The following is a 72,089-nucleotide window of genomic DNA, read 5'->3' as shown; positions in this document are numbered from 1 at the left end:
AGCGTTGTTATGCCTTTTACCGTACAGAATTGTATATACTCTGTTTTCTCAAAATTTAGTAAGCGTCTGTTTGCAGAGACCCACTTCATGAGTTTCTGAAAGAGGTTATTTACAATTTCCTCAACTTTATTTAAAGAACCAGCTTTGCTTCTTCATGAATGAAGAATGGAAAGTCATTAAAATAAGTTATGAACAATAAAGGACCCAAGACTTAACCTTGTGGGACACATTTCTTGATACCTCGCCATTTAGAGAACTCTGCTGATTTTTGCAGATTATCTGTACTGTTAATTTCAACCTTCCGCGCCCCAATATAATTCTGACTTCTGTTTTCTACATAATCTTCAATCCAAGCACATATCTGTTCAGCAACTACATAAAGCTTTTTTTTACAAATTACAAATGGAAATTTCCTAATATGAACAACAATGGACCTAAGACTGTGGCAACTTCAGATTGCCTATCCCTGGGAGATGAATATTTATTTATTTATTAGTTGTACATTCACTTCACCTGGCAATTTTAGGGCACTGTATATGATCTGTACAATATCAATAGTAGCATAATGACTCCATGTGTGCATGTGTGTGTGTGTGTGTGTGTGTGTGTGTGGGATAGTGAGATGTAGCAGAAGCGTGATTAAGCGGTACAGAAACTTTCTAAACTGAATAAGAAGTTCACTCCTTCGAGTTTGGGCGAGGAAAAATTAGAACATAAAATAATAACATGAAAGAAAAAACAGGAATAGATATTGATGATTAAAGCGGGGATGTGGTTGACAATGTGACAGAAATACTGGATCACCGCTGAATTGAAGAAAGGTAGCTGGGATATGTCGAGAGGGAAGCTGCTCTAGTAATAATAGAGATTTAATTTTCTCTTTAATGTAGTACCCTTTTGCAACGTATGCAGATTACTGAGTGCGTTCTTCTAGAGCTGTATGTTGAATGGGGAATGCTGGAGATAGATTTAGCGTAATACTTATAACGTACTTCTAAGGTACTGTAACTACCAGATCTTGTCTATCTATTCTGGTTTATTTACCTTATTAAATTTTTCTCGAGACATGTGAAACTGATTTCTTAGGTTCTGCAAGATTACGCTAGTCAAACCTGTTTGGTCATGGTTCTAGCCACCACGTAGATTATTCCTGATTAGAAATCTTATAAACAAAAGTGACTAATTAATAAAACCCAAAAAAATTGAAAACCTAACATTGTAAATGTCCTAAGGACCAAAGGTAATGTTCTGAGTTATAAAAAAAAGAAAGCAATATTACATTAAATGCAAAGTTAGCACTCACGTTTTTACAGTATTAAAATGTGTAATCATCTAGAAACATAAACTATACTGCAAGTCCAGACAAAATTACTCAGAACTGTCCAGAAAAGAAAATTATTAAATTGAGAGCAGAAGATGACTTACATATTACTAAATGGGCTAAATAAAACAGGTATCACGCTACAATGACTAAGGAAACATATTTAAACATAAATATCTTAAACAATACGAAACAAAAATCATCTGTTTGCAAAGCTAGCAAGTCGTTTTCTTCAAGAGACAGTCAGGGAAATTTTGCACTGCTGGGATGTAACGTGCTCGCCTCCCATGCAAGTGGGCCCGGGTTCGATTCCCGGCCGCCTTGGAGACTTTCTCCTCTCGAGGACTGGGTGTATGTTGTCCTCATAATCATCTCATCGATATCCCCGGTGCGCAAGTCGCCCAGTGTGGTAGCTTTGTTGTGTTTATGACTTCATCAGCAGTAGCCTGGAACTCAATAAAATCCATTTCCTCCATTCTGAGTGTGTTTGAGTGTAAAGGAGGGCTTGCAAGTAATTATATCTTGTAAATAATCGGGTACATAACATTTAACTACTTTCTTGCAATTTTTTGTTAATGCAAAATTTCTTCATAAGGTAGTAAAACGTGGCCTGAACCCAGATACTTATGCTCTATACAGTGAAACAGGCCTCAAGAGCCTAGGAATAAGTTTTTATTTTGTCCATAGCAGTTGTGAATTCAAACCACAAGTTTCCTTTTGCTACCAGTCACATTGACACCATTTTTAGGGCATTTCAGGACATGATGGTAAGTTGTTAGTTCCACGTGACCCTACACCCTCACTCCGGCAAGAATTTATTGCCATACTGTTGCCATGAGCACGAACGCAGAAGCTGTAACATGACATTGGCGTAAGTAGAGCATATTGGAATGCATAAGAGTTCGAAGAAAAAGTATTTGATGCATATCGATTGTTAACGTACAAGTGTTACTTGCAGGCATGGTTGAAAAGGTCGCATCATTCTTCGTGTTTGTCATCGCTCTTTCTGCCTTCCTATACCGTGTTATAGTGCTTTCTGAGCTTTCCTGTTGTCTGGTAAGTGTCCTTTTACCTCAAGGTGGAATAAGTCACATTTCTTACAACTATCTGAACTTGGTCTTCGAAATGATTCAGAAAGTATTTAAAAATACCATTATATATTGCATTTGCTTAACATTGGTCTCTGGAAATTTGACTTCAGATGTTTAGTATAGTCGACGAATATTAGAAGATTTATTTCCCTTATAATGGATATCCTCTCATGGTACAGACATTATATGTAGCTTTATCAGTAGAATATCGTCCTCTGTATATTTGTAACTGTATGAAACACCTCTGTTATCAAGGTAAAACACTTGACCCACCTTAAGTTTATTGGTTACTCTAATAATTCTTCCTACTGAAATACAAAATACGTCAATGAATGATTTACGACATATTGTGGAATGATCTCCATTTCCTCCAGGAACCATATATATTACCCTTCATTGACTATTATTGTCATCAGGCTCGTCGTTAAACCCATTTTCGTTAAACCCATTAGAAGTGTGCCTTTAACAGTCTCATTTTGCTTATAGAAGTCGTGAAATATATTTGTTCTTAACTAATTTGGCAAAAAATTGCATGATAAGCTACATCTGCAGTTTATCTGAAAGGGGAAAGATTATTACATTAGTTTCAATGTATTTAAAAACCGTTTCTTAGCATACTAGGTACCGCTGCATTCCTGGTGTCTCACTAAAATAAACACTAATGCGTACATTCTACATAGTTTCCCACTCACATTAGAATCAAACCTGGTTCCGACGAGAATACAAACGGAATGCCTACATGTATTTTTACAGATTTTGCTGCAGTTGTTTTCACAGTACAAGTAATTTATTCTGTAGCGCCTTTTGAGCAAATAAAATCAATTTTGAAGGGTTTGGTACTTAGCGCGTTGAGAATGTGAGCTCATCAGCTGTGTGAGAGAAAACTAACAAATAATACGTTGCAGAGAAAAGTCTTCAACTACTGCAGGGGATATCTTTACAGAACAGAATGAGAACGCTATAAGGAAGCCTTATCTGAAGACGAGCGGTTTACAACTTTTTTTTTTCTTTTTTGCTGGGAACCTATTTAGAATGAAATCTGCTGAATGGTACACGCCTTTCCGTGTAATCTTAAGAAAGTGCTATCCAACAACAAATCGTATTTCTTTCTACTGTTTACTAAATGTATATTGCAGTTTCTTCTGAAAGATTCAACAACATGTCCATGAAGCAGGATATGTACAAGGACGGCACAGTTAAAACTCTCAGAGAAGTTCGGGAACTGACACCTCAAATCTGGACAAAGAATATCCTTGGTTAGTGCACTTAGATGACCCAAAATCTGAAAGCATACGTGATAATACACTGAAACTACGCAAACAAACTTTCTCGTAACAGTGTCACGGACGGTGGAGATTATCCTTACAGGGAAGATAATGTCAAGAAAGAATTTATCCATGTTAAGTCCTCAGAATTTAAAGTGCTTTACTTCACTGACTATTTGACCGCCTTCGGACAGTAAAAGTTCGGTTTTGCAGTAGTTCTACCTCAGAAACTGTATGCATTCTGTTTTGTTTGTTGTCTGAAATCCCTTTATTGGTATCACCGACTATCCAAATAGCTACATAATTTACATCTTTCGCAATTACTTGTGTCCTCTGCAAAACAGAAAAAAATACAAGTCATATATCATGGCAGACCATTGGTGCATATCAAGAGAAGCAACGGACCCAGAAGAGGACCCTGTCACCGCTCCCACATTTTGTTGAGTGTATTACATTTGTGGATTTATAATTGATATATGAAATGCGAGGAGAACTACTGAGGAAGTAGTGGCTAATAAAACGACGACGAAAGCAGAGAACTCATTAAGTCAGTCTTGTGTTAATATGGGTGAGACGTAACTGACAAGTGTTATTAGAGTACTCTCCAGAGAATTGTGAGTTTTGCGCGATCGATGTCAAATTATTCTTTTTATTTTGTCGTAGATAATGGAAAAACTGCCAGAAGCTGACCTCTCCGGAGATCAATTTGGGTTCTGGAGAAATGAAGGAACATGTACGCCTGTACTCACGCTACGACTCATCCTAGAGGAAATGCTGAGGAAATGTAAACCTACATTTATAGAGCTTGTAGATTTAGAGAATGCCTTTTGATGATGTTAGTTGGACAGAGTCTTTGAAATTTTGAAGGTAGCACGTATAAAGTACTGGGAGTGAAAGCTTATTTTCAACTTGTGCAGAAAGGATCCAACAGTTGTAAGAGTCGATGGGCATAAAAGGGAAGCTGTAGTTCAGAAAGGAGCCAGATAGGATTGTACCCAACGCCAGGATTATTCAGACCGTACAGTAATCAAGCAAGAAATGGAAAGAAGGAGAAATTTTGAACGGGAACTAAAGTTGATGGAGAAAAGTTTTTTGAAAATTAAAGTTTGCCGACGACATTGCAGTTCTGTCAGAGACAGGAAACGATTTTGAAGAAAAACTGAACAGAGTGGATAGTATCTTCAAAAGAGATCATAAGATGAACATCAACAAAGTAACACAAGGGTAATGGAAGGTAAATCGAATGAAATCTGGCGATGCTAAGGGAGTTAGTCCAGTAAATGACTAAAAGTAGAAGGTGAATTAAGCTATTCGTTCAGTAAAATAACTTATGTTGGCCAAAGCACAGCGGAATATAATAGCCAATAGAAAGTAAAGCATTCGTGAAGACGGTGCTTTTTTTTGCATCTAATATAAATTTAAGTGTTAGGAAGTCTTTTCTGAAGGCATTTTTCTGGAGCGTTACCTTGTGGGGAGTAAAAGGTGGATGATACACATTTCAGACAAGAAGAGAACACAAGCTTTTGAAATGTGGTGCTATAGAAAGATGCTGAAGATTTGACGGGTAAGTAATGAGGTGGCGCGGAATCAAAATCAGGAGGAAAGAAATTTATGGCAGAGCTTGATTAAAGAAGGGATGGGTTGATAGGACACAATATTTTAATACAGTAAGTGGGTTCAAATGCATGGAAGTTCTGGTAGGTACGTAGGGACGATGAGATTGACACAAGATATAGTAGCATGGAGAGCAGCATTATACCAGTATTCGGGCAGAAGACTGTAACAACAACAACAGTCGATGAATTATAAGGATGTTTGGTGCATTTCTATAACTGATTCACCTCGACGGACAATGAATCCATAACCATTAGTGCAGATGCACATTTATGTTCGACCTCCAGAGGTAATACATAATTAGCAAGCGTGGAGCACATGGCTGCAGATAGGTGGCGCTAAGTGGGAATATGAGTCAGGCAGGGAGTGTGCCAAGACAGCGCACATTTGCGATAGCACATATGAAGGGCTTATTTCAATAGTGGTACAAGTCCATTTTTGTTCATGTTGAGTCCTAACGTTGAATGAGCACTGAAAAATCTGCAGTTGAGATACCAGAAATATTAGAGTATATGGCTTCTTGCTAGAGTTGAACATTTCTTTCTGTTTGTTTGGTTCATTATTTTCAGAATCATTGTAGGTAGAAAAGTGGAGGTAATGGACTTGTACCACCATTGAAATAAGCCCTTCATATTTGCGATGAGCAGCGTGTCCGCGTGTCGCATGGTTAACGCAACTGCCTAGAAAGCAGAAGGTCTCGGGATCGACTCCACATCCGGCACACATTTTCTGTCGTCGCCATTCATTCCGCATGATGCACATGATTTGTTCCTTCCTCATCCTTCCTTTCTGCCACCTCCAGCTTTAAATTACGTAATCGATGAATTGTTCCATCGTGTTAATAAAGTGTGCCGATAGTCGAGCTATATTAGCTTGACCCAAATCGCACTGTGTATGGGGCCGCATGTAGGAAACCTTTATGACAGAGTGGTTTCGTTCGACAGCAGACGAGTACGGCCGCGCGCAGGTACTTTTATAGACACCTGAGCAGCTGAGTGGAAGGGCGGTCGGGGCGGGGGAAGAGGGGCGGGGGGGGGGGGGGGGTGAGAGAGACAGGCGGGTCGTGTTCCTGGGTCACAAGTGGCGATTGCTTAGGTGCCGCGGGCGACTGCGCTCGCGTACTCTCTCCGCGAGGTTGCGAGACCTCGTGATTCGCCGGAGAGAGGCTGTGCGCGACCTTGCGTGACCTTGCCTGGTAGGGATGCGGGCTGCGGTCGCTTTCCTCGTCTGGCTGCTGCTTCGAGCACCGACCGACCCCGACCAGTCTTTCACGCTCTCCCAGTAGAGCGATACTGACACGTGTCCCCAAAAGCGAAAGGCAGACTACAGTATTCGAATACAGGCTTTCTCAGCAAATTTCGTTGATGAACTGCAGATATCAGCTGAGTAGCAAGTTCGTCTTGCAGCAATTTTTCAATGATTTGGCTACACATATTCGCTCGAAGGTGAAGACAGGAAACTGCTTGAAATATTGCTATAAGAGAACTTTGCCACGCCGCTGATATTCCGAGAAGATTCCATCACCAGAACTACAATATTTATTGTAGTCAGCGCTCACATCAATCGTTTATTGGCTGTACCAGTTTCAACTGACTAATCATTATGATAGCCCTTAAATATTCTTTGGTCGATGGCTGCGTCGAATCATGCCAGGGTTCAACATTTCCACGAGGTCGCATTAGAGCAAACAGGCTGGTTCTGTCTTAGGTCTTTATGTACCTTAATGTTCTTCATTCTCAGCGGTGACAGATGAAATTTTTTTCCTTTGTGTACGTATCAGAAGCAGAGAAACAAAGATTCCATCATTTTCCTTAGTAAACAAATTACGTGAACACGTAATATTAGAAAAGATTTGTTACTGTATTGAACATAAACCTGAATTCAGATCTCGCCTTTTCTTAATTTCCCCCTTCTTGAATCGTTAATATTGCGGATGCTCTCTGATATTGGAATAGCAAATGGCTCTGAGCACTATGGGACTTAACATGTGAGGTCATCAGTCCACTAGAACTTAGAACTACTTAAACCTAACTAACCTAAGGACATCACACACATCCATGCCCGAGGCATTCGAGGCATTCGAACCAGTGACCGTAGCGGTCGCGCGGTTCCAGACTGAAGCGCCTAGAACCGCTCGGCCACCGCTGCCGGCTTTAGTTCTGAAGCCAATTTAATTGAACATCTCATATTTACCTGCCATGAATTGAGGATGGCGGTTCCAGACTGAAGCGCCTAGAACCGCTCGGCCACAAAGGCCGGTTTGGAATAGCACCCCCGCTTTGTACATAGTGGGGAAGACATTGGACCACAGCACCCCCATGCAGCTTTTTTGCCTGTTATGTCAGGATGGTGTAGTGGACAATATATGTGCCAAGTAACAAGTCCGTGCGTTGGCAGAAATTTTAATTCGTTATTTCAGCTTCTATCCTCATCAAACATAATTACATCCCTGATGTTTATCCCTGCTGCCTTCAAAATTTCAAATATGTAGTCCAGACAACATGTCTACAGATCTACAGCCGTTCGGAGCGTCCGCGCGGTTTGAGGCGTCACGTCACGGATTGCGCGGTCCCTCCTGCCGGAGGTTTCAGTCCGCCCTTGGGCATGCGTGTGTGTGTTGTTCGAAGGGTGAGTTAGTTTACGTAGTGTGTAAGTCTAGGGACAGATGACCTTAGCAGTTTGGTCCCTTAGCAATTCACACACATCTGAACATTTTTTCTAAATCTACAAATGATATAATTGCAGGTCTGTCTTATAACGTATCTTCTAGCTAATAGGACAGGTAAATCACGACATACTTTGATGATCAGTATATATACCGTCAGCGTAACCACTTCACGCTGAAAATATTACACTCAGAAGAAATGACTACAGATATGAGAAACGAATGGTGAAATGACCTACATTGCGTATCGAATGAAATATCTCGTAAAGGAATTATTCGCTATCATCCAGGATGGAGAAGGTACGTTGGCTGAGCATGATGGATCCAACACATGAAGAATTAAAGAAGAGAAGGAAGATAAGACTTTAAAGTGCCATCGACGGCGAGGTCATTACGCATTAAGCACAAGCTCGGATTGGAGAAGCATGTGGAAGGAAATCTGTCACTTTATTTTCCAAAGCAAGGAACCAGGCATTTGCCTTAAGCGATTTTGGAAGGTCACAGGAAATCTAAATCCGGATAGCTGAACAGCGATCGCGAGCGGTCGTCCTCCTGAAAACTAGCCCACTGTCTTGCCAGTGCGCCATCTGCAGGTCAAAAGTCACTTCAGTTCCACTGCTTGATGGAGGAAGGCAAAGAAGCAAAAGAAATTAGTTAATTGTGTCGATGCAATTTATTGAGACTCTGTTCACACCTTGTTGTTGTCATCGTCGTCGTCGTTATTGTTCTCTTCAGTCCGAAAACGGGTTTCATGCTGCTCTGCACCCTAGTCTATTCTGTACAGGTCTGTTAATCTCTGTATAGCTACTGGAATTTACACTGTGCTGACGAAAGACATTGGATACCTCTTGATACCGTGTCGGACTACCTTTTGGCTGGCGTATTGCACCATCTCGAGGTGGCATGGACTTAACAAGTCTTTGGAAATCCCCTGCAAAAATACTGAGCAATGCTGCCTCTATAGCCGACCATAACTGCGAAAGATTTCACGATGTAGGACGTTGCATACGAACTGAATTCTTGATTATGTCCCATAAATGTTCAATAGGTGGCCAAATTTGACTCGAATCTTCAGAATATTCATTAAACCAGTCGCGAACAATTGTCGAACATAAAAATCGCATCCTTGTTTGGGAACATGAATGTCTGCAAATGGTCTCTAAGCTACCGAACATAACCAACCACTTCCAGTCAATGATGGGTTCAGTTGGGCCAGAGGACACAGTCCATTCCATGAAACATTATGGACCCACCACCAACCTGCAGAGTGTGGTGCGGGACATGGCGTGCTGATAGAAAAGGCTCACGCGTCGTTCGTCTGCTGATATAGGCCACTAACGCTATACTATGCCGCACTATCCTAATGGATACGTTCGTCGAACGTCTCACATTGATTTCTGCGGTTATTTCACGCAGTGTTTCTTGTCTGTTAGCACTGACTCCTCCATGGAAACGTCACTACTTTCGGTCGTTAAGTGAATGTCGCTGTCCAATGCGTCGACCATGGTGAGAGGTAATGTCTGAAATTTGGTGTTCTCGGCAGACTCTTGATACAGTAAACTCGAAGTATTGGATTCCCAAACGATTTTCGAAATGAAATGTCCCATTTGATAGCTCCAGCTACCAATCTGCTTTCAAAGTCTGTTAACACCTGTCGTGATACCATAGTCACATAGTCGCATGAATCACCTGAGCTCAATGATAACTCCGACAATGCATTGCCTGTTTACAGCTGTAAATTTTACCGCCGACATTTCTGTACATTACAAAACCGACTGTTTCTTGGTGCCTCACGATACGTGGCACTAATCGGCGCCTTCTTTTACACGAATTAATCGACTCACGCATTTTCTTGTTCTAAGTTATACATATGGCTACATTAGCGTAATTAGTCTTGCCTCGTAATAGTAATAGTAGTTTTATCCATCCGTGGATCTCTTTAACATGACACTGGACTTTCCATGGTGTTACGTTACAGGAAATGTAACATAATTCCATTACAAAGATATTTACACTTAAAGATTTAATTTGACAAGGACAGGACAGGTAGTTAGTCGTGGCTTTAAAGTGGGAACCATCCCAGCATTTGCCTGAAGTGACTTCGGGAAACCACGGAAAACCTAAATCTGGATGACCCGATGCAAGTTAGAAATGGTTCAAATGGCTCTGAGCACTATGGGACTCAACTGCTGTGGTCATCACTCCCCTAGAACTTAGAACTATTTAAACCTAACTAACCTAAGGACATCACACACATCCATGCCCGAGGCAGGATTCGAACCTGTGACCGTAGCAGTCGCACGGTTCCGGACTGCGCGCCTAGAACCGCGAGACCACCGCGGCCGGCGCAAGTTAGAACCTCCAGCCTCCAAATTACAAGGCCAGACTGTTTAAAACTGTGATATCTTATTCCGTAAACCCCTAAAGTTTTACAAATAAGTTGTTTAGTAATGTCGAAGACTAGTACTACACTGTTCATTCACTTATTCACTTCTCACTCCCAGTCACTGGACACACTTCATACAACATTTATAGTTTCGTAACGTAAGACTACTCACACTATCAGCTGACATCAGGGCCGCAGCGACGATGTTTTGTTTTCATTTTGTGTTCCGCAACTTCCTATTTGCTAGGCCGATAAACTGAGTCAGCATCCTTGTGTTATGGGTGAGAAGTTGCCCTCAGAAAGAGTGTAAGGTGTTATAGTCGGATCCACGAGCGATGGCGGTTCGTGCAGGTCGAGACACGGACGGCGTATGCATTGTTGCCGGTTGCAAGCGACGTTTGCGGTACGCGCATACACGTGCATTGCGCTCGATGTAAACGTGCATCCAGCAAATTATGTCTCTCGCTTGCATCTGTCGAATTTGTCTCTTACCGTCGCCATCAGACATGACAACTCTCAACAAATGAAACAAAAATTCACTAAATAACTCGCTGCGTTCACGTTAAATGGTCGCACTGTATACAACATTCACAGCACAGCGCTCAGGACACGCTCTTTGGCTGTTACAGAATACGTGACGTAGGTGCGCACAACTTCCCTAAACTCTACCGCCAGTGTTCGTAACTCCAATTATAGTATTACGAAGGCTACTCGGAAAGTAAGGTCCTATCGGTCGCGAAATGATAACCACTGTGAAAATTAAAAACGTTTTATTTGCAACAGTAAACTACACCTCCCAGCTCCGACTTAGACGTTTGTCGTTACGTTGTACCACCAGCCCAACACCCTCGGCATAGAAGGCAGCCGCCAGTGATTTCCAGCAATTCTATATGCTGGTCTCCAGCTCCTTGTCTGTGCCAAAATAGTGTCTTCGTAGCCAGCGGTTGATGTGAGCAGAGATGAAACTCAGGGGGGGCCCAATTACGGTCTGTAGGGGTGAGTGATCAAACACTTCACATCGAAAACGCTTCAGGGGCATCTTCATTGCCCCTGTAGCGGGTGGCCGAGAAATGTCATGTAGAAGAAAACACAAGACAGTAATGTTATGAGGGCTGCGTGACATCAGACGCAGCCTCTCAGCATGCCCTCATAGTTGGCGGGAGACACTATTTTCTAGGCATCTTTACATGCTCACTGTGAGCTCAAAGCTGAAAAAAGAGACCTGACGCGACCGGCGGGCATACTAGAGACTTCGCCCAACACATATGTGCGAAGCTTCATCGGATTTTCACTGTGGTTTCCAATTTGCGACTGGTCGGACCATGCTTTCCGAAATAGCCCTCGTATATACTGCACAGCTATGCCAGTAAAATTTTCCAGAGAAGAAAAGAAAAAAAGAAAATTTTGTACATGCCTGCACGTTCACAGACCGTGAATAGTTACAATTGAAACAGAAACAGCCCTCGGTCACTATATTTTTAACATATTAACCTGGTTTCAACACTGCTAGGAGTGTCTTCTTCAGAATTTAAAACAAAGAATGATCTATATTCTATAAAATGGTCACAGAATAATGACTAAAAACGTATGATAGGGTATAAGTACGGAATCATCGTAAAAGACTGACAGTCCCTTATATGTTCTTTTTAAAAAAAATCTCGTCTGACACGGTGGCAAAAGCAAAAGAAGTGCGGAACAACACAGCAATCTCCTAAGTGATGCGTGGTGCTTCCAGTTGCGTAACCGGAGCAAGTTGGCCAGTAACGCAGTTGCTGGCGGCCGTTGCAGCAACCGCGGCTGCTGCATGTGTAACCGCAATTAGCCGGCGCGGCTACTGTGCGCCAGGTTTCCCAGGGGCGCCGTCGCTCCAGTTTCCTGCCGGCAGCCGCAGGTCGTCCTGGCGACTCGCGGCTGTGCTCCCCTAAACGGCCGCTCACGCATCCCGCCCGCTTTCTCCGCCTCACTCAAGGCGACTTCCGCACCGCGCGTTCCGATTAATGGCGTCCACTTCTGGTGCCCCCGTCAATACATTACTCGCTGCAGTGGTCAGAATAAACACCAGGAAGCGTCGGCGTGACTTGGCTATAACCGAGCTACCGTGTTAGGGCTAGCCCACATCTGCGAGTTTCTGTGAAGTGCACGGCAAACGGATCTTGTACCGGGAGACATATCAAAAAAGTTTTGCATCACCTCTGTTCCGAGAGTTCCGGAACCTGTACAGAGAATTGGAATAGAGATCAACATCAACATCATTTCCGCCCTTTAATTGCCAATGAAAACCACACATTGCATGTTGTACCACCATACAGTGAGACCTTCAGAGCTGGTGGTCCAGATTGCTGTACACACCGGTACCTCTGTCGCACGTTCTCTTGCATTGATGCATGTCTGTAATCATCGTGGCATACTACCCACAAGTTCATCAAGGCACTGTTGGTTCCACTCCTCAACGGCGATTCGGCGTAGATCCCCAGAGTGGTTGGTGGCTCACGTCGTCCATAACAGCGCTTTTCAATGCATCCCAGGCATGTTCGATAGGATTCATGTCTGGAGAACATGCTGGCCACTCTAGTCGAGCGATGTCGTTATCCTGAAGGAAGTCATTCACAAGATGTACACGATGGGGGCGCGAATTGTCGTCCATGAAGACGAATGCCTCGCTCATATGCTGGCAATATGGTTGCACTATCGGTCGGAGGATGGCATTCATGTATCGTACAGCCGTTACAGCACCTTTCATGACCACCAGCGGCGCACGTCTGTCCCACATAATGCCACCCCAAAACAGCAGGAAACCTCCACCTTGCAGCATTCGCTGGACGGTATGTCTAAGGCGTTCAGCCTGATCAGGTTCCCTTCAAACACGTCTCCGACGATTTTCTGGTTGAAGGAACATGCGACACTCATGGGTGAAGAGAACGTCATGCCAGTCCTGAGTGGTCCATTCGGCATGTTCCTGGGCCCATCTGTACCGCGCTGCATGGTGTCGTGGTTGCAAAGATGGTCCTCTGCGTGGACGTCGGGAGTGAAGTTGCGCATCACACAGCCTACTGCGCACAGTTTGAGTCGTAACACGACGTCGTGTGCCTGCACGAACAGCATTATTCAACATGATGGCGTTGCTGTCAGGGTTCCTCCGAGCCATAGTCCATAAGTAGCGGGCATCCACTCCAATAGTAGCCCTTGGGCGGCCTGAGCGAGGCACGTCATCGTCAGTTGCTGTCTCTCTGTATCTCCTCCATGTCCGAACAACGTCGCTTTGGTTCACTCCGAGACGCCTGGACTCTTACTTGTTGAGAGCCCTTCCTGTCACAAAGTAACAATGCGGGCGCTGTCGAACCACAGTATTGACTGTCTAGGCATGGTTGAACGAAAGCCAACACGAGCCGTCTATCTCCTTCCTGGTGGAATGACTGTAACTGATCGGCTGTCGGACCCCCTCCGTCTAATAGGCGCTGGTCATGCTTGGTTGTTTATATCTTTGGGCGACTTTACTGATATCTCTGAACAGTCAAAGGCACTGTATCTGTGATACAATATACACAGTCAACGTCTCTGTGCAGAACTTCTGGGAACTGGGGTAATGCAAAACTTCATCTGATGTGTGTATGTTTCACTGAAAGCCTTTTTACAGTGCTAACAAAGCAATTTAACTAGGTATATCATGAATGGTTAAATTACCGTGTTTATACTCATATCTTCACAATAAAATATCCTTCAGGCATGCATGTATGTCTGAAGGAACAGACAATGTCACTGGCAATTGCAGCTGTGGTAAATATTGCGATATAGATTCGCATTCTGATGCTTTGCATTTACATCATATGTTTTTGGGGTACGAAAATTTGTGCTATACTGAAAATCAAACCCGGATTTTCCGCTTATGGCGAATGATCCCGTTAATGACTTTGGCTATCCCAGCACGAATCCAGGACCGATCCAAACTCCCATTTGTCGCATAGCCACAATCCTTATGCTCGTACAACTGGTGATTCCCGCACAGAGAGACCAATATTATTTAATCGATTTAGCCTTTCGCTTCGTGGATACATGCCGAGGCCCTCGAGAAAGACAGACCGTGGCGCGTAACTCATATGAAGCTGCAGGTCTTACGAGTGATATCAGCTTAATAATTCTCGACTGCGCTTTTAAAGGCATGCAAACTCTCTATAGCACACAACAAAGTTAAGACCTTTAGTGGGTACCTGTTCTATTAGACATTGATTTCTGTGGGCTCTGCAAGCAGCCGGTCGTTCATGCAGTGTGGTGGACAAGCCGATTAGTATGACGTCACAAGTTCTTTGCAGGAACTGTATATCTCGTTGGCTCCGATACATGCATGCATACGTTAATACATACTCTCAGAATGCAAAGCTATTTCTTAATTTGCACCACAGTTGTAATCCTCAGTGACAGTATCTATACAGACATTGTAACCATTGATGATGTATGCATGCTTCGACATGTAAAATGTTATAAATGTGTTTTAGCAGTATGAATGAAGTGTGAGTGTGGTTTAAGGTTAATATGAAGATAATTGTTTAACGAGTTATGTAGTGGGATTTAGTGTGGGAACATTGCGAAGAAGTATGGAAGTGGAGAAAGGGGATTTTTGTAGAATAGATTTGTAAAGTAAGTTTATGGTAAAGGGAAAGTTAATTCAGGTATAAATAACAATAGTAAATAACTTTGTGCATAAGGAAGACTTCAGCATATTAGATAATTACGTCGGTAAAAAGTGCAGTCGTTAGGTTTACCATTTTGCGCTTTGTTATTGATGAAAAGCGCGGACTGATGCGGGAGAATGTTGTTTTGCTGCTGGCTGTTGAGTAAACTGACCAATGGTAAAGGAATATTCTTCGCGCGCCTTTCTCTGCTGGTAAATAAGACTTACAGTATTCGAGAGAGGAGTCGGAGCCTAGCCATGAAATAGTTCGGACGTGTGTAGCAGTAGTTCCGATGGAAATGATAAGTTTCCTGGATCTAGCAGTGTTTCATACATCAAAATTGTTGTAAAGTGACGGCATGATTATTCTGATGGGTGTGTAGAAATTTCGGAATTTTTAAGTGAATTTTGTGACGAGAAAAGACATATGTTCTGCGTGGCGTATTGAGCAGGTCGGTGGCAAAAACTGTGACTGCATTTGGTGCCGACAGACTTAACATTTGTCGAGCATTCTCAAAGAAAAACAATACGGATTTTTGTAGCTATTACGTTTTCGGGAAATGCAACACCACAAACTTGCTAACGTGAGTGAAAGGGATAGTGAGTGACTGTGTTAAGACTAGCACGGGCTTGGCAGTAATACTTGTTCACCTAAGTTTCAGAATATATTAATTAAGGACAAAATTTCCAACCTTTCATTTCGTGTGAAAACTTTCTCCCGAAACGGAGATTAGTGACTTTAATTGCATCCTGCTTCACGTCGAAGTACAGTAGGTTTCGCTCGGCTTTCCTACTGATGCTATGCTGAGGCAATGTTCACAGGTAGGTGCAGGTTCGTCGAAAAGGGACGAAAAGAACCGCGCCCCCGCAACTTTTTTACGAAAAGATCTCAACTCGTGGGTGTAATATTTATGTCCCTGTGCAGGAATCACGAATTGTGCGAGCATGATGGTTGTGAACAAGAATAGAAGAATGGAAAAGAAATGTTAAACGACAAACAGTTTGGCTTTAGGAAAGGTAAAGGCACAGAGAGGCAATTCTGACGTTGTGATTGATAATGGAAGCAAGACTAAAGAAAAATAAAAGACACATTCGTACGATTTGTTGACCTGCAAAAAGCGTTCGACAGTTTAAAATGATGGAAGATGTTATAAATTCTTAGAAAAATAAGGAAAAGTTATAGGGAGAGACGGGTAACATAACATGTACAAGAGCCAAGAGGGAATACTAAGAATTGACTACCAAGGATGAAGCACTCTGATTAAAAAGGATGTAAGACAGCGATGTAGTGTTTCGCCCCTACTGTTCAATCTGTACATCGGAGAAGCAGTGATGGAAATAAAAGAAAGTTTCAGGAGTGGAATTAAAATTCAAGTGGAAAGTATCGATGGTATGATTCGCTGGTGGCATTGCTGTCCTTGCTGAAAGTGAAGAAGAATTATATGATGTGTTGAATGGAATGAACAGTCTGCGGAGTACACAATATAGATTGAGACTAAATTGAAGGGAAACGAAGGTAATGAGAAACAGCAGAACTCAGAAAAACTAGAAAAAAATTACGATTGACGCTCACGTAGCAGATGAAGGTGAAGAACACTACTACCTAGGTAGCAAAATAATGAATGACGGACGGAGCCAGGGGAACATCAAAAACAGACTAGCACTGACAAAAATGACATTTCTGGCCAAGACAGGTCTAGTAGTATCAAAAACAGACCTTAATATGAGGAAAAAGTTCTAAGAATGTGCGTTTGGAGCATAGTAATGTATGGTAGTGAAACATGGACTGTGGGAAAACCGGAACAGAAGAGAATCGAAGCATTTGAGGCGTGGTGCTACAGACGAATGTTGAAAAGTACGTGGAGTGACAAGGTTCTGCTCAGAATCGGAGAGGAAAGGAATATGTGGAAACACTGACAAGGAGAAGGGACTGGATTATAGGATGTCTATTAAGACATCAGGGAATGACTTCCACGGTACTGGACGGAGCTGCAGAGGACAAGTACTTCAAAGGAAGACAGACATTGGAACACATCTAGCAAATAATTGAGGAAGTAGGTTGCACGTGATACTCTGAGATTGAGCTGTTGGCAAAGGAGAGGAATTCGACACAAGCGGGATATCCGGGTTCGTGTCCCGACCTGGCACAAATTTTCATTTATCTCAGACAGCTGACGTCAATGCATAGTTGTATAATGCAAAATTATTTCGTGATAAATTAACCAACAACCCTGTTTTCAACCGTAACAGCCAGCTGTCTTAGATGTATGGTATACGCGAAAACTTTAATCATTTCATTTCGTGGTATTAGTTATGATCAAGAATGACAGTTTGGCTCCACAAAACGCACAACATCTACATATTCGTGATTACTCAGCTATGCACAATAAAGTGCCTGACAGAGGGTTCAATGAACCACCTCAAGCTGTCTCTCTTACCGTTCCACTCTCGAATGGCGCCGCGAGGAGTAGCCGCGTGGTTATAGGCGTGTTGTCTCGGTCCGCGCGGCTGCCCCCTCCCCCCCCCCCCCCCATCCCAGTTTCGAGTCCTCGCTCGGGCATGGCTGTGTTTGTCGTCCTTAGCGTAAGTTATTTTAAGTTAGGTTAAGTAGTGTGTAAGCTTAGTTGTGCGAGCCTAGATTTCTCTTATTTTAACATGATGATCATTTCTCCCTATGTAGGTTGGTGCCAACAAAACGTTTTCGCAATCGGAGGAGAAAATTGCCGATTGAAATTTCATGAGAAGATCGCATCGCAACAAAAAACGCCTTTCCTTTGATGATTGCCACTCCAGTTCATGTACCATGTTTGTGGCACTATCTTCCCCACTTCGCGATAGTACAAAAAGAGCTACCCTTCTTTGAACACTTTCGATATCATCCGTCAGTTTCACCTGATGCAGATCCCACATCGCACAGCAATACTCCAGAACAGGGCGGACAAGCGTGGTGTAAGCAGTCTCTTTAGTAGACCTGTTGCACCTTCTAAGTGTTCTGCCAATGAATCGCAGTCTTTGGTTTGCTCTACCCACATCATTATCTATGCGATAGTTCCAAAAAATGGTTCAAATGGCTCAAATGACTCTGAGCACTAAGGGACTTAGGTCATCAGTCCCCTAGAACTTAGAACTACTTACACTTAACTAAGCTAAGGACATCACACACAACCATGGCCGAGGAAGGATTCGAACCAGCGACCGTAGCGGTCGCGCGGTTCCAGACTGAAGCCACTAGAACCGCTCGGCCACACCGGCCAGCTGTGATAGTTACAATTTAGGTTATTTGTAATTGTAATCCCTAAGTATTTAGTTGAATTTACAGCCTTTAGATTTGTGTGACTTATCGCGTAATCGAAATTTAGCTGATTTCTTTTAGTACTCATGTGAATAACTTCACATTTTTCTTTATTCAGGGTCAATTGCCACTTTTCGCACAGTAAAGATATCTTATTAAATAATTTTGCAAATCGTTTTGGTCATCTGATGACGTTACAAGACGGTAAATGACAGCATCATTTGTAAACAGTCTAAGACGGCTACTCATATTGTCTCCTATGTCGTTAATATAGATCAGGAACAATACAGAACGCCGGGTATTATTTCTGTTTTACTTGATGACTTTCCGTCTATTACTACGAACTGCGACCTTTCTGACAGGAAATCACAAATCCAGTCGCACAACCGCGGCGATATTCCACAGGGACCATAATTTTTAAAGGGTGTGCTCAATCCTTCAAATGCTTTTTTGCGGTTTTCGATGGGATGAGCCTTTCTTTCCTGTTCTGTATGTTTGGACACAGGCAACATTTCTCATTACCTGTAACAATGTTATCGAGGAGTGGTTTGTCCCTTTAACAAACCAAACGAACGTAGAACGTATGGTTAGTGGCCGAATTCTGTTGGTGTCGCTTAACACATATTGAACCCACGTAACCGATTTTTGCACCTTACGCAGTGAATGTGAATGGCGTAAGATGGCTTTACGAACGCGTTCCATAATTTGTGCCGATTCCCGTATTTTCTCCAAAGTATATATAGGCGTCTGGAGGAGAACGTCGGAGAAATGTACAAGGCTACGTGCAGACGATGCTCTGGTTTAAAGGAAAACTGCAACGCCAGAAGGCTTTGGCGAAATTGAAGATGACCTACAAACAGTCTATTGTAGTTATATGGCCTGTGTGTTGACCATGAAGGTATGCGTGTAAACAATCGAAGAGATCCATTACTGTTCGAGTAGACCAAAAGTTAATGGAAACAACAAATACCACAAAATAGTGTTGATCGTGCTGATGCCCACAGCCGGTTGATATTAATATTAATGATTAATGAGAACCATCACAGTGATAATGGTGCACATTCATTGTGTCACGATCGGTTTCGTTCATTAGACGACAATCAGTTTCCCGTTTCTGCCACTATTGTGATATCAGAGGTCTAGTTATCTTACGTAACGTTGGAGGCAAAATGAGAAAGTGACTATTGTATAGAGTACATTCTGCCCTCCTACCCACCAAATGTAAACATGTCCGACAGAAAGTGCATATGGCATGGCGTGCTGTCAGAGCGTCTGTCTTGGTTGCTACAAGAGTAGTTACCATAATACGAGGGTGAGTCAAATGAAAACCTTCAACATTTTTTAAATATTATTTATTGTGCAGAAGTGGTACAAAGCTATATGACTTTTTAACATAATCTCCCCCACGCTCAATGCAAGTCCTCCAGCGCTTAGCAAGTGTATAAATTTCTTTAGAAAAAAATTCTTTTGGTAGTCCGCACACCCACTCATGCACCGCGTGGCGTATCTCTTCATCAGAACAGAAATTCTTTCCTCCCATTGCGTCGTTGAGTGGTCCAAACATATGTAAATCACTTGGGGCAAGGTCTGGTGAGTATGGTGGTTGACGAAGACACTCAAAATGCAGGTCTGTGATTGTTGCAACTGTTGTACGGGCAATGTGGGAACTTGGATTGTCATGTTGCAAAAGGACACCTGCTGACAGCAATCCACGTCGCTTTCATTTGCTTGCAGGCCGCAGATGATTTTTTTAGGAGATCTGTGTATGATGCACTGGTGACAGTGGTCCCTCTAGGCATTTAATGCTCCAAAATGACGCCTTTTTCGTCCCAAAAGAGAGTCAGCATAACCTTCCCTGCTGATGGTTCTGTTCGAAACTTCTTAGGTTTTGGTGATGAGGAATGGTGCCATTCCTTGCTCGTTCTCTTCGTTTCCGCTTGGTGCAAGTGAATCCAGGTTTCGTCCCCAGTAACGATTCTTGCAAGGAAGCCATAACGTCCTCGTTCATAGCACTGAAGAATTTATCCACAAGCATCAACAAGTCGTTCTCTCATTTCAGGAGTCAGCTGCCGTGGCATCCATCTTGCAGACACTTTGTGAAACTGGAGCACATCATGCACAATGTTGAGTGTTGACCCACGACTAATCTGTAAACATGCTGCAGTGTCATTCAGTGTCACTCGGCGGTTTTCCTTCACTATGGCTTCAACTGCTGCAATGTTCCTATGGAGTTACAACTCGTTGTGCCTGACCTGGACGAGGAGCACCTTCCACTGAAGTCACACCATATGCGAAATCCTAGTCAATTCGTAGAATTTCTGCTGTGACAAACATGCTTCACCGTACTGATCCTTCATTCGCCGATGAGTTTCAATAGGTTTCACACCTTCACTACGCAAAAATCGAATAATAGGACGCTTTTCTTCCCTGGTGCAAGTCGCAAGTGGGGCGGCCATCTTTATACTGATATTGCGACGGTATGTGTGCATCTGCACTATGCTGCCACCTACAGGCCATTCTGCACGCTGTTTGTAGCACGCTTACCAACTTATAGGATAAAGGCGCGAAATTTCGGTTTGTTATTACAAATTTAAGGTTTTCATTTGACTCACCCTCGTAGTTTCTGTGGGGCCAGTTACTTGTGCACCAGACGTAATTGCACTGTCTTTGAGACTAGTTGTCTTTTTGGTAACTTTTATGGCCAAACGAAACTAAAATTCTCCAAGAATTACTGTGGGTTCTTTGATTACTCTGACATCTCGCTCATTGGAAATATAACGTATGAAATTTCACTTTAAGACATGAATAAATAAAAAGATTTCCTTAACTCGGTACAACCCTTTGCCACAGGAGGACTTCATAATTTATAACTCACTGACAATTAAAGCATCACTTGCGATACTAGATAGAAAACTCTTATCTCGAATTACAGTGTTCAAGATTAACATAAGTATATATCCATCTGAGACTTAAACCAGCATTCCTACTCTGTGTTGTTGACTGCTTCAGCTGGGGTCATGAACTGGGGCAGAGCACTTCCATGCTCGGCTCTGTATTGACCTCCGTGCGAGGCCGCTGTTGTGCTGGGAAAGAGGACGCGTCTTCTTCAGCATCTCCCACTCGCCGTTGCAGATTACAAGGAGACCTCGCTACCATTTGTGGTATCGGTGTGCCCCAGACTTTGGTGTCGGACTACAATCTTTGGACAACACCACAGTAACAGGCCAGTTTCATGACACAATATATACGACGTGGATGTACAAACCTATTCGACTGTGTGAACGATATGCCTCTTCTCGCGGGAGCTCGTCATGAGCAGATCTTGAGATTCTGCATGGCCTTTTATACGGCCATCCTGTACCGACGATTCCGTATCTCTCTTACATTTGTAGGATTTCGATCAAAGCCTTCAACAGTTTCGCTGAATGGTAAACCACAGTCTTGATAAGCCAGCGTCCTATCACTTACGAAACCCAGCACAGGATAGCAAACGTTTCTGCTCGTTACACGAGGCGTAATACCATCTGCACACATGTTCACCCCACAGTCAAAGTCGATTTCTGAAAGAGAAATCCTTTGCGTAATCATTCCTTACATACTGAATATTTTGGATAACGTTACTCCTATCCGATTTGTACGGTTGCACTGACATGCGAATCATTGGCACATCGAAGCATGCAGTACGCTTCATGCGAGTTTGACGCATGTCGTATTCCACCGTCGTGGTGTTCCAATTTCAATCTTCAACAGCGTAATATATAATACAAGGATTAATCCAGGGCCGCCCGGGGTGGCCGTGTGGTTCTAGGCGCTACAGTCTGGAACTGCGCGACCGCTACGGTCGCAGGTTCGAATCCTGCCTGGGGCATGGATGTGTGTGATATCCTTAGGTTAGTTAGGTTTAATTAGTTCTAGATTCTAGGGAACTGATGACCTTAGATGTTAAGTCCCATAGTGTTCAGAGCCATTTGATTAATCCAGTGATCTCCCAAGAGGACGAAACACTTGTAGCGAGCAACCAAACAGGCTGCTGTTATCGTGGGAAACGATCTAGTGGGTGTCCCGGAAACAGCAAAAAGTAGGTTGTTATACTACAAGCAACGAGTTGGTAATTAGTCGGCAGAGAGTGCTGGGGCTCCCGGTGGGACAGATTTGGCAGCGGACGAAGTGGAGTGGAGGAGGTGTTGCGACAACACGACGTCGCCCGCTGGGAACCTCCACGAGACACTTGCCAAATCCGCTCTGGTGCACAGGCGCTCAAGAATAATTACCGCCCCTGTTTCAGTCGCGCAAACAAAAGGCACTTTCTGACTGTGGCAAGCGAGTGCGTAAAAGAGTCCATGTTACGAGATGCGACGGTTGTTCAGTAAGTAAGGTAGTAAAAACTCTAACGAGTGTACAGCTTTCCAGAGTCAAATGGTTCAAATGGCTCTGAGCAGTATGCGACTTAACTTCTGAGGCCTAGAACTTAGAACTAATTAAACCTAACTAACCTAAGGACATCACACACATCCTTGCCCGAGGCAGGATTCGGACCTGCGACCGTAGCGGTCGATAGGTTCCAGACTGTAGCGCCTAGAACCGCACGGCCATTCCCAGAGTCAATTACATTCCATGTCTCTATAGAAGAGACCATCAGACGTTCGCAGAAATTGTCATATTGCCTTTTCTTTGGAGAAAAACAAAACTGAGTACTTCGACTACAGGAGTTAACTTGCTGCTTTCTATAAGTGATGTGCATCATACGGAATAATGCGATTCGACGTGCCATGCATGATGCTTGTAGAAACATAACGGGACAGTAAGTAAGGTAGTAAAAACTCTAACGAGTGTACAGCTTTCCAGAGTCAAATGGTTCAAATGGCTCTGAGCAGTATGCGACTTAACTTCTGAGGCCTAGAACTTAGAACTAATTAAACCTAACTAACCTAAGGACATCACACACATCCTTGCCCGAGGCAGGATTCGGACCTGCGACCGTAGCGGTCGATAGGTTCCAGACTGTAGCGCCTAGAACCGCACGGCCATTCCCAGAGTCAATTACATTCCATGTCTCTATAGAAGAGACCATCAGACGTTCGCAGAAATTGTCATATTGCCTTTTCTTTGGAGAAAAACAAAACTGAGTACTTCGACTACAGGAGTTAACTTGCTGCTTTCTATAAGTGATGTGCATCATACGGAATAATGCGATTCGACGTGCCATGCATGATGCTTGTAGAAACATAACGGGACAGTAAGTAAGGTAGTAAAAACTCTAACGAGTGTACAGCTTTCCAGAGTCAAATAGTTCAAATGGCTCTGAGCAGTATGCGACTTAACTTCTGAGGCCTAGAACTTAGAACTAATTAAACCTAACTAACCTAAGGACATCACACACATCCTTGCCCGAGGCAGGATTCGGACCTGCGACCGTAGCGGTCGATAGGTTCCAGACTGTAGCGCCTAGAACCGCACGGCCATTCCCAGAGTCAATTACATTCCATGTCTCTATAGAAGAGACCATCAGACGTTCGCAGAAATTGTCATATTGCCTTTTCTTTGGAGAAAAACAAAACTGAGTACTTCGACTACAGGAGTTAACTTGCTGCTTTCTATAAGTGATGTGCATCATACGGAATAATGCGATTCGACGTACCATGCATGATGCTTGTAGAAACATAACGGGACAGACGAATCTCTAAATACAGCGATACATGGTTTAAAGAATCTAAGTCAGGGTTGGGCAATAATTTTGGCTCGGGAGCCACTTTGTGGAATCAGAGGTTAGTGGAGGGCCACACCTTTCAAAATGATTGCATGCATTAACTAACTTTGCATTTCAGTACAGGTATAAATTGTTTCACAAAAATTCTGACCATCTTAGCGGGCCGCACAAAACTATTAGGGGGTCGCATGCGTCACACGGGCCGCTATTAGCCCGTACCTGATCTAAACCTAAATTACCATCTGAAGATATCAACAAATATCCATAGTGCTACATGGAGATGAAAGTAGGACATTTGTATCAAAAGATCAAAAACAACTTGAATCATCATAAATGAAGTTAATTAGATCAGTGAATGGTTGCACAAAAAAAAGACAAAATAAAGGAAAGGAAGATATATGGAAAGCATAGGGCTTACAACCATTAACTGAAGTGTAATCCAGCGAAAGTAAGATTCGGAAGAGCAGATACTACTTATGTCACATCATAGAATCCCCCAACAACTAACTAAAATAGTCTTATTGGAAGAAGGAGTGTTCGAAGGCTGAGAAAGAGATTGTGAGGCCGGAACAAGGCATAGGCCTAATACTGGACTGATAGAAGCAAAAAAAAAAAAAAAAGGATAAAAGGGGCTACTCTTGTAGCCAACATTCCCAGATCTGAAGATGGTTTGATGGAAACGAAACAAATGATAACTTTAGAAATGTATATAGCCTAGACGGAAAATAACTCTCTTTGTACGATCAAAGTTTTTCAATGGAAGGCGGTAGATGGAGGCTGCTGCCTCGTATTGCTTCAAAATAGCTTCAGGATGGAGGCGTTGATGATTACAGGATTAGTGATTGAAGCGCGAAGTACACTAAAGAGCCAAGGAAAATGGTACACCTGCGTAATATCGCGCAGGGCTTCGCGAGCACGCAGAAGTGCCGCAATGCCACTGACATGTCTCAAGTAGTGCTGGAGGGAACTGACACCATTAATCCTGCAGCGCTATCCATAAATCCGTTAGAGTACGAGATGCAGATAAAAGCTGACTGTAGCGAAATCTTTGATGAAGACTCGTAGTGTTAATACTGAGGCATCACGGTTGTTCATGATGTATTTCCGGCCATCCGTTATCTTAATTAATGCAGTGTAATGTTCGTGCTATGGTGCTTGGAAAATCCGGCCTGAGATTGGTCATATAAGTTGAGTTTGTAAAATTGCCCAGTAATTTCGTCGTGAAAATATGTTCCAGGACTTTCAATACAGTTGGTAAGCTGCTGATTGGTTTATAATCACAAGGTAATTTAGGATTTTCGTTCTCAGGGTCAGGCTTCATTTCCTTGGACTGGGATACATTGAGCCGACAAAAGTCATGCGACGTGTCGGAGCTCTTTTAACCGGCGCAATGCAGATACTCGACGCAGCATGGACTCACCAAGTCGTTGGAAGTCCCCTGCAGAAATACTGAGCCAGGCTGCCTCTATAGTCGTCCGTAACTACCCAAGTGCTGCCGGTGCAGGATTTTGTGCTCTAACTGACTTCTCCATTACGTCCATAAACGTTCGATGAGATTCACGTCGGGAGGTCTGGGTTGTCAGACTATTTGTTTTTCTCTGAAACTATCCAGAACGTTTTTCAAACTACTCGCGAACAATTGTGGCAATATGAGATGTTTGAAATCATGAAGTCTATGAATGGCTGCAGATGGCCTTCAACTAGCCAAACGTAATCATTTTCAGTCAAATATCGATTCAATTGGACCAGAGCACCCACTTCATTACATGTAAATACAGCCCACCCCGATATGGAGCCACCACCAACTTGCACAATGTCTTGTTGACAGCTTGGGCCATGCCTTTGCCGCCTCTACGCCACACTCGAACCCTGCCATCAGGTCTTACCTGAAATCGGGACTCATATGCCCAGGCAGCTGTTTTCCAAAAGTCTGCGCTCCGAAATGGTTCAAATGGCACTGAGCACTGTGGGACTCAACTTCTGAGGTCATTTAATCCCTTAGAACTTAGAACTAGTTAACCCTAACTAACATAAAGACATTACACACATCCATGCCCGAGGCAGGAGTCGAACCTGTGACTGTAGCGGTCTCGCGGTTCCAGACTGCAGTGCCTAGAACCGCACGGCCACTTCGGCCGGCGTCTGCACTCCAACCAATATGGTCACAAGCCCAGGAACAGCTGTGGCCAAATGACATGTTTGGAATCATGAAGTCCATGAATGGCTGCACATGGCCTCCAAGTAGCCAAACATAATCTTTTTCAGTCAATTACCGATTCAATAGTAGCAGGGCACCCACTCCATTCCATAAATACAACCCACTCCGTTATGGAGCCACCACCAAATGGTTTCCGACATGATTATGGTCGCACGACGGCTATCATCAGACTTTGAACGCGAAATGGTAACTAGAGCTAGACGCATGGGACATTCTATTTCGGAATTCATTACCCAGAGATACACAGTACCAAGAGTGTGCCGAGAATACCACATCTGATGCATTACATCTCATCACGAACAACGCAGTGGCCGACGACCTTCACTTAGCGGTCGGGAGTAGCGGCGTTTCCGTAGAGTTGTCAGTGCTAACTGATAGGCAGCATTGCGTGAAATAATCGCAGGAATCAATGAGGGGCGTATGACGAACGTATCCGTTAGGACAGTGGGGCGAAATGTAGCGTTAATGGGCTATGGTAGCAGACGACCGACGCGAGAGCCTTTCCTAACAGCACGACATCGCGTGCATCGCCTCTCCTGGTCTCGTGACCATGACGGTTGGACCCTGGAAACCATGGCTCTGTCAGACGAGTCCTGAATACAGTTGGTGAGAGCTGATGGTGGGGTTCGAATGTGGCGCAGGCCCCTCGAAACCATGGACCCAAGTTGTCAAAAAGAAACTTTGCAAGTTGCTGGTGCCTCCATAATAGTGTATTTTGTGTTACATGAAATGGTCAAACTGTACCAGTCATTGACTGAAAATGGTTATGTTCGGCTGCTTGGAGCCCATTTTCAGCCATCCAGAAATGGATTTCTTACGAAAATGTCACCGAGCCACAGTTGTTTGCGATTGGTTTGAAGATCATTATGGACAGTTTTGAGGTTCGCCGATGACATTGTAATTCTGTCGGAGACAGCAAAGGACCTGGAAGAGCAGTTGAACGGAATGGATAGCGTCTTGAAAGGAGGATATAAGATGAACATCAACAAAAGCAAAACGAGGATAATGGAATGTAGTCGATTTAAATCAGTTGATGCTGATGGAATTAGATTAGGAAGTGAGACACTTAAAGAAGTAAAGGAGTTTTGCTATTTGGGGAGTAAAATAACTGATGATGGTCGAAGTAGAGAGGATATAAAATGTAGACTGGCAATGGCAAGGAAAGCGTTTCTGAAGAAGAGAAATTTGTTAACATCGAGTATAGATTTAAGTGTCAGGAAGTCATTGCTGAAAGTATTTGTATGGAGTGTAGCCATGTATGGAAATGAAACATGGACGGTAAATAGTTTGGACAAGAAGAGAATAGAAGCTTTCGAAATGTGGTGCTACAGAAGAATGCTGAAGATTACATGGGTAGATTACATAACTAATCAAGAAGTATTGAATAGGATTGGGGTGAAGAGAATTTTGTGGCACAACTTGACCAGAAGAAGTGATCGGTTGGTAGGACATGTTCTGAGGCATCAAGGGATCACTAATTTAGAATTGGAGGGTAGCGTGGAGGGTAAAAATATTAGAGGAAGACCAAGAAATGAATACACTAAGCAGATTCAGAAGGATGGAGGTTGCAGTAGGTACTGGGAGATGAAGAAGCTTGCACAGGATAGAGTAGCATGGAGAGCTGCATTAAACCAGTCTCAGGACTGAAGACAACAACTACAACAACATGGACAGTTATAGTAAATAATCTGGCCACTCACATCGTCCCACATGAATCCCATCAAACATTTATGCGACGTCAGTAAGAGGTCATTTAGTGCACATAATCCTACACCGACGATAGTTTTGCAATAGGGGCACCATCGCTCAGTACTTCTGAAGGGGGCTTCCAACGACTTCCCCAGTCAGTGCCATGTCGAGTTGCTGCACTACGCCGGATAAAAATAGGTCGGACACGATTTTAGGAGATATTCTATAACTTTTGTCACCACAGGGTATTTTCGCTCTCTGGGCGGACATGTCAGAGTGACTATGCATGTCCCCTAATGAAAGCAGCAGCTTCCATTATGCGACTAAGAGGTATTCACCTTTGGTTTCTACACCTCAGATTTCATCCAACACCATAAACAAAAATCTAATAAAGTAAGGTGGTGGTGGTGGTTAGTGTTTAACGTCTTGTCGACTACGAGGTCATTAGAGACGGAGCGCAAGCTCGGGGTAGGGAAGGATTGGGAAGGAAATCGGCCATGCGCTTTCAAAGGAACCACCCCGGCATTTGCCTGAAACGATTTAGGGAAATCACGGAAAACCTAAATCAGGATGGCCGGAGACGGGCTTGCACCGTCGTCCTCCCGAATGCGAGTCCTGTGTGCTAACCACTGCGCCACCTCGCTCGGTAAATAAAGTAAGGTTTGGCGATATTGACGACCAGGAAATTGTCTGTCAAGTTCAACCCAGCGATTAGGGCAGGACACATACACTATGTGATCAAAGGTACCCGGACACGTGGCTGAAAATGGCTTACAGATTCGTGGCGCCCTCCAGAGGTAAAGCTGGAATTCAATATGGTGTTGGGAAACCCTTAGCCTTGATGACACCGTACTCTCTCGCAGTCATACGTACAATCTGGTGCTGGAAGGCTTCTTGAGGAATGGCAGCCCATTCTTCATGGAGTGCTGCATTGAGGAAAGGTAGCGATGTCGGTCAGTGAGGCCTGGTACCAAGTCGGCGTTCCATAACATCCCAAAATTGTTCTATAAGACTCAGGTCAGGTCTTGGTGCAGGCCAGTCCATTACAGGGATGTTATTATCGAGTAACCACTCCGCCACAGGCCGTGCATTATGAGCAGGTTCTCTATCGTGTTGAAAGATGCAATCGCCATCTCCAAATTGTTCTTCAACTGCGCGAAGCAAGAAGGTGCTTAAAACATCAATGTAGGCCTGCGCTGTAATAGTGCCACACAAAACAACAAAGGCTGCAAGCCCCCTCCATCAAAAACACGACCACCGCATAACAACACCGTTTCCGAATTTTACTGTTGGCACTACACAGGCTGGCAGATGACGTTCACCGCGCTTTATCCATACCCACACACTGCCATCGGACCGCCACATTATGTACCGTGATTCGTCACTCCACACAACGTTTTTCCGTTTGTAAGTAGGCTGTTTAGGTTTTTATGTTGGTAACGTCACCTAGCGCTCTGTATGAAAATCACTGACTGTGCTGTGTGCAGTCTGTGGCTGGTTTGCATTGTTGCAATTTGCTGTTGTAGTGTTGGGCAGTTGGCTGTTAACAGCGCGTAGCATAGAGCAGTTGGTGGTGAGCCGCCAGCGGTGGTGGATGTGGGGAGAAAGATCGCGGAGTTTTGAGAGCGGATGATCTGGAGGTGTGTCCATCAGAGACAGTAAATTTGTAAGGCTGGATGTCATGAACTGATATATATGTATTATGACTTTTGCACACTATTAAGGTAAATACATTGTTTGTTCCCTATCAAAACCTTTCATTTGCTAACTATGCCTATCAGTAGGTTGCGCCTTCAGTAGTTAGAATCTTTTATTTGGCTGGCAGTATTGGCGCTCGCTGTATTGCAGTAGCTCGAGTAACGAAGATTTTTGTGAGGTAAGTGATTCATGAGAGGTATAGGTTATTGTCAGTAAGGGCCATTCTTTTGTAGGGATTATTGAAAGTCAGATTGCGTTGCCCTACAAATATTGTATGTCAGTTTAGAGTTGATCGGAATAAGTAAAGAGAGAAATGTCTGAGTACATTCAGTTCCGCTCAGCTGTTTGAAAATCAAATAACGTAAGATGTTTTATCAGCACAATCTTTCATTAATTTTTCTAAGGGGACGTTTCATATGTCGACCCTTAGCCGAGGATACCTCACTGGAATCTTCTGATTTTTTCTTGTAGTTTGTGTAATTAGTGTAGCTATTGTTTATTGCTAGCGCGTAATTATAGAGAGAATTTCCTTTGTAGTTGTAGTTTTTCATTGTTGTACAGTAAAACAGTTGTGGCATGCATCTAGATTTGCACCAAGTATTTCGCAGCTCCACTGGCAATTAACTAGATATTATTTTCAGTGCTATGTTAATGTGTTTTCTTATTTTTGCTCTTCAGAATGTGCTTTTCTTGTTATCGTGTGAAATACGTGATAATTACGGCGTGTGAAAAACGTAACACTAGGCTCCAAAGTAAATTGAGAAATGATAGTGACGACGAGCGTAGCTTATCAGCACCAACGTAAAATGAGTTAACAGACATTCAACGTAGTAATTTGGTAATTGTGCATGGGGAAATGGAGCAGGCGGCAAATAATGGTGTAGACAGTGAAACAATTAGTGAACAGGGAAGCATTATCGATCGATCGGTCGGCAACAGCTCGCCTCAGGAATCCGAAATGACAGGACACAATACTGCAAATACTGTAGATTCAGGATTTGGGTCCTCACCGTTTTCTCAAATAAGTCAAGACACATTTTCTGCTTGTCAGAATTTGAATGTTGCCGGTGCAAATGCACTGCCGAAAAGCAAGAAATGCAACAAATGAAACAAAATCAGAGACAAACACATCAACAGTTAGACACACTGGAACAAAATCTTCGAAAGTTAGACACAATGTAACAACACCAGAGACAAACAGAGCAACAGCTTCAAAAGTTAGACACCATGCTTGAACACACATGTGAAGATTTAACTACTGAGTTACATAACATCGAATCGAAATGTCAAAAAGTTTGTAATGACGTAAAAACACAAATTTTTGAGTACTTCCAACCTATTTTTTCGCGTCATGCATTACAGAATCACGAAGCAGCCATAAAGGAACTGCAAACTATTGTTCATGAAAATCACGACACCTTGCAAGCTAAAATTGACTCAGTTGCATCTACCGATTCGGTTACGCAACTTGCAAAAACTCTGGAAAACTTAAAAGACACAGTACATACGATTTCAACACAAATGGATACTCTGAAACTTGGTTCATAGAAAAACACTGAGGAAATAAGTTCACTATCGGAGAAAGTAGCCGAACTTTCGGATCAGTTCACTAACTTACCTACAAAGGTAGATGATGATCTAAATGACACAAGACCAGTAGCCTTCACTGACACAGAAGAGTACGAACAAATTAGAAAATTCAAACAAAATCAAAATCAAATCAATACACAATACAAAAGAGAAATCCGGGAAGTACAAGATCAGTTGGCACAAGTATTACAAGAATTACATATTTCAGAGGAAACTCGCGCTCCAACAGGGGAAAAGGGACTTAGAACTACGGTACAGCCACAAAATAATAACACAGGGCACTGAAGAAAGTATGAAAGCAATTGGCAAGGTACACCGAATTTTGAGATGGAACCGACGAAAAGAAGTAACAATGACCGATATGCCACTCGCCGACATGATGATTTTGACTATAAGCTGTTCTTTACTACACGTAAATTCAAAACACTTAAGAATTCTGGCAACGACATTCATCCACAAGCATGGCTTCATCAATTCTCTCATTGTTTTTCTCCCAACTGGTCATTGGAGCACAGGTTAGAATGTATGTGCGACTATTTAGAGAATGAACCAGCTGTAAGAATGCGATCGGTCATTCGCGATTGTCACAGTGAAGGAGAATTTTACCATGCCTTCCTCTCAGCATATTGGTCTCAAGCTACACAAGACCGAGTAAAACATAGCATCATAATGATGAAACATTTCGAACAATCTGAATTTTCCATTCCTGTGAAATATTTTGAAGACATGTTACATAAGAATCAGTATCTTTCAAACTCGTGCAGCCCCTCAGAACTCATGCGTATTTGCTTAATCAAATTGCCTGAACATTTACGACATATTATTTTGGCAGGGCGTTGCAAACATGACATTGAAGCCTTTCAGGGACTCTTACAAGAATTGGAAATCGACACTGACAATCGCGGGACGCGAAAACAGGAACACAACAATTACAGGTCACATACGTCACAATCCCGTGTTGACGGAAATAATAACTGGACACGACAAGGCTATTCTTAGAACGCAAATCGTGACCAAAACAGACACCACCCGCATGACAACGATTGGCAGAATAATAGTTAGAAAGAAAGATCGCATTTCCGCTGTCATGAATATGACAGAGATAACCATAGAAACAGACAATATGAGAACCAAAACAATTATTATCAAGGGAGACAGAATAACTTCAGACGCAACACTTCATTGCGCATTTATGATTCGGGGAGAAATTCTCCACCAAGTGACACACAAAAAAATAATTACAGAAACTACCGACATGACGACATACGATATAATCGTAACGACAGACCTGAACTGCATCAGAACTTGCCGGATTCAAACAGGGCAGGGCCCTCTCAACAAGGTGAATTTGAATAAGTTAGATCTCCAAATCCCAATAACGACGTGTGCCAACAATGATAACAATGACTCGCACCACAGGCAGCCACGTGCGCCGGCTGGCTCAGAGAGAAATAACATAGACGCTAACATTGAGAAAAACTCCAGTATTCTTTACCGACATATACAACATGATAATTGATTTGAAGTTGAAACTCTGCGCACTAGAAAGGGTAAAGGATTGCACCACATTTCACATGTAAAACCGTTTATTGAGAGAGAATCTGCTTTTTAACTTAGTCTTTGCCATAAAATCCTTCACTTCACGTTACTAGTACTCTTGTTACACTTAGAAACTGTTAACATGCAACAATGTTTTGAAGTTAACTATCCAGTCTAGAACCTGGGGAACATATTTAGACAGTAATTACGAATGCATTGTTATAGTGAACAGACAACACAGTGTTATTGTGAGTCTACAGTCTTGCTTGTTAGTTGCACTATTACGTAACGAATATGTGGATTACATACTTAGAACATGTACTGCTAATGAGATTGTAATGCAACATTTTGGTTTACTTGAAAAGACATTCTTTATTTGAAGTACTTTCTGTGAGATTAAAGATGACTTAGTATTTGGTTTCTTTGACAGCTACACAATTATATCATGACGCTACTAATGTGTGACACAATTTACATTGTTGCTTTTGTGCTGTATCTGTTTTATATATGTACAGTTTTTCTGAATTCTTCTGGAAAGCAAAACATATTTTGGTAGTAATGTTTTTGCTTTAGCTCCAATGAGATAGCCTTTTCCGTAGCACAACAATACGTTACAGTATAGTACTTTCTTGATCACGGTAATGTAGGTAATAACTACGATATCTATAGACTATGCGCACACCATTTCACTTTTGTTTATGATGAGGTAAGTACATTGACTTCTACAGAACTTAGCTTACGCAGGACGGTAACTACGATACTTCATAAGAATTATCTTACAGCAAGACGCACATTTAGCGCTAAAGGACAGGTATTTGAGTGATTAATTTTGTACTTAAAGCATTTATTTTTAAAGATTTTTGAATTACAATGATACAAAGGTTTTCCGTGATACATTTCATTCCATTGCTGTAATTTGTAACACCTGAGGGTATAATTACATTAATCCTCAGGGGGTACACGCTTAGTTTGTGTACCATGTGTCTGGCAAGCACAAGGAGCCCTAGCTAATATGGTATTCGCTTATACAACTTTACACATCGGTACCATATTTCTCTAACACATTAATTACACAGCTACCTGATCATTTAACTGAGAGAGACAAGCATATATTTTACTACATCAGTGACAGATGTTTACGTAATTACACAGTTGGATAACTTCACACTTATGAAATTGTATTTTGTCTGTACTTTGTGAACTGTTCATATTTTTTCGGAACCATTGTGATACTATGAGAGCTTTGAATGATGTATTTGGTATGGGATCATAATTTTTAAAGTATAGTAACAGCCAACTGCTCAACACTACAATAGCAAATTACAACAATGCAAACCAGCCACAGACTGCACACAGCACAGTCAGTAATTTCCATACAGAGCGCTAGGTGACGTTACCAACATAAAAAACCTAAACAGCCTAATTACATAGCCCCCATGCTCTCCACAAAAAATTTTACAAATTGTTTTGGGCAGTGGCCAATACAGATTCGAAAAAAAATCATAATAACAATAACAAAGATATCAAATGTACACACTTATATATACATTGTTGGTCAAAAGCAGAACTTGTTCTCATAAAGACAGTCCTGATCAATTATCACAATAGTAATTACAGTTTCTGTAAAAATTCTCATTAGTAAAAGAAAATGCACACGAAAGTAGTGGATTTCCATGCAGTCTTGAAGAAGTAGTGTTGTCCTTCCAACGGAAAGACAGTGCTGACTCTTGACATGCACACAGGTAATGGGCCACAACAGAGCAAACCCACAGCAGAGTCAGTCGACGTTTTAAAGAATATTGGTAGGTAGGTCGTCACAGAGTAGACCCGTTGTAGTCCAGGTAGAGATTACGGTATTGGTGGGCCACCAGAGTTGCAGACCCACTGCAGTCCTTGTAGAAATAATGGTATTGTGGGTCATCAAAGGTGAAGACCCACTTCAGTCCTTGTAGAGATACCCAGCAGCCATCTGTTGCGGCTGTGCAGGTGCACAATCACCATCGAAGAGTCTTACGGATAATATAACAAGTCCATAAACCACCACTTGTGGACTCACAAAGTTTTTGGAATTGTCCTTAGAACCAGCAATGCTGTTAACCAGTCCCTTGCTGAATTATCAACACACATGCAAATGCTAACAGTTCCCTTTTTTTTCTCACATATTCTGCATGTATTATGACCAACAAAAATGTGTGCAGTGAAATAAAACTTAATTTGAATAACTGGTGTCTATACAATTATAAATTTATGACATGAGAATACAGTTACAAAGGTACAAAATACATCATTAAAGAACATAACAATACAGATAACATTTGTGGTGATACGGGCTTTACAAAAGAATCGAAATAACATATACATCAGTGTAACAGGAATTATGACATAAGTAAATACATAAAAGGTCAGAATACATTTTGAAACATCCACTTCACACATGAACATTAAAATAAAACAGAATAAATAATGTCTAAACATCATTACAAAGTAAATAACATATTATAAATGCAAATTATATTTGAGGATAACAGTATTCCTCAACATAGTGAATGTAGCTATGTATTAGAAAAATTCTACAACATAAGTCTTATCAGATAAAGATATAAAGGCAGGAAGAACACAAATACATAAGGCACATAGACACATAGTGGAATAACACAAAAGGACAAGACAGGGTTTGTTTTCAATGTGGCATTTGGTACTGCAGTCCAACCCAAAACGTCATTTCATACATGTTTCGTCTTATTTCACTTTTTTTAATACCTTGTCAATGCATTTCTTCCAGTTCATCACAACTCTTTCTCTTATATAGCCTACCCCTTCGTAAGCTAACTTAAATCTACTGAGCTCAGATGCTAAACTAAGGGATGAAGCAATGCAGCAGCACAAAACAATTAACACAAACAGCAATGACAAAAATGAAAATTGGCAAAGCAAGCAGTAATAAATATAAATTAGCAAAGCAAATGCAACATTATCACTAATATGAGCCAAAAATGAAAAATAAATCAGTAGTAAAACTGGCTTAATACAATGTAAAATTCAATAGAGCTAAACCTGCCAAACAACAGCCGCAAATGCTATAACTTATACCTCAACATGACAAAGCTCAAGCAGAAAAAATATTACAGTGAATATGGCCATGTCTAATACCTATGTCACATCTTAACACTAGAGTGATACATCACAAAAACTTACTCTGCAAAACAGTTAAAAAATCGTTAAAAAAATTTAGTATGCAATTCCTGTGAAGTGAAATGTCTATTTGTGTTTATTTGCTAAGAAAGTACATCATAAAATTATTCTTTACTGGGCCTGTAGACAGAAAAGAGTGATATTAGTACATCTATTAAATTTTATATTAACCAATGATGCAGTGCACCTGGAAACTAGATATTAAACGAAATGAGCAAATATATGAAACGTCATTCACTAGGCAAATGGTGTCTCCAAAGGCAGAAAAAATCTCTCTACTAGAAAGACAATAGATGTAAAATGTTCCTCATCATTTCATTAGGCATTTTAGTAAATATCATTAATTAAGAGTTCCACAGTGTAATCAAATGTTTTCAAGTCCAAGCGTGTGGTATTTGCGATGCTTCCTACAAAGGAATGTCAATAGTGACGTTAATGGCCTCTTGTTTTCTTTACCTAACGGCTTTATCTCGAGGCAGATGGCACAGCTGGGCGCCCACGACGCATTACGTGAAGGTCACTCAACTTTCTTACCGAGATATTTACGACAGTAGTTTGCACAGTGACAGTCTCATATAAAAAAATTCACAGATCGAGAATTTGCGTTACAAATGTGTAGAAACAAAATCCTATAAATATAACAGTGTCCAAACAATTTTCGTTGGCATTGTGATACATTCACACATGTACACACATTTCATAACTCTTAAAGTACGATTCTTGGTTTCCAACATCCTTTTTCACAAATCCGAGTCCTTAACCACTACTCATTATTCCTTGCCTTCTTACACATATACATATTTGTCGACACTTCTTCAATATTTCATAATAATAAATATGTAGCATCATCAAATTCCTCATATATCATCAGCTTATTGATCATAAACATACCTCAACAGTATAATACACATAGTCTTCGTAATGATAACATCATAACACCTCTGTCAAATCTCAAAAACGTCGTAGCTTTCTGCAATAATTTCAAAACCTAACAAAAAAAAATTCTCCACTCATTTCAATAGTGTCATATACCTACTTTACTCGTAACGAAGATTTTGTGAGGTAAGTGATTCATGAGAGGTATAGGTTATTGTCAGTCAGTGCCATTCTTTTGTAGGGATTACTGAAAGTCAGACTACGTTAAGCTAAAAATATTGTGTGTCAGTTTAGTATTGATCAGAATAAGTAATGAAAGAAAAGTCTGAGTACGTTCATTTCTGCTCGGCTGTTTGAAAATAAAATAACGTAAGATGTTTATCAGCACAATCACTCATTAATTTTTCTAAGGGGATGTTGCACACTGTTCAATCGTCGAATGTTTACGCTCCTTATACCAAGGGAGGTGTCGTTGGAATTTACCGTGCCTATTGAGCAGCCGCTCAACCATGAAGCCCAAGTTTTCTCACCTCCCGCCTAACTGTCATAATACACTCCTGAAAATGGAAAAAAGAACACATTGACACCGGTGTGTCAGACCCATACTTGCTCCGGACACTGCGAGAGGGCTGTACAAGAAATGATCACACGCACGGCACACCGGACACACCAGGAACCGCGGTGTTGGCCGTCGAATGGCGCTAGCTGCGCAGCATTTGTGCACCGCCGCCGTCAGTGTCAGCCAGTTTGCCGTGGCATACGGAGCTCCATCGCAATCTTTAACACTGGTAGCATGCCGCGACAGCGTGGACGTGAACCGTATGTGCAGTTGACGGACTTTGAGCGAGGCCGTATAGTGGGCATGCGGGAGGCTGGGTGGACGTACCGCCGAATTGCTCAACACGTGGGGCGTGAGGTCTCCACAGTACATCGATGTTGTCGCCAGTGGTCGGCGGAAGGTGCACGTGCCCGTCAACCTGGGACCGGACCGCAGCGACGCACGAATGCACGCCAAGACCGTAGGATCCTACGCAGTGCCGTAGGGGACCGCACCGCCACTTCCCAGCAAATTAGGGACACTGTTGCTCCTGCGGTATCGGCGAGGACCATTCGCAACCGTCTCCATGAAGCTGGGCTACGGTCCCGCATACCGTTAGGCCGTCTTCCGCTCACGCCCCAACATCGTGCAGCCCACCTCCAGTGGTGTCGCGACAGGCGTGAATGGAGGGACGAATGGAGATGTGTCGTCTTCAGCGATGAGAGTCGCTTCTGCCTTGGTGCCAATGATGGTCGTATGCGTGTTTGGCGCCGTGCAGGTGAGCGCCACAATCAGGACTGCATACGACCGAGGCACACAGGGCCTACACCCGGCATCATGGTGTGGGGAGCGATCTCCTACACTGGCCGTACACCTCTGGTGATCGTCGAGGGGACATTGAATAGTGCACGGTACATCCAAAGCGTCATCGAACCCATCGTTTCTACCATTCCTAGACCGGCAAGGGAACTTGCTGTTCCAACAGGACAATGCACGTCCGCATGTATCCCGTGCCACCCAACGTGATCTAGGAGGTGTAAGTCAACTACCCTGGCGAGCAAGATCTTCGGATCTGTCCCCCATTGAGCATGTTTGGGACTGGATGAAGCGTCGTCTCACGTGGTCTGCAAGTCCAGCACGAACGCTGGTCCAACTGAGGCGCCAGGTGGAAATGGCATGGCAAGCCGTTCCACAGGACTACATCCAGCATCTCTACGATCGTCTCCATGGGAGAATAGCAGCCTGCATTGCTGCGAAAGGTGGATATACACTGTACTAGTGCCGACATTGTGCATGCTCTGTTGCCTGTGTCTATGTGCCTGTGGTTCTGTCAGTGTGATCATGTGATGTATCTGACCCCAGGAATGTGTCAATAAAGTTTCCCCTTTCTGGGACAATGAATTCACGGTGTTCTTATTTCAATTTCCAGGAGTGTACTTGCAGTAGTACCTGATGCAGTTTGGAATTCTTCTGTGATGGTCTGGATAGATGTGCGCCTATTAGACATTACGTCACTCTTCAACTGTCGGCGGTCTCTGTCAGTCAACAGACGAGGTCGGCCTGTACGCCTTTATGCTGTACGTGTCCCTTCACGTTTACACTTCAGTATCACATCGGAAAAAATGGACTTAGGGATGTTTAGGAGTGTATGACACAAGTAACACCCAATCACTTGACTACGTTCGAAGTCCGTGAGTTCTGCGGAGCGCCCTATTCTGCTCTCTCAAGATGTCTAATGACTACTGAGGTCGCTGATATGGAGTACCTGTCAGTAGCTGCCAGCACAATGCACCTATTATGAAAAACGTATCTTTCTGGGGAAATCCGGATACTTTTGATCACATAGTATACGTGTGGGCCTCGAGCTCAAAAACAGTGCATTAAATATTTTGTATCTCTGAAGACATCCAGTATAGGACATGTGTCCATATAAGGTTCCTCGATTCAAATGAGCGTTCCTGTCATATCCGTTAATACTGAACTCCTCGAACAACTTGTATAATAAATGATTACACAGAAGTCGCATTTGAATGTTGATTGTTTGGGAGAAGATCGGATTGCACCTTGTGTAGGAAGAAATCGTTATCACCAATTCGACAGCGGCATGAATGCTGACGATTGAATACAGTTCATCGTTTCGCAATATTGCTGCTGCTCGTGTTGGTCGGGATGCGAAGAGTGCCATGAGAGCGTGGATCCGACGGGATTAAGAGGGCAGTACTCATCGCCATACAGAATCTTGAAATCCCCGCGTGACGAACGCCCGTGAGGGCAGAGTTATTGTTCGCTCTGCCTTGCAGGACCGTACAATAACGTTGCATTCCGTGAGTTGGGGACTGGGTTTGTTTGCAGCAAGAGAAGTACCCATACGGCCAGCGCAGTGAAGTCTGGAGAGCCACAGACTGAACAGCACTGCGACCGTTGTTGGAGGTTGTCTTGAAGCGGCAGCGGTGAGATACATGCCGGTAGTGGTCCGGGTAACGGGAACACTATACGCGGTGTGTGTGTGTGTGTGTGTGGTTTGAGGTTTTCGGGCGCTAAACAGCATGGTCATCAGCGCCCAAACGCATAGCAACAGGAACACAGGCGGTGACGGGACGAAGACGGACAGCGAACAAGGAGAACGGCTAAAAGACACAGACCTGCCGCAGTTCCAAATCCTCACATACAGAGGCAAAACAAGAGGAGAAGAAACAACTCCACGTGGCGTGTTTCGTGCTCTGTACGGAATATTTTTGCGAGAACCCCTTACGAAGAAGACCACTGAAACGACCGAATGTTTAACTCGCCAACAGTTGTGGGGGTGTGATTGGTAGAAGGTGAAAATTAGTCTAGTCAGACTTACTAAAATTCTGGCTGCTTTTCGAGTGAATATTTGTTATACAGACAATGAACTTTGAATGATAATGTTTTACCATATTAAATACGGACTTGATAGCCATTTCACGTGTTTCAATATGAATAAAAAGCAGAGTTAATCTCATTTTAAACGCTTTTCTGCAAGTAGACTGAATATCCCGAACGCCCGATTTTTTAATCATGAACTTTCAGGAACTGACTTTCAGCCAGAGTTTCGCGGCCTCTGTGTGGTAGATATTAGGTGGTTGTTTCATCAACTCTGCTTTACGCTGCCTCACGTATCTGCTACCACAGAGTGAAGGGACATCGGCAAGAATCCTATCGAGGTAGGTGGACTGACCGATAACGTCAACAAACACGCAGACGACCGACGCCGCCCTGCCGTAAACACTGTTCCATTTCTGAATGTGCCCTACCTCCAAAGTCCCATGGAGTTATCTCTCATCCGCATGCAACACCTGCTAACTCGATCTTCCTTGATTGAGGTGGTGGTCGACTGTTGCTGTGGCCAGTAAGTTTTCCGGATCTCGTACCTATGAAAACATCTGCTCATGTGTTGCCGAAAATCAAGATCGCCGAACTCGTCTGCTGCCACGGCTAATGAAACTTTTGGTGTCCTGGTTAGATCTCGGCATCCCACAGATAAAGGACTCATACATATTTACCTCATCAGTGTATACTTCTGTTGTTTTACGAGCAATATTTTACTCTCCCTTAACTCACCTTACCGGAAACTTCGACAAGTTTACAGCACCGGTATTAAAGTGTATCAGGCGAGCAAGAAATTCTACCATTTTACTGACGAAGAGATTATTGTGTGTCTAAGATACCCGGAAAATAGCTTAGCCTACGATGCAAATCACAAACGAGGCGAAAAAGCATCTGAGGAAGGCGATCGGTAGAATCTACAGTGAACCGAAAACTATTACAACTTCTGTGTATAGAACTTTCGCTGCTATATCCCACACCTGGGCGGAAACGTTCTCCATATACAGGTGTTGTAAAGCCGGTTGAGGGATTGCAGTGCATAACACTGCTGTTTATGATCGTTTTTGCGTTCACACAGGCGGCACAGTATTTAATGCGTTCGATAAAGACTACTAGGTATTTCCGAAGAGGTGCCCTTCCTTTGAAAGCATCCATTCTTAGGTCACGCCGTTTCACAAATGAAGCACATCAAAGTAAATATTGTGCTAGCATTAATTAATGTTTAAACTCACATTTGTTTCTCGCACCAACATACTGAAATTGTCAGAGCCGAAAACCTGGAGAAAATAACTACTGTAAACTTGGAATGTGCAAGGTAGCTGCATACAAGCGGATCTGTTATTACCACTTGAGCTTCTTTTCGGTCGTACGAAATATCCCCACTGGTCAGACATTACGATAACACTATACTGAACGATTCATGGGGTTTTAAGATTTGCGGGCATAACTAAACGACTGTCCAACTTTCTTTTTGTCGCCGGAGAGCAACATTGTTTTAGTTTAGCGAGCTAGGGCAGGAGACTGATGCTGTTGACGAAACCGAAGTTGGAAGAATTGTTCTCGATTTTCAAAATTTTTCCTTTTTCCTCAATTTTATATCTCTCATCCTTTTAGAATTACAAGTCGATACGTAGTTTCCGACATCAGTGGCCGTTAACAGAGCGTTCCGATTTCAGCAGAAATAAAAATTGACTATCCATCCCAAACGCGTATTCATTTTATTACGTATTCATTGGACAAATTTATTATACTAAAACTGACATCTGATTACATTTCCACGCAATTTGGGTACATAGATCCTGAGAAATCAGTTCCCAGAACAAACACCTCCGGCCGTAATAACGGTCTTGATACGCCTGGGCATTGAGTCAAACAGAGCTTGGATGGCGTGTACAGGTACAGCTGCCCATGCAGCTTCAACAACATACCACAGTTCATCAAGAATAGTGACTGGCGTATTGTGACGAGCCAATTGCTCGGCCACCATTGACCAGACGTTTTCAGTTGGTGAGAGATGTGGAGAATGTTCTGGCCAGGGCAGCAGTCGAAAATTTTCTGTATCCAGAAAGGCCCGCACGGGACCTGCTACATGCGGCCGTGCATTATCCTGCTGAAATGTAGAATTTAAGAAAAATGGTTCAAATGGCTCTGAGCACTATGGGACTTAACATCTGTGGTCATCAGTCCCCTATAACTTAGAACTACTTAAACCTAACTAACCTATGGACATCACACACATCCGTGCCCGAGGCAGGATTCGAACCTGCGACCGTAGCAGTCGCGCGGTCCCGGATTGAGCTCCTTAACCGCGAGACCACCGCGGCCGGCTAGAGTTTAACAGGAATCGAATTAAGGGTAGAGCCACGGGTCGTAACACATCTGAAATGTAATGTCCACTGTTCAAAGTAGCGTTAATGCAAACAAGAGGTGACCGAAATGTGTAACCAATGGCACCCCATACCATCACGCCGGGTGATACGCCAGTATGGCGATGACGAATACACGCATCCAATGTGCGTTCACAGCGATGTCGCCTAACACGGATGCGACCATCACGATGCTGTAAACAGAACCTGGATGCATCCGAAAAAATGACGTTTTGCCATTCGTGCACCCAGGTTCGTCTTTGAGTACACCATCGCAGGCGCTCCTGTCTGTGATGCAGAGTCAAGGGTAATCGCAGCCACGGTCTCCGAGCTGATAGTCCATGCTGCTGCAAACTTCGACGAACTGTTCGTTCAGATGGTTGTTGTCTCGCAAACGTCCCCATCTGCTGACTCAGGGATCAAGACGTGATTGCACGATCCGCTACAGCCATGAGGATAAAATGCCTGTTATCTCGACTGCTAGCGATACGAGGCCGTTGGGATCCAGCACGTCGTTCCGTATTACCCTCCTGAACCCACCGACTCCATATTCTGCTAACAGTCATTGGATCTCGACCAACGCGAGCAGCAATGTCGCGATACGATAAATCGCGATAAGCTACATTCCGATCTCTATCAAAGTCGGAAACGTGATGGTACGCATTTCTCCTCCTTGTACGAGGCTTCGCAACAACGTTTCACCAGGCAAAGCCGATCAACTGCTATTTGTGTATGAGAAATCGGTTGGAATCTTTCCTCATGTCAGCACGTTGTAGGTGTGACAAACCGGCGCCAATCTTGTGTGAATGCTCTGAAAAGCTAATCATTTGCATATCACAGCATCTTCTTCCTGTCGCTTAAATTTCGCGTCTGTAGCACGTCATCTTCGTGAGGTAGCAATTATAATGGGAAGTAGTGTATAGCGGCACAAGACAGCTATGCTTTGTAAGAAAAAGGGATTTAATATCAGAATGGGATGTGAATTCTGTAGCAATTTGGGCGAGGGTCGTACGCAGAAAGCGGCAGTCACACCCGTGATTGTTCTAAGAACTGATCCTTGGGGTCAGTATTTTGATGATGACAAGTAGTTGTATCTAACACAGAAAGGATTATACTCTGTAATGATTACCCAGAATGGTGGCGCAGGTCTGCACGCCGAAACCATCGCAGCAAATAGTCACATAGTTGAGAATTAACGTAGATACGTTTTTAATTACAATAATGAAATGACAAGAGGCGTTTAAGATGTAACAAGGGCCTGAAACAGTGTAGCTAGTAATAAGTAATAATAAATCAAGTCTCACTGACATATGAAAACAACAAATATATCACGGTATTTAAATTACTGGTAAACATTTTGAGAAGTAAGCTGCTTGGTCGGCCGTTCTTGACGGAGTGCTACCACAGCGGGACTCGCTTCCTGTCCACGAGTATGTTACTGTCACAGATACCACTTGCTTCTCATCCCTGGACAGAGCTAAACGTTACACATGAATTAATTGGCCGTATGGCAGGGTGAACAGCGAGGGCGCATACTGAACACTATCTGACAGTCCGTAGCGATATTAATTTCTAGCACACAGCTCAAGACTCGGTGTGTAGAGGTCAATCAAGAGCTTTGCAGGCCTATTACGTCATCAAAACTTCCTATTACAACAATGAAATCCAACATTTGGAGCTACGGAAATCACAGTTACCTTACACCCAACAATTTAAAGATAATTATTCCATACAACACCGCGCTCGATAGTATCTAGAGAAGATGAGCCCACTGAAGGGAAATTTTTTTTCATCCAATTATTAGATCGGCAACGTGTGTTGGTATATCTAAATGAATCGTATAATTCATAGGTCATGCTGTCAAAGAGATGCAGAAAGAATGGAATAAGTAGAACCTAACTTATACATTAAAAAATCATTACATCAACTTACTGTGAATGAAACGGCAATTAAATTAAGATCCTGGATATATGTAATTCCTTAGTTCTGTATACTCTCAAATTCACACATCGCCGAGCCTTATAGCTACTACTGCATTTTCAACAGTATTCACGCACCACGGAGTCTTATAATTATTGTATTATTGTATTTTCAACACTATGGATGACAATTTAATGCTTTATAATTGATGACTCAGGCGCAAATAAAAATAACTTACATAATACACTGTGAGCAGTCCTTGATCATTGGATGTACTGCGTATTTGAAGAGGATTAAATATTTCTTTCACGTAACGTTTAGTCGAACTAAACAAATATCTATATTTATCAATTGTTATATTGATAGTCAGCTAGTTAGTAAACAAGCTTCATGAGACATGGTTCAGAATGTTGTGGAATGAGTTAGCTTAGAACTACGACACACTTTCTCAGTCAAAAATACACCAACATGCTGCGTGTTTACAAGACCATCATTTATATTAATCTTAAAGTGCACAAGAGGAATTTTATCATGTTCAATAAACAGTCTCTCTCTTTCTCCCTCATTTCACACACACACACACACACACACACACACACACACACACACACACACACAGCTTACATCCTCACATATTCTTCTGCAGTGTAGAAGGATTAATCATTAGACTGCTAATGACAAGGCGGTCCATCCTGAGGATATGCAGTGCCAACAAATCTTCGCTCCTGCATGTCATACAGAACAATATAGTACGAATCATAAGCAACGCTCCACATGCAGCGTAATCGTGAGCAGTGAGTTCCAAGCCGATATCCCCCTGGAGAGATTCGAGAAACTCGCCACGCGAGAATGCAGAAAGTCGATATATTCAAATAATTCCAAATAAATAAAATAACCAAAGGAACTGCAATGACATCCATAAGTGGGAACATATCCATCCAAAAACACTGCTCCTCAGCGGAAATATGATCATCTATGACAAGATCAAACCTAAAACTGGAGAACTTTATCTCGACAAGGCTCTATATATACACGCAAATACGACTCGCTCTGCGCTTACGAGGCGGCCGGAGTGACCGAGCGGTTCTAGGCTGTACAGTCTGGAACCGCGCGATCGCTACGGTCGCAGGTTCGAATCCTGCCTCGGGCATGGATGAGTGTGATATCCTTAGGTTCGTTAGGTTTAAGCAGTTCTAAGTTCTAGGAGACTGATGACCTCAGAAGTTAAGTCCCATAGTGCTCAGAGCCATTTGAATCATTTTCACTTACGCTTATGTAGTCTGGCATCAGACTGGAACAAAGAAGCTGATAAGTCGTAGATCACTGACGAAACACATACGACAGTCTATACTGGGTGGCCGATTCAGTAATCAAATATACCTCTATGATGATGTCTTTGGCATATTATAGGAACGAGACTGCTGCAGTTGGCTGTGGAGACGTCATGGGTACTCAGCATGGTAGATTCCCAATTACTGACACATCCTTGCACACTTCCGCCATTTGTACCAACTGAAAAGCAGAATCCACTAGCAGCCCCAGTACCCTTCCAGACTGTCGCACAGGGTTTTGCTCCCATGGATTGCAGATGCGTATTCCTCTATATTACTTTTCTTCAAATATTTCACTTTACTGCGTCGCAGACAGGAACACTCTGAATGTAGGCATCCAAACTTATGGACAACATTGCAGTCCCGCTTCTCGTGAGTCATCTATAGCAGAGGTAACACTACAATATTCTGTGATGGTCACTTCACAAATAAAGGTGTAGAAAAGCTCCACATTATTAAAAGGAATTACTTCACCACGACCAGTGGAGGATAATTCTTTGAGAATTCCAGCCACTCATGCTTGTCACTGAAACAGCCTTTGACCAAAGAACTGGACAACAAAAACTGGGTTCTGGGACAAATAAAGGCTACAATACTACATTTTAAAATAGATGTGATTCACTAAAAGTGAATACTATTTATGTTAGGAAATAACTGAAAAATGTGCAGTATTCATAAAACTAAGCATCAAATATGTATCAATTATGAAATGGAATGTGAAAGTATAGGTCGTTGCTGAATGTAGAGCCTGTGCTACGTTAAAAAACAATTTCGTTATGTTGTTATGATGAAATGAAGAATCGGGCGATAAACGTCTTACTTCAAATTACTACAATTGAGAACGTTAATCATGAACTATGAATCAGATCAGTCGACTAGTAATACAGATGTGATGGCTGCGTGTGTACTGCTCTGTCTTTCTTTTCCCATGCAGTCGTCTCTATATGGTCTTATTGCAATCGGGAAACTGGAAAATATATCTTGGAATTTTTGGATGTTAATGTTAGAAAATAGCATAGTTTTGTTCGCGTACTCACAGGTATTATGCCTCCTTCATTACGTAGAAACACACACACACACACACACACACACACACACACACACACACACACACATGCACACACATAACATATACACATCATTTCTCATACAGTTTGCTTCAGATAAAATAAGAACATGTTGAGAAGTTATTGCGACAGTATTGTTTCGCAAACAGTTTGGATCCAGGTGTTGTACGTTAGGGGATTACATCAATATTAACATTAAATTGTCAGTTAAACTGCTATCAGTAACAACAATGGCTTCTTAAATTAACAGTTGCACTTTAAATTCTATTCTTATACTATTGTGTTGCAAACACTGAGAGAAACGAAAGATACTACTTTCTAACATTAACATCTGAAAATTTCCGATTGGAATTTCCTGATTTTCCGACTGCAGGAAGACTATAAACGTACGACTGAGGAAGCAGAACAGCATACACGTGTTCATCACGTGCAGCATTAATATTAACTTCCCACAGTACTAAAATTGTGAATAAAGTCCTGAAACACGTAGTACTATGCATGGAAAAACGTATCTGTTGCAGTGTTTCATTGTTTAAATCATAATTGCTGCAACTGCAGGATTTCGAATAATACCATTTATGATGGATGAAAGCAAACAAGCAAGTTTGAAAGTAGGTTTGAAAATCAGTCACAGCAAGACCTAGATAATGAAAAATCAGCATAGGTCTATTAACAAGAGAATTGCATAAAACAACAAAAAAGAGATATTTGTTGGGTTATTATATTTAGAGTTGTTGAATACCACTGGATGTATTCGAAAATATGTGCTGTTGATAAAGCAAACAAAGAGTGCAAAGTGTGTGAAACAAGACGTTTACTATTCGTTTATGACAAATGGCGAAGGGACATGGGCTTCCAATGGAAAATCATTCACAAACTGAAGATTATGTGCCGAGTAGCTGAGAGATGTATGTTAAGGATTTCTAGGACGGATAGAAAAACCAGTAGATGGCTTACAGACAAAACTGGATAGGGAGACCTACTCATAACGAAAATAAAAATTCGATGCGCCGAATAAGATGTAGATGTAGAATATGTGGGCTACTGCATAAATGGTAAGTTTCCAAAAATATATTTTTACTGGCGCTTAAGAGATATAACAAGTCTACACATTGATGTAATGGAAAGTGTATAGGATTTTTGAAAAAAAAAAAGGATCAGTATATTGATGCTTATTGCTGCGGAGAGTAACTCTCATTAAAATCTAGAGGTCTATATCCAGCAGTGGATGAAAATAAACTTATGGTGATGCTGATGGCAATAATGATGATACCCTTTCATGACGGTGAAAGCCTGTCACCACTTTCTATTTCAGCCTCCGAGTTCACAAGAGGCTATCAGCTATGATTTTATGCACTGTAATGTAAACTCTTTTGTAGAAAATACGAATAAACCCAAAATGATGAATTTTATTTTAAGTTTCGTAGTAGCAAAAACTTTCTCAAAGTGTAACTGATTAATTAAAGGTGCTTAAAACGCATTAATCAAGATTGAACCTAGACTACATTCATTATAATAGACCTTGTGCACCTACCACTACGCAAATGCTTTTTCTCTCTGTATCCTACAAAGCCTAATAATCTGAGAAACCTTGAGCTACTGTAGTAACAGAAATTATGTCGATGTCTCTGACTTCGCTGACTACTGTCTTGAAGTTGAACAGAGTCGTGAAGTTTCCTGTAAAGCTGAAAACTTTATTTAATAAAACTGTAATCGATGCTGAAGGCAGATTATTCCCTTGTGGGTTTCAGTGCAATTAAAATGATTGTGAGATATTTCGGAAATTAATTCTTCAGTGAACACATGTGGAGGTATCGAATAGCTGGAAGATGAGCACGGGGCAGGGGGTATAAAAATAGACTCGTACAACTCCAAAACTTATTTTGACACATAATATATGTTCAATACTTGACTATAAGACATCATATTTTAGACATAAATCCAGTTCAAAGGGTCATATGCCTTTATGTTGCCATGGAAATTCAATAGACAAAAGAAAATCACGACATATTTGTATTAATACCCAAAAAATTATTTGATGATGGGAGAAGCAATTATATAGGTGACTTGAAGCCTCGGATATCTGAAATAAAACAAAAGACCTTCCACTTTCCATATTGAATTAGACTGTAGAAATTAATCTAATGCTCTTTGGTCCGGCAAACAACGTAACCTACAGTCAAGTAAATGAAAGGCCAGCGTGCAAGCCAGCTACCTTCTCACCAAAATCCCGAAAAAAGTCGATCGGATGTGCCCAATTGACTATATCAAATCAAAGTGTCTGTACTGCCAGGTACTATCGGCACATCAACATCACGGCAGGAGACGGAAGGAAAGAGTGTGTCCCGGCCACGGGGCCTCGCAAACCCGTTGAATCACAGAGATTCCCTGTTTAAGTCCATTCAAAGAAATAACTTATAGTTTTCACCCAGTGAAAACTACCGCAGTGTACTACCGCAGCAGACAGATAAGTGTTTACAAATCTTTGAGAATACAACTGCCCATCGACGGGCGCAAGAGCCTGCACCGTAAAAAGTATCTAAACAGCGGACGCCTTTCGAACATAACTAACACTCGGAAGGCCAGTCGCGGACTTAACCGTGCATTCTCCTCAACGTGGTGTTGTGGTTATCTGGAAATCTGGAAAAGGCACTCCGCTGCCCGTGAAAGGAGACCCGTGATGCAAGGAGATGCAAAAGATAAAAAGTATGAGGCCAGATCCTAGGATACTCCAAACTTCTCGTTTAATTCGGAAAACAGGAATTACATTGAAATACTTTTTGTCAACAAACCGTGTAAACGTGTTTCACCCCTCCAAGGGGTGGGAGGAGGTACACGTGAGCACCATCTACATCCAGATCTATACTATGCAAGCCACGTTACAGAGTGCGGTGGACTTCTCCAACGACCATCTTTTCCTTCATTCCCGTTCCACCATCAAATATTGCATGGGAAACCTATTGCTGGTAATAGTCTGTAATTTCCCTAAATGTTTCCGTCATGTCCATTTCATTAGACGAGCAAGATACCATGCCAAATAACTTTCTGTCCACAGAAATATAAGACCTGTATCAAGCAAATGTTGTTTAAATACCCAGCGACATACCCCGCCCGGCTATCCGCGCGGTCTAACCCGCTGTTCCCCGAGCGGGAAGGCGTGCTGGTCCACTGCACGAATCCGCACGGCCGATTAGTACAAATTCAAATGGTTCAAATGGATCTGAGCGCTATAGGACTTTGAGGTCATCAGTCCCCTAGAACTTAGAACTACTAAAACCTAACTAACCTAAGGACATCACACACATCCATGCTCGAGGCAGGATTCGAACCTGCGATCACAGTGGTCGCACGGTGCCAGACTGAAGTGCCTAGAACCAATCGGCCACACAGGCCGGCGCGGCGGATTAGTGTCGAGGTCCCGTGTGCCGGCCAGCCTGTGGATGGTTTTTAAGGCGGTTTTTCATGTAACTCGGCGTATGCGGGCTGGTTCCCCGTATTCCGCCTGGGTTACATTATGTCGGCGATTGCTGCGCAAACACTGTCTTCACATACGCGTAAGCCTAATTACTCTACCACGCAAACGTTTGGTGTTACACTCGTCTGGTATGAGACATCCCTGGGGAGGTCCACTGTGGGCCGAACCGCACAATAACCCTAGGTTCGCTGTGGGGCGGCGTTGGGGTGGGTGGACTGCTGTGGCCTGTTGTAGGTCCCCAGTTTAATACACAATACACACACATCCGGTGACATCAACCATCATAATTGTCTTCCTTGTGCTTTTGTTCGTTACGAAGTAACGAACAGCAATACTTCATTTTTACATAACACTCTATGTTTTCTACTCGGTTGTCCACCTCCTCTACTCAACAGCCGGCCTCGGTGGCCGTGCGGTTCCTGCGCTGCAGTCCGGAACCGCGGGGCTGCTATGGTCGCAGGTTCGAATCCTGCCTCGGGTATGGGTGTGTGTGATGTCCTTAGTTAGGTTTAAGTAGTTCTGAGTTCTAGGCGACTTATGATCTAAGATGTAGAGTCCCATAGTGCTCAGAGCCATCTACACAACATCTGTTCGTAAAGTACAGCAGAGTACTATTCACGTATACATGACGGAAATAAAAACAAAGCACAGTACTAATTTTTCGTGATAGTACACAGTACAGGCACCCGTAGTAACACCACCGGTCAGCTTGCTAGAGTTGACCAAATGAAAAAGCAGCAAATTCACTTCGGTTGTTCAGTCAACTGTCTTCAATTGAAAATAGCGATGAGGCAGTTTTTAATCAAAAACTGTCTTTACTGTACGCAACATCTTGTTTAAAACAGGGCTGGTCACGGCAAGCCAAACTTCACACCAGCCACGTCTTCGAGTCGCGTGTGGGCCAAGGCTCTGTCCTTCCCAGCGTTGGTGGTGGTAAATTCCTATGGGACCAAACTGCTGAGGTCATCTGTTCCTAGGCTTACACACTAATTAACGTAACTAACTTAAATTACGATTAAATCAATACCATTAGTTGCTGACGGGCGTTGATATACATCAACGTGGACAGTTGAAAATGTGTGCCCCGACCGGGACTCGAACTCGGGATTTCCCGCTTGCAGGCCAGTCGCTCTATTCATCTCAGCCACCGAGTCCACAGATGGTAATGAGACTGCATGCTCCCCGTGAGGTCCACATTCTCAACTTATAGTCCACACTACATTAGCAGTGCCACTGCCATTATACCCATTACTCGAGGCAGACAATCCACCGAGTCCCGTAAGAGTTCTGGGAATTCGTGTGCATCCGCTCTGAAAAAGGGGGGGGGGGGGGTGCGGGGGGGAAAGCCGAGCGAACCGTGACAAGGCGCCCTAGACACCGCGGCTAGTCCGCGCTGCCTTCCCGGCAATACTCAGTGCAGCGTTACATTTCAATTAGAATAGCGTTGTGGCATTTTTCATCATTCGGTAAATCCATGGCGTCAACGCTATTTGACCTTTGCTATTTGTGTGAAGTGCATTCACAGGTTCAGCAGCTTTTCGAGCGATCCGTCGTCAGAAGCCCTTAAAAAGGAAGGGCAATGACAGAAGAGAGGGATGAGAATTCTGAATAATATTGTGCACCCACACAAGCGACGGTTACTAAAAATTTTCTATGAAACAACATTACAATAGCATGCAGAAAGGATTTAAAGACGACAATGAAAGTGCAAAGAATTACAACGATCGATAGACGTTCCGTACATCAAAAAGCAGGTTGTGTTACATTTGCAAGCATGTAGCACGTAAAGAAACTAGTGGTATGAACAGTTAAATTTCTGAACTCGCACTCGTTATTCAACTGTCGGTTGCAACAGTTTTCAATGGAACTGAACGAAGACTATGGAGAGTTTATGTATTACTGTAAAGAACGTTGGTTAAGTCAAGGCACATGCCCGGAACGATTTTTCGATTTAAAACTCACTATTACTGAAGTTATGAAGGGAAAAGAGTGTAGGAACGAAAATTAGTACATCTGGAATCGACAGCGGACGTGCATTTCAAGTGCACTTGACTGCACACTACGCACGATAATACTGCAAAGTGAGAAACAACTTGTCTGATTTGCTGGGAGAGCATTTTAAAAGAAAATGGCATTGGGAAAGGGACAAATTCTGTCATAAAACACCATCCATCACCCTCAGCGATAAAGGAAAAGCTAGGTTTTCAAAATTCATTAGCTTTGAAAGACCTACGAGGATAGTTTCCAACAGGTTTTGAGGACGCTGCCAAACTTACATCCGTTTTCGAAATGTTTTCGAGACCATTTGCCATTTCAGTTGAATGTGCCCCTGTGCATGTGCAATCGTAACTGACTGACTTGCAAGGTAATTCCTATTTTAATGACAAATCCTTTTAAGTTAAGACTTTCCAGGACGATTGCATTGCTTTTCTCAGGGACAGTGGCCACATCCCCATAAATACGTTGCAAAAGTGCTACAATAAATCGACATATTTGTGTGTAAGAGCTTTTCTTCGTTTATGAAACAAAATAAATCACTAGGACCTGGCAACCTGGTGTGAAAATCTGTGAAACTATTTACAGTCAACAGTTTGTACCAGATAGAAATTGTACTCTTTCTTCAGCGTCCAGAAATTATTAAATAAGACTGAAAATTTGTTTTGTTTGTGATCTCTATTGTTGTGGAACCTGAATATAAAACCAGTACGCACGCAGTGTGACTGCACTGCCATTTAAATGCGGCACGTTCGCAGTTTCCCCTCTCGCCCCTCTTCACGGTCAGACAGCATGGAGCTGTGGTGAGGGAAATGTGTATCGTGACTGATCAGTATGGCTCTCGTGCCCAGGCATGGCTTGTGAACAGGATTCCTTGCCACCTCTGATTTAATAGTACCACAGCACTGTTCTAGTGAACTTATATAGTAAATGATAAAACATTATTGCAATTACTGTTCTGCTGACTTATCTTCTTCATAGATGAGCAGCACTTCTACATTCATCTTTGTTGATGTATATTACCCACACAAACCTAAAACTGAAGATAGTTGACTGAATTACTGGCGTGCATTTTACTTGTGTTTACACTTGTTTGCTATAAACTCCTGAAAATGGACGAGTTACATTTTGGCTGGTACTGGCACTGTGTGCTAGTACAACAGAGTTAAGGTCAGTTTTATGTTAAGTCCTTACTAACGTATTTATGTGAGTGGTACTCTGTGATACGTTTTTGAACAGCTAGTGAGGAGACGAAGTGGATTAACCAATAAAATGTACGATATTGCCTAAGAAAAGATGTACTACTGTGTACATCATTGAAACGAACGAAATTAGAAGAAAGTCGGTCATGCTGGTTAATGTTCATGACTAGCTAAACATAATCTTTATTTTGCCTCTTAAAAGACGTTATTTGAGATAGTCGAGATAAATGTGACATCCTTATGTTGGAGGATTTACTGCTGTAACGATAGATCGCGAGTCGTTTCTTGATAACTCAGTCAGTAAGAGCACAGCCCATGAGAGGCGATGTGTTGGGTTCTCATCCCAGTTTGTGACACAGTTGCAATCTTCCAGGGAGCTTGAAAACATCAGATGTTCCACTGTAGAGCGAAAAATAAAATAACTGATTGATATGCTATCTTTCATTTCATGGAACGTGCGCTCTCATAATTTTGATAGCAAACTTCTTCACGATGAACAACAGCTTTCTTCTAGCTTCTGCCAGCGTACTTGGTTGAGCATGTTTATGACGGTCTTGCGCTTACTAAATGATGTAGGGAAATGAGCCACTGTTCGTTGGCTTTTGTCTACACGCCTGAGTGCATTGAAAAAGTGTTTCGTAGGCTACTATTTTTTTTAATTTATTTATTAAAGCCTTTTGGGCTTCATCCATGCAGCTAGAGTTGCAGCAATGAAAAAGAGAGCAATTATCCTTTACATCGATTAAACTGAAGTCAATGATTTAAGAAAATTAACAATACTATCTTAACGTACTATAATTTAAAGTACTGTAATTTAATCTCAAGAACTGCTGTAGGGATTTTGACAGATTTTTCAATAATAGATAAGACTGATTCACAACGAAGGGTTGTGTTCATAATTTATCAATATCTCGTGCAATTTCCCTAAACTATGATGAATTAAAGTCCCCCACTATTGCAAAAAACGATGGTATTGCTATCTAGTGCTGAATGGCAGAAATCCTTAGAATCATTTATACGTGTTATAAAGTTCCAACCGCGTTTTTCTGTGTGAATGCGAAGCTTACTCTCAGGATTCAAAAACTGTTATTAGTCTTGACCGTTGTGTTTATAAATTTTATACTTCCTTATGCATTTCGGCTTTACACCATTCTCAAAGGCTCTACAAGAGAAATGCATGGAAAGGTATTAGCCAAAATAAATTGGTATAATTATGTGAAATGTACATCATAAAAACTGAAGAAACAATAACTCAGTGACAAAACGTTGATAAATACATAAAATTCAGAATGGAAAGAGTGAAGAGAGGTAGATGTCACCAATACAACACGTTCTTAAGGAAAACGAAAGGATAATGTTCTACGAGTCAGGGCGTGGAATGTCAGAAGCTTGAACGTGGTAGGGAAACTAGAAAATCTGAAAAGGGAAATGCAAAGGCTCAATCTAGATATAGTAGGGGTCAGTGAAGTGAAGTGGAAGGAAGACAGGGATTTCTGGTCAGATGAGTATCGGGTAATATCAACAGCAGCAGAAAGTGGTATAACAGGTGTAGGATTCGTTATGAATAGGAAGGTAGGGCAGAGGGTGTGTTACTGTGAACAGTTCAGTGACCGGCTTGTTCTAATCAGAATCGACAGCAGACCAACACCGACAACGATAGTTCAGGTATACATGCCGACGTCGCAAGCTGAAGATGAACAGATAGCGAAAGTGTATGAGGATATTGAAAGGGTAATGCAGTATGTAAAGGGGGACGAAAATCTAATAGTCATGGGTGACTGGAATGCAGTTGTAAGGGAAGGAGTAGAAGTAAAGGTTACAGGAGAATATGGGTTTGGGACTAGGAATGAAAGAGGGGAAAGAGTAATTGAGTTCTGTAACAAGTTTCAGCTAGTAATAGCGAATGCCCTGTTCAAGAATCACAAGAGGAGGAGGTATACTTGGAAAAGGCCGGAAGATTTCAATTAGATTACATCATGGTCAGACAGAGATTCCGAAATCAGATACTGGATTCTAAGGCATAACCAGCAGCAGATATAGACTCTGATCACAATATAGTAGTGATGAAGAGTAGGCTGAAGTTCAAGATATTAGTCAGGAAGAATCAATACGCTAAGAAGTGGGATACTGAAGTTATAAGGAATGACGAGATACGTTAGAAGTCCTCTAACGCTATAGATACAGCAATAAGGAATAGCGCAGTAGGCAACACAGTTGAGGAGGAATGGACGTCTCTAAAAAGGGCCATCACAGAACTAGGGAAGGAAAATATAGGTACAAAGAAGGTAGCTGCGAAGAAACCATGGGTAACAGAAGAAATACTTCAGTTTATTGATGAAAGGGGGAAGTACAAACATGTTCCGGGAAAATCAGGAATACAGAAATACAAGTCGCTGAGGAATGAAATAAATAGGAAGTGCAGGGAAGCAAAGACGAAATGGCTGCAGCAAAAATGTGAAGACATCGAAAAACATATGATTGTCGGAAGGACAGACTCAGAATACAGGAAAGTCAAAACAACCTTTGGTGACATTAAAAGCAAAGGAGGTAACATTAAGAGAGCAACGGGAATTCCACTGTTAAATGCTGAGGAGAGAGCAGATAGGTGGAAAGAATACATTGAAAACCTCTATGAGGGTGAAGATTTGTCTGATGTGATAGAAGAAGAAACAGGAGTCGATTTAGAAGAGATAGGGGATCCAGTATTAGAATCGGAATTTAAGCTTTGGAGGACTTACGGTCAAATAAGGCAGAAGGGATAGATAATATACCATCAGAATTTCTAAAATCATTAGGGGAAGTGGCAACAAAACGACTATTCACGTTGGTGTGTAGAATATATGAGTCTGGCGACATACCATTTGACTTTTGGAAAAGCATCATCCACACAATTCTGAAGACGGCAAGAGCTGACAAATGCGAGAATTATCGCACAATCAGCTTAACAGCTCATGCATCGAAGCTGCTTACAAGAATAACATACAGAAGAATGGAAAAGAAAATTGAGAATGCGCTAGGTGACGATCAGTTCGGCTTTAAGAAAAGTAAAGGCACGAGAGAGGCAATTCTGACGTTACGGCTAATAATGGAAGCAAGGCTAAAGAAAAATCAAGACAGGTTCATAGGATTTGTCGACCTGGAAAAAGCGTTCGACAATATAAAATGGTGCAAGCTGTTCAAGATTCTGAAAAAATAGGGCTAAGCTATAGGGAGAGACGGGTCATATACAATATGTACAACAACCAAGAGGGAATAATAAGAGTGGACGATCAAGAACGAAGGCTGTAGCCTTTCGCACCTACTCTTCAATCTTTACATCGAGGAAGCAATGATGGAAATAAAAGAAAGGTTCAGGAGTGGAATTAAAATACAAGGTGAAAGGATATCAATGATACGATTCGCTGATGGCATTGCTATCCTGAGTGAAAGTGAAGAAGAATTAAATGATCTGCTGAACGGAATGAACAGTCTAATGAGTACACAGTATGGTTTGAGAGTAAATCCGAGAAAGACGAAGGTAATGAGAAGTAGTAGAAATGAGAACAGCTAGAAACTTAACATCAGGATTGATGGTCACGAAGTGGATGAAGTTAAGGAATTCTGCTACCTAGGCAGTAAAATAACCAATGATGGACGGAGAAAGGAAGACATCAAAAGCAGACTTGCTATGGCAAAAAAGGCATTTCTGGCCAAGAGAAGTCTACTAATATCAAATACCGGCCTTAATTTGAGGAAGAAATTGTTGAAGATGTACGTCTGGAGTACAGAATTGTACGGTAGTGAAACATGGACTGTGGAAAACCGGAACAGAAGAGAATCGAACGATATGAGATGTGGTGCTACAGACGAATGTTGAAAATTAGGTAGACTGATAAGGTAAGGAATGAGGAGGTTCTGCTCGGAATCAGAGAGGAAAGAAATATGTGGAAAACACTGATAAGGAGAAGGGACAGGATGATAGGACATCTGCTAAGACATGAGAGAATGACTTCCATGGTACTAGAGGGAGCTGTAGAGGGCAAAAACTGTAGAGGAAGGCAGAGATTGGAATACGTCAAGCAAATAATTGAGGACGTAGGTTGCAAGTGCTACTCTGAGATGAAGAGGTTAGCACAGGAAAGGAATTCGTGATGACAAAAAAAAAAAAGTACAACGAAGCTGAACTTGTCACATATGGATACAAAGTATCTGGTCTACATTAGTTGATGATATTGGTGTGCAAACTGACTCACAGTACACATCGACGTATTAGGTGAAGATGAACTCCAGATGACGGATGACAATACTATATGGAGTTTTGGAAACTTACATGTTTTGAAACATGGTATCGATGTATTGATGCAACTGATAGAAACAATATAATTATAAGTGACAAACAATATTCTGTCATCTATTACATCAACCAGTTTATTATCTAACAAATATCCAACTGGTGCAAGAAGACTGGCGAAAACTATGACTCCAATATGGGGTCAATAAGTAAAAATGTAATTAAAATCATTGAACATATAGCTGTTCTGTAAAATAATAAATTGTTACAGATGCTTAATTTAGTTTCCAGAATTCCCTACATAAAACGTTAAAACTGGTATATTGTTATTCCAACCATAATATAAAACAAAAATTAAAAGGCTCCATGCAAAACGACAAGATGCACATATACACTCCTGGAAATGGAAAAAAGAACACATTGACACCGGTGTGTCAGACCCACCATACTTGCTCCTGACACTGCGAGAGGGCTGTACAAGCAATGATCACACGCACGGCACAGCGGACACACCAGGAACCGCGGTGTTGGCCGTCAAATGGCGCTAGCTGCGCAGCATTTGTGCACCGCCGCCGTCAGTGTCAGCCAGTTTGCCGTGGCATACGGAGCTCCATTGCACTCTTTAACACTGGTAGCATGCCGCGACAGCGTGGACGTGAACCGTATGTGCAGTTGACGGACTTTGAGCGAGGGCGTATAGTGGGCATGCGGGAGGCCGGGTGGACGTACCGCCGAATTGCTCAACACGTGGGGCGTGAGGTCTCCATAGTACATCGATGTTGTCGCCAGTGGTCGGCGGAAGGTGCACGTGCCCGTCGACCTGGGACCGGACCGCAGCGACGCACGGATGCACGCCAAGACAGTAGGATCCTACGGAGTGCCGTAGGGGACCGCACAGCCTCTTCCCAGCAAATTAGGGACACTGTTGCTCCTGGGGTATCGGCGAGGACCATTCGCAACCGTCTCCATGAAGCTGGGCTACGGTCCCGCACACCGTTAGGCCGTCTTCCGCTCACGCCCCAACATCGTGCAGCCCGCCTCCAGTGGTGTCGCGACAGGCGTGAATGGAGGGACGAATGGATATGTGTCGTCTTCAGCGATGAGAGTCGCTTCTTCCTTGGTGCTAATGATGGTCGAATGCGTGTTTGGCGCAGTGCAGGTGAGCGCCACAATCAGGACTGCATACGATCGAGGCACACAGGGCCAACACCCGGCATCATGGTGTGGGGAGCGATCTCCTACACTGGCCGTACACCTCTGGTGATCGTCGAGTGGACACTGAATAGTGCACGGTACATCCAAACCGTCATCGAACCCATCGTTCTACCATTCCTAGACCGGCAAGGGAACTTGCTGTTCCAACAGGACAATGCACGTCCGCATGTATCCCGTGCCACCCAACGTGCTCTAGAAGGTGTATGTCATCTACCCTGGCCGTCAAGATCTCCGGATCTGTCCCCTATTGAGCATGTTTGGGACTGGATGAAGCGTCGTCTCAAGCGGTCTGCAAGTCCAGCACGAACACTGGTCCAACTGAGGCGCCAGGTGGAAATGGCATGGCAAGCCGTTCCACAGGACTACATCCAGCATCTCTACGATCGTCTCCATGGGAGAATAGCAGCCTGCATTGCTGTGAAAGGTGGATATACACTGTACTAGTGCCGACATTGTGCATGCTGTGTTGCCTGTGTCTATGTGCCTGTGGTTCTGTCAGTGTGATCATGTGATGTATCTGACCCCAGGAATGTGTCAATAAAGTTTCCCCTTCCTGGGACAATGAATTCACGGTGTTCTTATTTCAATTTCCAGGAGTGTAGTATGCAACAATTTTGCAAAGAAGAGCGTCAGTGTATAAAACAAAATACAAAATGTAATAAATACAAGTAAATAAGTGCTACCACGAGTGCTTATTTAATATAAAGGTGAAGATACGAGTAGACAGTGAAAAATTTAGAATACGCCAAATTTTGTGATCATGCACAATATGCAGTGTACTACTGAAAGGTGATTTATAGTGCGCAGTGAGCGTAGTGTCAAATATTCACGTATGACAGAACCAGTAACGCAGAAAAAACCGTGGTAACAGTATGTGAAAGTAGGGTATAGCAGACAAAGCATAGCGACATCATGCTGTGACATACGAGTCTGAGAGGTTGTATAAAGAAAGGCAAGTACTAAAGTTTTTTTATTTATTTTTCATATTTCTAAAACGTTGTACATATCACGTAATAAGTAAAACTGTCGTTGTATTACGGCTAGCTAACCCTGAAAATATGGTTGTTACACATCATATTAACTAACAGATGCAACACCAAAAACATGCTCGCTGCTTAACAACAAGTGTACCATGAAAAGTACGGTATCTTTTGAAGAAACTAAGTCTTACGAATATATAGTGGCGTTATACAATAAAATTCAGAAATAGTTGTATTAAGCACGCATAATGAATAAGGAATAAGAAAAGCTACAAAAAGAAAACTTTTGTGGTATGAATTAACCAAAAGAAAAATTAACCATAATTTAAAGCTGAATAAGGAAATATCATATTGAGTCGCCATCTAACAGACTCCAGCTATTTCCTGTAGCAACACCTGTTAACATAAATTTGTAACTGTTATAACGCATCATGTAATTGCACTTCAGGTGCATTACATAAAATACTTAAATTTTTCGTGAACAAAGCCGGTAGTATAGTTATTCTACAGTAAATGCTTTTTAATGTTGCCTTAATTTCTGTTATGCATCTGTTCTCTAAGTCTCTTCTTGAAAGACATACTCGTCTGTCCCATGTAAAAGTTTCCGCAGTCATGACAACTTATTCTATACAAGCCTGAATTTTCATATTTATCGGCTTTGCTGCTATTGAATAGCATAAACTTTTCTCAAGTTTACTATTGGTTTGTAGCCCTGTCTATAAGTTCAATTTATTTAAGGCGGTTGACTAGCCCCTCGATAAAACCGTCATTATATGTCGTACACTCCCTCACTTTCTTTTTATCTTTTGACTTCTGGGTGACTTTATTTTTCAGTCTCTTACGCAAAAGTCTAACCTTGCTGTTTTAACCATTAGAATTTGCAACTTGTTCGAACATATTCAATTCGTTCTCAGTTTTATTTAATTTTAAGAAGAATTTTATTTATCTATTAAATGTAGAACGAAAATAGCCCCATTTATGTATTCTTGGATGACACGAATCTGCAGATATTATAACATCATTCTGAAAATGCCAAACAGACTATCAGCAGCTTTACACAATGTTAAATCAACAAAAGTTAAGGATTGTTTAAGTTCATGTTCTACAGTGAAAAGAATCCTTGAGTGCACAAACTTATAAAATATGTGAAAGTAACTATACAAATTGGAAACTTGTGTTCTGTTGTTATCTGATGCGGAATTTTATGAGGTACATCGGAATTACAGGCACAGTTCAATACCAGTTTGCATTATTCTAATTTTAGTCTCATTCTGGTGATATGTAAATTGCCCTGAATAAAATCTACTTCGTTACACAACAAGCTGGTTTGAAATCACTAATGCTCGGTACTGGAGGTCCTGCTTAGGTCGCACAAAAGTCAAAAAATACCCTGCAGGTACTACTTCTAATTCTCAAAAATGTTGCCAACACAGCAGTTGACTTCATCAAAATTTAAAGTTGTTTGCCGGACGGGTTACATTTGTCACAGCAAATGTTTAAATGGACTGAATCTTGCACAACTATGAATGATAGCAGACTACTTTCACAACCTTTAATCACTGTAACTAGTCTTTGCGACGCATTAACACAGCTTTCAGGCTTTCATTACTTAGGCTCCATAATATAATTTGACAAATGAATATTCTTCTTTAAGCCTGTCTCTAATGCAACAATAGAGGAAAAATCTAAAGATTAATGAAATCATAAAATAAATAAGTAAAAAACAATTAAATAAAAAAGTAAGAGAAGAGCAGTGAAAGCTATCATACAGTCTTGGTGCTAATATTACAAGGAAGTGCAACAGGTGAAGACGAGTGACGAATACAAACATCTCGCAAAAATGTTGCAGTTATTCCACGTCTCATTGTGGCTACCATTTACTTCCTTATTCCAGTTTTACGATGCTCTTTCGAAGATGCCCTTTCATGTATTTCTATTGTAGAGTTTTTTTGAATGGTGTAAGGCCGGAACGCATAAGGCAATGGTTAAGACTAATATCAGTTTTTGAGTGCATTAAAAATGGCCGCAACGCCTCATAAAGCATTTATACATTTTGCTGTTAGTCTCAGAATCTACTGTAGGGTTTTGATACCTCTTTATGTAATACGTAAACCGATTTGTGAAGAATATTTGTGGGCACAGGAGGTAGGCGTAAGTCTATCCGACTGTCGTGTCAGGCTCGCACGAGCTACCACTACCAGGGACCTCAGAGCGACTACTGCCGACTTCCTAAACGATCTGCAATGTAGGACGTAGGTATTAAGTTGATTACAACAGATTGTTTGGTATAGAGTTAGTGTTTAACGGGTGTGAGGGGATATTTGGTAAAATGTTTCACAACAAATTTAGCTAGCACTTGAATCAGGTGGCCAGCAAGTGGCCTTAGCTTAAGGTGAACTCCGTGGTCGCGGACTGCATCCTACTGGCGCTGCAGTCGGGCTGCTGTCATTTGAGGAGACCTGGCAGGAAGGTAGGTCTCAGTTCCTATCACTGTCACGAGATGTCTCTCCAAACGTCAATTACATATTGGAACCGGTTACACTCGTGTCTCCTGAGAAGTTTCCTGGCGTGTACTGCTTAAATCGTTAAAGTTATATTAAAGTGTTGGTATTCAGTTATCCAACGTTGTTCTCTGAATTTTAATTACCCATAAACAAAATTAGCGCACCTGAGACAAGCACCCAGCCACATATAAGGGAAAAGCTTGTACCGTGGGCGTGCTACGACTGTGTACGGCATTTCGGTCTTCTTTTCTTTACACACTTTCAAATTAATTATGACCGCCTTCTTGATTCCTTTCTCTCTCCATTAACAATATCAGTTCCCGAACCTTCCATTCCACTGCAGGTGTACCCCAAGGCTCCGTCCCTTTCACTCTTTATCTCCTCAACACTTATGATATGTCCAATCAACTTCACCTGTCCATCTACATCACGAAGCTGATGAAACCTCTCTCTATCCTACACTCCAGAAAACACAACGATGCCTGCAAATCCAAGACAGTCGTTTACCTCTTGATGTAACCAATCTATCTTCAAGATCAACCCTTCCAAAATCCTGCCAATAATTATACGACGCACCACCCATACCTTCTGTATCCATGATTTCTGCCTTACCATTTATGACCGTCCTATCTAACTAACAAAAAAAATTAAATTAGCCTGAACTAACCATCGACCGGTGACTAAGGTGGAAACCTCACCTACTAACCATCCAACGGAAAGCCCACAATAGACTAAACCTACCAAAGTTACTAACTTCCAAACTTGGAGATTGCACGGATCTCCACCCCAACTTAATTCTGTAAGTCCCTCCAGATCCTAGAATTCCATGGACGCTTTATGCATCTGTTTACCTTCCCCAACGAGGATTCTTGAGCAATTCATCAAATTCCCGAATCTTGTCACTCACACTGAACAGCTACGATCAACTTACACCATCCGCAAACGTGACCAGAATGATCCTGTAGTTGCCCCTCTAGTTTCCAATATCCGTATGCCGATGCGCCTCTACCACAACACCCAACCAACTCTACACCTCCACACCCTCCACATACTACCCCAAAGAAATTTTAACGTTCTCCCCCTCCTAGATCGTGATCTCCATCCTGAAATTTACATACCATAAAACTATAACTGTAAATCCACCCCAACCATTCCACATCATCAAGGTTCCCTCTCCCTCCCCTCCCCATCTTTCTCTGCCCCTTTTCCCCCTCCTCCATATTTCCCAGGGCAGGACCTCCCAGTTTTAGTGACAATGAAGTGGTTCTTTTTGAGATCAGGGTTTTTAAATGGTGCTTTAAAATTTTTTAATGTACCCTTGTTGTTTTCTGTTTTACCCTTTTATTATTATTGTTTTTAATTCAAACATCAAGAATACCTTGTTTTATATGCTGAAAATTACGTCCATTAATTTTTCCCTATTCCCGATGATTTAAATCGCTGTAAATGGCTCACATTATGTTAGTGTTTTTTTCATCTAATTAAGTTTTACTTTTCCAAAGGGCTGAAAATCAGATTTTTTGTACCACTGACTCCCTCCCCCCCCCCCCTCTCCCTATTTTGTGGGCAAGAGGGGGTGAAATAACAGGAAATAACAGTAAAAGGCAAAAATAATACCGTTGGCATGTACTTTTTTAGATCGTCGTAGCAGACGCAATAATTGAGTTTTTGCTGTGGTTTTTTAACCTTACCATCATTTGTCTCATTCCCCATCAAATGAATCACAGGAGATAATGAATTTATTAAAAGGCTGTATAACAGAAATAGTTTTTCAGAATGTTGTATTTGGCTTAAGAGTCAACGTGGTCTTGTACCATGAGCCATAGCTGAAAATATGTAGACAAGTCATTGACTTTGTTGAACCTAAACACAGGACTAATAAATTGAACATCCAAATAAACACACATAAAAGTACGTTTTCAGGTTAACAAATCTGACCTAAAATTTCATGTTCTTAAACATTTAAAGCACCAAATTACTTTTATTGTTTTAAACCCATGTAGCATTCCTATATAGTTAATCTCTATTTCCATGTTGCAAATGCCTATTAGAAAATATTTTGGGCCACGACCATAGTGCAATATCACCAACTTTCTCTAGGTACAATTTTCCTCCCACTTCAATAAATGGTTAACGTAACCTGAAACAAGAAAGTGGCGTGAAAATACACACCATAGTTTTAAAAAATCTATCTTACTTATTAACCATTTAAATTTAATTTTATTTCTGCAAATAGAGCCGTAATAACATTGAATTTAGAACAGAAAAACTTACTTTCAGGTGAAAAACATTGATTTATGTAGGAAATTGAAATAATTGCTCCTTGCTGCTGTAACAATAGCTAACTGTATTCATAATATAGTAGGCAGCCTTTAGTATGAAAAAGACTGAAGTCAGCGTAAGGACCAGAGGTATAAGATTGACTCAGTGTATATACCAGCTCAAGGTACAAGTCTCTCCCTTAATTAGTGCTAACATTGCAAGGCTGGTGCGGGTTGCTAGTTGACTGTATTATAATGTAAAAGAGCAATCTTCTTTTCCTATTTTCTTATTTGACACTCTGTTATAAAATCGTATAGAATCTTATTCACTCTTCTGTCTTCTGCTGCTTAAAGAGTTTAATGTGTTTTGATAAGTACTGTAAGAGGACCTCAGATGCTGTATTAGTTTCGTAGCTTCCTGATACAGTCGAAGGAAATTTTGTTAACACATTCCGGTCACGTTCAAGCGGTAGGAATTTTACCAGGAACTCCCGCGACTTAATCTAGGCCCTGTCATTGTCACTATAAAGTTCTGCTGTATCTGCAGTTTTGGTTCCGAGGACGTGATGAGAGATTAGGTACCACTGTGGTATGGTGTCTCTGTTTAATCTCGTAATACTGTTGGAGGTTTTCGTTCTTTCACTCCCTAGTTATAGTCCTTTACGGCATGAAGAAGATAGTTGGACGGTACTCTGTCATACTTCACTGAACCAGTGTACATAACTTCCTTGGCCAGAGTATATACTTCTTCATTTCTCTTTATTCCCCTGTGCGCATTCATCAAAAGTTGATCGTCGTCTTTCTCGGATGAATTATAGTTCCTTTTATCTCAAAGAATTTCATCCTAGCACTTGTCTTTCCTACAACTTGTTTTGCGTAGTCGTTCCACTAGGGTTGCTGTGACGTACCGGTATTTTAAGGTTTCTCTATCGCTGACAGGGTACTTGAGGATTAATGCACCTCTCCGCCTATTTGTTCCCAATACTTGACACATACGATGCGAGTCGACTGCCAATCCCCGTACCAGAAGTCAATTCTCTGCACGCCTCCCTGCATGTTTTTGAATCCTGTGGCACTGTAGCCTTCCTATAGTAAAACATCATAGTCCACGAACAACCTCATGGAACTTTCGAGATTTTCCGCTAGATCATTTAACCTCTCCATGACACTCACTTGGAATACCCAAGGAGTTACGTTTATTTGTCGATTTTGACGAGTTTAGAAAGACTTGTTCAGTTGTGCACGGAAGTGTTAAATTCTGCCACAACCTGGTCCGATACTCGGAAAGCTCATGTTCTCATGCAGAACTATATCGGAACCCTATGGGAGACAAGGGAGACAGCATCAACTTGAGCGTCTTTGTCTCAGGTGCTCTTAGTGTAAATAACGAACACAGCGATCTCAATTTATGTTGTGAATCCATATTGCTACGTGAGAATTAAACATGTTCTTTTAGTTTACAATAAGTGGTACAGGCCTATAATTATGGGCAGGCATTCTCAGTAACGGAATTGTCAACTTCTTTTTCTCCAGCTGTTGGCACCCTTCTTTGCTCCAGCGATAAACTACGGTTATGAAACAAAATATCTGCGTAAGCGTTTCTCAGTTTGTCAAAGTGTCTATCGTGCACTGAACTAACGAAAAACCTAGAACATCCTTCTGTTTCCCGACAGACTTTTTGCACGCTCTTTCTGTTGCAGGCTCTACAACGTAATATACGGCCGTGATGGATGTTTCATAGTATTGTTTTTTATAATTTTTTTCTATTTTCTAACTGCTCCAGTTCCTCCGAATGTCATGCTTCATAAAATGTATGCATAGACAACGCATAAATCTTATGAGTCATGATATTTTTATCGTGTAGTGATACCTGCGACTGCTGTATTCCGTGAAAAAAATCGTATCAAAACCACACCTATAATTTTGCGTTAGGCTTAGGCGTCGTAGGGTGTCACCGTTGTCTCACAAATCGCAATGGAGCAACATCTCTAAATGAAGTGTGCAAGACATTCTTCAGAATGTCCTTAAGAAAAGAGAAGTGTGTGGAAAGTTGTTTCCGCACACCTAGACTCCCAAACAGCAACAATGACTCGCCAACACCAACCGCGAATTCATAGTAACACAAGATGCGGGCAATTCTTTTCTGAAAAGCGTTATTATGGGTGACGAAACTTAGTGTTAAAAAACGAATCAGCCACTAAACGATAAAAATGTAGAATTTCACATGGAGGGTCAACGGCTTAGCGACATAACCCACTTTTCAGCTATTATGGTGCACGAGTTGAGCAACATCCCAACTTTTCTGACAGTTTCATTTTGTCATATGAAGGCTCTGTGCGTTGTACTCAAGGGGGTGGAAACTATAGGTTCGTTTAAGCAGCTGCCATACTCCTAATCTCATGCGCTAAAAAAAAAAAAAAAAAAAAAAAAAAAAAAAAAAAAGACTTCGTGCTCATGCGCAGCTACGCTGGCGTAGAAATCCGTGTTTGATCTTTGCTCTGCTTAAACGCGTCTCGTCCCATTTCTCGTTAGATTCCCGCGCATAGTGGCGGATAAACATGTGATATGCTTACCTTACTATTAACAATGAAGTGTAGAAGTGAAATAGCCGAACGCGGGAACTGTAATACACTACTGGCCATTAAAACTGCTACACCAAGAAGAAATGCAGATGATAGATGGGTATTCATTGGACAAATATATTATACTAGAACTGACACGTGATAACATTTTCACGCAGTTGGGTGCGTAGATCCAGAGAAATCAGTACCCAGAACAACCACCTCTGGCGGTAATAATGGCCTTGATACGCCTGGGCATTGAGTCAAACACAGCTTGGATGGCGTGTACAGGTACAGCTGCCCATGCAGCTTCAACACGATACCACAGTTCATCAACAGTAATGACAGGCATATTGCGACGAGCCAGTCACTCGGCCACGATTGACAAGACGTTTTCAGTTGGTGAGAGATCTGGAGAATGTGCTGGCCAGGACAGCAGTCGAACATTTTATGTATTCAGAAAGGCCCGTACAGGACCTCCAACATGCGGTCGTGCATTATCCTGCTGAAATGTAGGATTACGCAGGGATCGAATGAAGGGTAGAAGCACAGGTCGCAACACATCTGAAATGTAACGTCCATTGTTCCAAGTGCCGTCAATGCGAAAGAGAGGTGACCGAGACGTGTAACCAATGCCACCCCATACCATCACGTCGGGTTATACGCCCGTATGGCGATGAGGAATATGCGTTCACCGCGATGTCGCCAAACACGGATGCGACCATCACGACTCTGTAAACAGAACCTGAATTCATCCGAAAAAAATTACGTTTTGCCATTCGTGCACCCAGTTTCGTCGTTGAGTACACCATCGCAAGCGCTCCTGTCTGTGATGCAGCGTCAAGGGTAACCGCAGCCATGGTCTCCGAGCTGATAGTCCATGCTGCTGCAAACGTCTTCGAACTGTTCGTGCAGATGGTTGTCGTCTTGCAAACGTCCCCACCTGTTGACTCAGGAATCGGGACGTGGGTGCACGATCCCTTACAGCCATGCGGATAAGATTCCTGTCCTCTCGACTGCTAGAGATACGAGGCTATTGGGATCCAGCACGGCGTTCCGTATTACCCTCCTGAACTCACCGATTCCATATTCTGCTAACAGTCATTGGATCTCGACCAACGCGAGAAGCAATGTCACGATACGATAAACCGCAATCGCGATACGCTACAATCCGACGTTTATCAAAGTCGGAAGTGTGATGGTGCGCATTTCTCCTCCTTACACGAGGCGTTCCAACAACGTTTCACCAGGCAACGCCCGTCAACTGCTGTTTGTGTATGAGAAATCGGTTGGAAACTTTCCTCCTGTCAGCACGTTGTAGGTGTCGCCACCGGCGCCAACCTTGTGTGAATGTTCTGAAAAGCTAATCATTTGCATATCACAGCAGATTCTTCCTGTCGGTTAAGTTTCACGTCAGCAGCGCGTCATCTTCGTGGTGTAGCAATTTGATTGGCCAGTAGTGTAGCTTCGAAACGATTGAATAACACACTTCAAACAAAACTGTAGAAATGAAATGTACCTCAACTCTTAACTCAGACAGATATCCGCATGCGCGAATCTGGCAGCTTGGAAGGGCCAGAAAAAATTTTCCGGTTTGATTCTCGCTGCTTGTTCTCACGGCTTATACACCGATCAACCACAGGCCAAGTAGCCAGAAGCGGGAAGCGGCGCTGCTTATACGCGATTTCAGTTCAGCGCATGCGCCTGGCTGCTAATTACACGAACATTATATGTAACACAAGAAGCGTTTAAACCACCATACAAACGATTGGCACTTTTTGTTAATTCAGTCTTGAAACTAAATGTAAGATGGCTTTAGACCTATTTCCATGCCATCGGTGTATGCTAACGTTATCGAGAAAGTTGTATATACGAGGTTACTGGAGCGTTTAAATGTACAGTTTGGTTTTAGAAATGGTTTAACAACTGAAAATGCTGTATTCTCTTTTCTCTGTGAGGTTTTGGTCGGATTAAATAAAACGTTGAGAACGCTAGGTGTTTTCTTTAATTTAACGAAGGTTTTTGACTGTGTTGACCACAAAATATTACTGCAGAAGTTGGACCATTATGGAGTAAGGGGAGTAGCTTACAATTGGTTCGCCTCTTACTTTAAGAACAGAAAGCAGAAGGTAATTCTCCGCAATATTGAGAGTGGTAGTGATGTTCAGTCGCAATGGAGTACTGTTAAGGTGGGTGTCCCCAAAGGGTCGGTGCTGGGGCCACAGCTACTTTTTATTTATATAAATGATATGCCTTCTAGTATTACAGGTCATTCAAAAATATTTCTGTTTGCTGATGACACCAGCTTGGTAGTGAAGGATCTTGTGTGTAATATAGAAACAGTGTCAAATAATGTAGATCATGAAATAAGTTCATGGCTTGTGGAAAACTATTTGAGTCTAAATCACTGTAAGATTCAGATTTTACAGTTTCTAACTGACAATTCAACAAGAACCGATATTTTGATCAGACAGAATGAGCAAATTATAAGCGGGACGGAACAGCTCAAGTTCCTAGGCGTTCGGATAGATAGTAACCTGTTGTGGAAAGCCCATGTCCAGGATCTTGTTTAGAACCTAAATGCTGCTTTATTTATCATTAGAACAGTATCTGAAATAAGTGACAGTTCAACACGAAAAGTAGTCTACTTCGCATATTTTCATACGCTTATGTCGTGTTGTTGTTGTGGTCTTCAGTCCTGAAACTGGTTTGATGCAGCTCTCCATGCTACTCTATCCTGTGCAAGCTTCTTCATCTCCCAGTACCTACTGCAACCTACATCCTTCTGAATCTGCTTAGTGTAGTCATCTCTTGGTCTCCCTCTACGATTTTTACCCTCCACACTGCCCTCCAATACTAAATTGGTGATCCCTTGATGCCTCAGAACATGTCCTACCAACCGATCCCTTCTTCTTGTCAAGTTGTGACACAAACTTCTCTTCTCCCCAATCCTATTCAATACCTCCTCATTAGTTATGTGATCTACCCATCTAATCTTCAGCATTCTTCTGTAGCACCACATTTCGAAAGCTTCTATTCTGTTCTTGTCCAAACTATTTATCATCCATGATTCACTTCCATACATGGCTACACTCCGTACAAATACTTTCAGAAATGACTTCCTGACACTTAAATCTATACTCGATGTTAACAAACTTCTCTTCTTCAGAAACGCTTTCCTTGCCATTGCCAGTCTACAATTTATATCCTCTCTACTTCGACCATCATCAGTTACTTTGCTCCCCAAATAGCAAAACCCCTTTACTACTTTAAGTGTCTCACTTCCTAATCTAATTCCCTCAGCATCATCCGACTTAATTCGACTACATTCCATTATCCTCGTTTTGCTTTTGTTGATGATCATCTTATATACTCCTCTCAAGACACTGTCCATTCCATTCAACTGCTCTTCCAAGTCCTTTGCTGTATCTGACAGAATTACGATGTCATCGGCGAAACTCAAAGTTTTTATTTCTTCTCCATGTACTTTAATACCTACTCCGAATTTTTCTTTTGTTTCCTTCACTGCTTGCTCCATATACAGATTGAATAACATCGGGGATAGACTACAGCCCTTTCTCACTCCCTTCCCAACCACTGCTACCCTTTCATGTCCCTCGACTCTTATAACTGCCATCTGGTTTCTGAACAGATTGTAAATAGCCTTTCGCTCTCTGTATTTTACCCCTGCCAGCTTCAGAATTTGAAAGAGAGTATTCCAGTCAACATTGTCAAAAGCTTTCTCTAAGTCTAGAAATGCTAGAAACGTAGGTTTGCCCTTCCTTAATCTAGCTTCTAAGATAAGTCGTAGGGTCAGTATTGCCTCACGTGTTCCAACATTTCTACGGAATCCAAACTGATCTTCCCCGAGGTCGGCTTCCACTAGTTCTTCCATTCGTCTGTAAAGAACTCGCGTTAGTATTTTGCAGCTGTGACTTATTAAACTGATAGTTCGGTAATTTTCACATCTGTTAACACCTGCTTTCTTTGGGATTGGAATTATTATATTCTTCTTGAAGTGTGTGGGTATTTCGCCTGTCTCATACATCTTGCTCACCAGATGGTAGAGTTTTGTCAGGACTGGCTCTCCCAAGACCGTCAGTAGTTCCAATGGAATGTTGTCTACTCCAGGGGTCTTGTTTCGACTCAGGTCTTTCAGTGCTCTGTCAAACTCTTCACGCAGTATCGTATCTCCCATTTCATCTTCATCTACATCCTCTTCCATTTCCATAATATTGTCCTTAAGTACATCGCCCTTGTGTAGGCCCTCTATATACTCCTTCCACCTTTCTGCTTTCCCTTCTTTGGTTAGAACTGGGTTTCCATCTGAGCTCTGATGTTCATACAAGTGGTTCTCTTATCTCCAAACGTCTCTTTAATTTTCCTGTAGGCAGTATCTATCTTACCCCTAGTGAGATAAGCCTCTACATCCTTACATTTGTCCTCTAGCCATCCCTGCTTAGCCATTTTGCACTTCCTGTCGATGTCATTTTTGAGACGTTTGTATTCCTTTTTGCCTGCTTCATTTACTGTATTTTTATATTTTCTCCTTTCATCAGTTAAATTCAATATTTCTTCTGTTAGCCAAGGATTTCTACTAGCCCTCGTCTTTTTACCTACTTGATCCTCTGCTGCCTTCAGTACTTCATCCCTGAAAGCTACCCATTCTTCTTCTATTGTATTTCTTTCCCCCATTCCTGTCAATTGCTGCCTTATGCTCTCCTTGAAACTCCGTACAACCTCTGGTT

This window comes from Schistocerca gregaria, chromosome 1 (assembly GCF_023897955.1).
Source record: "Schistocerca gregaria isolate iqSchGreg1 chromosome 1, iqSchGreg1.2, whole genome shotgun sequence".
NCBI classification, from domain to species: Eukaryota; Metazoa; Arthropoda; class Insecta; order Orthoptera; family Acrididae; genus Schistocerca; species Schistocerca gregaria.
Note: the sequence above shows the minus strand (reverse complement) of the source record.